General features: G+C 32.8%; 3 protein-coding genes, 2 long non-coding RNA genes and 1 pseudogene across 6 annotated transcripts in view; 3 read left to right on the top strand and 3 right to left on the bottom strand.

Moving 5' to 3' along the window:
- LOC144568633 (uncharacterized) overlaps nucleotides 1-351 on the bottom strand; it is a 16775-nt gene extending 16424 nt beyond the window's left edge. Inside the window, exon 1 of the long non-coding RNA XR_013515698.1 lies at nucleotides 1-351. This exon is cut by the window's left edge and continues 163 nt beyond it. This is a non-coding gene — a long non-coding RNA (uncharacterized LOC144568633).
- Nucleotides 352-8061: 7710 nt separating this feature from the next.
- Nucleotides 8062-11561, top strand: LOC144568495 (protein trichome birefringence-like 24). The gene is made up of 3 exons (XM_078318856.1): nucleotides 8062-8434; nucleotides 9910-10187; nucleotides 10546-11561. Exons 1-3 carry the CDS (start codon nucleotides 8230-8232, stop codon nucleotides 11326-11328), a joined length of 1266 nt encoding a protein of 421 aa, XP_078174982.1. The 5' UTR covers nucleotides 8062-8229; the 3' UTR covers nucleotides 11329-11561.
- Nucleotides 11562-30761: 19200 nt separating this feature from the next.
- On the top strand, nucleotides 30762-32708 carry LOC144568215 (UDP-glycosyltransferase 72B3-like). The gene has a single exon (XM_078318478.1). The coding sequence runs from the start codon at nucleotides 30977-30979 to the stop codon at nucleotides 32426-32428; it is 1452 nt and encodes a 483-aa protein (XP_078174604.1). The 5' UTR covers nucleotides 30762-30976; the 3' UTR covers nucleotides 32429-32708.
- Nucleotides 32709-37549: 4841 nt separating this feature from the next.
- LOC144568218 (uncharacterized) lies at nucleotides 37550-38877 on the top strand. Its single transcript, XR_013515613.1, has 2 exons — nucleotides 37550-37936; nucleotides 38447-38877. It is a non-coding gene; the product is annotated as an uncharacterized LOC144568218 (long non-coding RNA).
- Nucleotides 38878-40218: 1341 nt separating this feature from the next.
- LOC144568216 (UDP-glycosyltransferase 72B1-like) lies at nucleotides 40219-41990 on the bottom strand. The gene has a single exon (XM_078318479.1). It carries the CDS (start codon nucleotides 41818-41820, stop codon nucleotides 40378-40380), a length of 1443 nt encoding a protein of 480 aa, XP_078174605.1. The 5' UTR covers nucleotides 41821-41990; the 3' UTR covers nucleotides 40219-40377.
- A 15055-nt stretch (nucleotides 41991-57045) lies between these two features.
- LOC144568775 (UDP-glycosyltransferase 72B1 pseudogene) lies at nucleotides 57046-58727 on the bottom strand (annotated as a pseudogene). Its single transcript, XR_013515725.1, has one exon. The product of XR_013515725.1 is annotated as a UDP-glycosyltransferase 72B1 pseudogene (transcript).
- Between the last annotated feature and the right edge of the window lie 13362 nt (nucleotides 58728-72089).

The raw sequence follows: 72089 nt of genomic DNA, 5'->3' as shown, positions 1-72089 counted from the left end.
AAAGACAACCAAAAGGGAAAATTACTTGTGCAAACTAGTTAGCCGTAATTTTAGTACAGTGCTGGTGCAAACCAGGGGTCATAGAAAGTAAAAAAAAAAAAACTAAGGGCTTAATTTGGGCATAAAAGTACTCCTTTATGGTTTTCTATTTGTTTCTGATTCGTCGCTATTTTGATTTAACACAAGAAAGTCATGGCTTAGGAAAGCAGAACATGCAGAAACTAGAAATCAGGTGTAAATCACCATATCGAATGGAAACCTAGATTCTTCCATTTTGCATTTGATGGGAATTAAATTAGGGTTTTCAAAGATAATTAAGCCAGAACAAACTTCAAACTGGATAAAGAAATAGAAAAACTTATCACAGTCTTTTCTTTCCGAAGTCACCACACCATGGTTGCACGCAACTTCTGATCATGAAGTACTTCAGCTAAAGAGACAATCTTTAGTTGAAACTGAAATAAGGTAACTGACGTTATAAATATATAATGCACAGTTATTTAAAACTTCTCAGTATATATGCACAACAAGCATGTATGCTTTGATTTTCTAATTATCTTGAGACAGAGAAATATTTAAAGAAACTTATCTTGCAAAAGGGTTGCGAACCACATTCGGAGCAGCACCTCCATCAGCATATCTTTAAAAAGCTATACAAGAGTTGTTGTACGCACCGTTTTAGAAGGTTAGTATTGTTCTATAAGAAAGAAACAACCAATGACGAGAAATGCGAGATAACTAACGACCAGAATCTGTGTCAAATTGACAATTCTGACAAATGCACCCAAATTATCCAGAAAGCAAGCAATTGGACCAATAAAAAATAGAGGATTTTGCAGTTAGTTTCCCAAGACAAATAATGTTCCAAGTAAATCTACCCTATTTTGACCTTGTCCTAGTGGGGTCTCATTTGCACTTCATTTTTCTTTAACTTCTTAAATATATTGCTATGTTGGGAAGCTGTTGTCTAAAGTCTATTAATGACTAATTAATAGAATATGTCTCACAATGCATCGCGTACCTGTGTGTTATTCGTGCATAAATTTAACTCTATAATGCTCCTTTTTCTTCATCAATGGTACATTACAATAAAAGGACGAACTCCGTATTGGCACATCATTTATGTACTGGCGCTTCCTTTCTATATTGGCACTTCTTTTCTAGGTAGAGCAAGGGACCTAGCAAGAACAATTGATAAGCTACTGAGTCACTTAATTATTAAAATCAGTGATTAAAATGTAGTTACCAAGAAAAACTGAAACTAGTTGAAACATAGTTAAAACATAGTTAAAACAAAGCAATTTAAGGTCAATTGTGATCATATGGTTGCAAAAATGTGGTACGGTTACCTAATTGGATTGCATTTACATACAGTACCGGTTGAGTTGTCCAATTGAGCACAAGTCGAGAAAAATCAGTGTGGGCCCACCCAAGAGAGCTAATGCATGTGCTCACTTCTTGCAGCTACAAAATTTTGATAAAAAAAATTACTGATTAACAAGAAATAGAACAAGAATAACAAATGTAAATAAAATGCTATGGACGAAAAATGTTATGGACGAAAGAATAGGAAAAAAAATTATCGCTCTCTTTTCTTGCAAAAATCACCACCATGCTTGCCCCCAACTTCAAATCATGAAGTACTCGAGCTATTGTCAGACAATCTTTAGTTGAAACTGAAATAAGGTAATTCATCCTTATAAATATATAATGCACGCTTATTGAAAACTTCTCAGTATAAACGCACAACAAGCATGTAAGCTTTGATTGTCTAATTTATCCTACTTGAGATGGAGAAGTATTTAAAGAAAACTTATCTTGCAAGTCGCCGCTGAAACGAGACGGGCGAGAGGGTAAAGAATGAAAATCATATCGCCAAATCTCACTGTTTCTCCGTGGAATTCACCTCACGATTTGGTGAGAAAAAAAGTCGCTTCGAACCGTTACTTCTCTGCTTTGCCTCCTCCCTCCGTTGAGCGAATTTGTTAAATCGAAATTCTATTTCGCGTTTGAGTGAGAGAGATTTTGTTTCGATCAAACCCTAAATTAGGGTTTTCAAATACAATCTCTCTCTCTCCTCCTTTTTTGTAAGAATTAGGAAGAAAAACACTCGTGTGCTCTCTATCTCTCGCGTTCTTTCTCTGAGAAAAACTAATGAAGAAAGCATTAAATAAAGGATGCAAAGAACTGGCATTAAATAAAGGATGCAAAGAACTGGGTTAAGAGTCGGTGGCTCTTCAAAGAGCCGTTGTGCGTGATCGAAAAATATCTTAGAAGTTATTCGTCATTAATTGAGTGGATTTTCGTAAGATCTCAAAAGATACGAGAGAAATAAGCAGGGGTTTAAGGGTAGAGGGAAAGTGGAAGTGGGATAGAAAGGAGTGGTATTGAGGGTTTTAACGAGTCCAGATTCCTGAAGTATCTCAAATTTTGGAGTTTAGATCTGGACCGTCCGATTAGGATCCGAGTTAATCCAGTCGAGGTGGAAATGCAGGAGGCTCTTTTTTATACAAGAGATCGTGATCCGAGTTAATCCAGTCGAAAAGATCAGACGGTTTGTGTGTGTTTTTATTACATTTTGTTCAGATCTTTTGGACCAAAACCAATTTCTTTTTTCTGATATTCATCGCATATTGCACGCTACTGAAGAGAGAGATTGCGAATTCGTACAGTGGCAGCTGGGCCTGGCAGTGCTAAGCGAGTTTAAAAAAAAATAAAAAATACAGCTATCATCTCCTTAAAGAACAGCGGTAAATTAACTCTGTAAACTAAATCTGGGCCGTTAAAATTAAATCAAAATGTACTAATATTTTTTTATTTCTAAAAGCACGGGAGACTTCCTATTCTAATTTCCAGAAGGTAAATTTGTTTTTTTAATTTAGAAGGATCTTTTAAAAATAAAAATCACATTTAATTATTTTTATTGACTTTCGGTCAGTATTATAACCACCCATGTAACCACTAAGAAAAATTAAAAATTAATTGCATAGGTGTAAAGATTTAAAAATTAAAACTAACTTTATCTTTATTTAGTACTTGACAGTTGTATTAAATTTCTTCTTGATTTTACTATGTAGGTGTTTTAATTTAAATTAATAGCAGTCGACTGCCATTGATTTGTATTACTGAGGAGTCGGATAATTCTAAAAATATAATTATTTATTAAACTGAAATATAGAGATAACATATTTTATTTATTTTTAGTAATTGTAAAAGTGTGCTCAAAGTATTACTTATTTATTATTTAATTTTAAAATTTTAAAATTACAATTTTAATCATTAAAATCTTCAACTTATACTAAATAAATTATACTATGGAGAAGCGATATTATTAACAGCGTTTCAGTGATTTTTCATCTTAAATGGCAACGTTTCATCTTAAAACAAACAATATTACACAGGTGCCCTTTTCCATGTGATTTGTTTGGCTGCACAAGATATTGGAAATGATGTCTTTGACCTCGGTGTGATTTGTCTTGAGCTAGAAGCACCCGATAGGAGTCGACCGCTGTTTGCTGTCTGCTCAAGTGCACCCATTAAAAATCTAATTGCACTTGCTTCTAAGTTGATCCAGATAAGAGAAAAGAGATGAGCCGGGCCGGGTCTTATCATCGCAACTTCGCAAGATATCAAGTCCATATATAATAACTAGGATCATACCCGTGCATTGCAACGGGGACATATTATAACATATTATAAGTAACAAATATATCAATAAATATAATAATTATTTAAAAATTAAAACACATGTTAATAAAAAATTTATATGATTATGTATTTTTAATTAACTTTAATCGTGATCTCTGATAACAATTTGATGATGTGATGATTCTTTATTTTTAAGTACCAATGATATTAAATAAGCTCGATTCGAATCTAATATCAAATATCATACAACAATTCAATATCAACATATAATATGATATCAAAAAACATAAATAAAAAGTGTTATCGTTTGTATGTATAGGATATATACACACACACACACATATTATAAGAAAAATATATATTCACACACACGTTCCAATTTATATTCTTCTTTATTTCCAATTTAGAATACACACACACACATACACACATTGACATATTATATATTGAAAATATATTCTAAATTGCCCACACCAATATGTATAGAAACAAAGAAATTAAAATAAGGAAATTAAAAAAAAATGATTTTCATTGTGATTCGTATAGAAACGAAGATGTAAGGAAATAATAAATAAGAAAATGGAATGTGGAGTTTTCTCAATTGAAGAGGAGAAATATGGAAATAAAGGAATAAGGAAACAAATAAATATATCGCTAAATTTCAGAATTTGTTCATTTTAAATTGTAACGTATCGTGTGGCAGCACATGTGGTGGGTATGTTTTTAACTAAATTTAGACTTCTATACATAAAAGAGATGCATTTAACCAAAAGAAAACAAATTATGTAATTGGAGAGCTGAGATCAAATCTGAAATTTTATCTCTCAATTGTAGCCATTGGCAAATCGGACACCCAACGTGCTTAATAATATAATAGAGATTTCAAAGAGCAGAAATCGCAAGTAATAAATGCTAGTCACCAAATCCAGTTGCTGTTTTCTTTTGTTAAGAAATAATTTTGTTAAGTTTTTTGTCAACGCATTCACATTTATTTATCATAAAATTGATTACCGTTCAAATTCAACCGCTGCTAAGGTTTCAAAAAAAAGATTACCGTTCAAATTCAAATTATCCAACTTTGATTATATAATAATCCAAACTTATGAATGCTTATGATTACATATCCTAACACAAAGGGATGAAAATGGTATGGATAATATATAATTCGTCTATGAACCATATTCGAAAAATTAGATATGAATATATGATATTTGAATATCTGTATGAATAAAGATAGTGATATGATTTTACGTTTATATGTATTTGAATAATAAATATATATCATATATTTTAATATATATTAGAAAAAAATTATGTTATTCACTTTTATAATTAGATAAATATTATGAACTTTAGTATTTTTTTTAATATTTTTTATATTATTTTAATAAATATTAGATCCGATCTGGATCCGTGTTCCTATTTGTCTGATATCTGCTTCGTATTTGTATCCGGAAAATAAAAAAGAGAGATAAATATAATTTTACCACTATCCGCTCCATTTTCAGCCCTACTAACTTTACAATCAAACAAGTATACAATTTAAACGTTTTTATTTTTAATTTATATGGTTTGGATAAAATAGCAGGATCTTTCTCTTTAAGCTTGAACAATGTCAAATTAAGAATTATAACTTTTTACTGATTTTGTATTTAGTGACAAAACAGATTATTATGTTGGGGTAACTATCCACAATTTGTTGTTTCATTTCTTTTTTTTGGGAAGAATTTTTTTCATAAATTATTACAAACTAATTTGTATGTTATCTCCTTCACAGTGGGCACCATAAGTGCTCATTGAAATCTCATATTTACTACAGAATATATATATGATGGGAAAACGTTATGTTATAAAATAAAATGAATTTAATGTATGCTATAAGTCTACAATTATTTTCAGTGGTCTAAATAGCGCGCTATAGTGGTAGCGGCGCTATAGTGTTTTTGGATCATAAATGCTAAGCTATGCATAATAACACGCTATTTGAGTTACGGACGCAATAGCGGTAATAGCAGTCCACTATAGCGCATAGCGTATAGCGCAAATAGCTCCCGCTATGCAACATTTGCTGTTTTTTTTTTCAATTTATATGAGCTTTAAAATAAATGAATGATGAAGATATTGTTTAATTTTGATGAATATTATATTATATCAAATTCAGGTATGCTATAATAATTTTTTCATTTTGCTCTTGGTTTTTTTTTAACTGATGATAAATCAAATAAATAATTGCTAAATTATGGAAATTTTAGGGACTAACAAGAATTTCTTCAAGGATCATCTGTTTATTTTACTAGAAGTATGATTTTTTTTTTCTTTTCAATTTCTCGGTTATTTTAAAATTTAAATAGAAAAAAGATAAATTATGTTATGATGTTGAAGATATTTTAAATAGAAAAAGATCGATAGTTTATGATATTAGTATTACTATAGATATTTTGAACCGCAATTTGGACTTTGTATTGGTTCAATATGAATATTATAATTTTTTAATCAATTTGATATTATTTATTATTCTATAAGACTAAATAATGTTGATATTTAGTACAAATATATAATGATGCGATAAACGCTATTTAGAACCTTGATTATTTCACATATTACAATTTGCAAACTTAATATATCGAGCTATGTCGAATGTTGAATGTCGAATGCCACATTATTAACGTAGGGAAAATTCTTGTGTACTCATACAAATTAATTTGAAATAGTTAATTTTTCTGTAAAAACATCGTTAATAACTTAATATCCAATATTTCTATTAAAATTTAACTTTTATTTTGTTATCACCTTTCATTTGTTTCATTTTTATTTAGATATTTTTAAAAACTGAATTAACAAATATACTCTTTTATAAAAATAGAGGTGCCCTGGTCATCTGCTTTCTCCTCTGTGCTTCACACATTATATTTCCTCCTACTTTTATTTGGGGAAAAAAAACCCAAATTCCCCCATTGTGTGCGTCTCTCTCTATATATATCCCGTCTCTCCTTAGATTTTCTCTATAATGTCTTGTTTGGCCGCGTTACTGTTTCTTTAACTTAATTTATTTTTTCCACGGAAACAATATTTTTCAATTAAATTCCTCTGTCCATGCCCATTCTCAATTGGAGGCCGAATAGGACCTAAACCAACCATAATTCTTTCTCTGAGTAAGAAATATGTTTTTATTTTGATTTTGCTGATGACTCTAAAGGTCAATATATTAATTACTGTTTGTATTTTTACAGCTAGAAGTTTGTACTCTGAATGTCTGCAATAGATGTTTCAAAAATAAAATAAAAAATTCTTGAATTATTTAGTGGAATGATTATCAACTTGGTTTATCATTTTGCACTTTATAATTTTTTTTTGTCGATTCAGTTTTTAAAATAACTAAATAAAATATTAAATAAATAAAAAGGGACAATAAAAAAAGTAAAATTTTAATGAAAATATTGAATATTATAATATTTTTTATAAAAAAAATTGGTTATATTATAATTACATTGTTGGAAGACACCGCACAGACATTTTTGTCAAAAGTTAACATCCTTGCTGATGACATAAACTACCAATAAAATTCGCAATTGATATATTCCTAATAATCTTATTCAATAGCAAATGCAAAACATGTGAATATGAATAGATAAAAAAATATATATTAATTTTCTATAATTTACATAGATCATTATTCAAATTTTGTATAGTTTAAAATTAACTAGTCATCTATCGAACAATTTGATTCTAATATTATATTTTATTAAGTTAACGTGTGTTATGCTCATTAAGAGAATTTGACAAGAATAACTTAAAAATATATCAAGAACCTATCTCCGGTCTATTGACAAAAACACACAAGGGGTCAGGGGTTTGAAATATGTTGGGTGGCTTGATCCCCAACTCATATTAAAAAAAAACTTTAAAATCTATTAGATTTATTTCAAATGACGAATTCAAACTGCTAAAACTAATCTACATTGTGAGTTATGCACGTACATACAAAATTTTGAATTTTTCAAATTTATTTATAATAAAGTCAAACAATAAAAAAACAAAGTCTTATAAATTATTTTAATGCATTCATTTTCCATCATTTTTTTACTGTTGGCTTTGTAATAAATAAATTCGAAAATTTTAAAATTTTGCATGCACACGCATCATGTAAAGTAGATTGTAGTGAGTTGCCCAATTTTATTTATAACGAAATAATTATCAAATTGCCTCAATTTGATTATAATCTATCAAATAATGAAAACTATTAATTATTTAATTCTATAATTTCAACAAACTTTTAAAATTGTTTATCGTTGTTAATATAAATTCTAAAATGAATCTAAATACATTCTTGCATAAAATATTAATTCCACCTAAATCATTGTAGAGGATTGCCACCACTCACACTTACAAAGTTACAATCCCCAATAAAATAGGCCCCACAAACCAAAATCGCATTACTTGTTACTAAACCGACAAAAGCTCATTCTCTCTTTGAGTCTCTCACCTGCTTCAACCGTTTCTCTCTCTCTCTATACTCTTTGGCCTTTGCTCCTCTCGTCTCCTTCAAAACCCTGTTTCCATTAATACAAAAATTAATGGAGTATGACCAATAAAAAGAAACAGATGAGCTGGATTTGGCAACCATGGCCTTCTTCTCTCCATCGCAAAACAGACAACATGCTAGCCAAGGTGACTGTTTGTTTGCTTCTCATAGGTATCTCTTATCGCCTTCTTTTCTATCCAGCTGGTTCCAGTGTGAAGCAATTGGTATCTACTAATGAAATCAACCGGAATTCTACAGACAAAGGTGAAAACTTTTTTTTTAAAAATTTTATTTCTTCTCAGAAATTTTCATAATAATTGGAAGTGGAATTGGGGGCGTGTATGTTCTCATTGTTCTTTGGTGGTTTTCAAGCAGAATTCTTTGTTTTCTCTAATTCCAATGAATTTTTTTCGAGCTGAAGGGCCTCAGTGTAAAAATCCATGACGTGCTAATGTAGAATTTTGTCCTTGTGTGAAAATTTGTTTGGTTTTGAAACACCCGTCTGAGTATGAGCTTGTCACATGCAGTGCTAATTTGGTTCGATCCATAAAAGGATAACAAACAGGACTGACATGGTTATTTCTTTTAAAAAAAATAATTGAAGTATTCCAGTTTTCTATAATTCAAGAATAATCTTTTGGTTGTTGATTTCTTTGTAGTGCTGATAAATTCAAGCATTAATTGATGAGATATAGAGTAGAATGTGGAAGTAGGGTTTTGGAGGGTTGTATTATTATTTTCATTAATGTAAAAGGTGGTGGTTTGGGACCATTTATTTTAAAAAAAATATAATATTAATAGGAACAATAATAATAGTACTTTGAGCAATAACTTCCGCACTATTCAGAAGTGGATTTAGAATTATTAAATATTCTGGATTTAATTTTTTTTTTTTTTAAAAAAATTGATAGAGGGGAAGTGGAATAATGGAAAGGGAGGCAATAGGAAACTTCATAAACTGAAGTTGTTTAATTGGGTCTTTAATTGGAGGTTAAAGTCAATGAAGCTGACTTTTGTTAACCTCCTTTAATCATAAAAAGCATATATTCTGTTTTTTTTTAAGGTCTTTTTTTTTTTTTTTTAATTTATTTTTTAAGCATATATTCTGTTACTCCTTAAATAGGGTGATGTTTGTTTTTCTCTCTAACATCCCTTCCGGTTTATGGTTTTGATTATTTTTTTTTTCCAACGTAACTTGATTAGCATATGTTGTGCTGAGAATCCTATTTTTAGATATAAGATAACATTTAGCATTGAAACACACTTAATCTTAACACGCTTAATCTTTCAGATTTATTGCTTCACACTTTACTATTTTTGCTTTAAATTAATTATGATCTTCTGAACTAAGGGAAATTGCAAAAGAAGTACTCAGTTATTGTGGTTATGATTTGCTTGCAACTTTTCGAGTCGTCTTTCTTATGATTTACCTAGTGGCTAGTGCTCTTTTTGCTCCTCATGGCAGTTTAAAGAAAAATTGATCATGTCTTATTGACTTTGATTTGGACCAGCATGTGAATCACAGGACAAATTATTGCTTTTTTCCAGAATCATTGCAACTTATAAACTAGATTTTTTAGAAATTACTTTCTAGTATCTTATTTTGTTTCAAAAATACAGATTTCTCGGATTTCAATTATTCCACAAAGGATACCAAAACAAATTGAATTTATCCCGTCATTTTTTAATCGCTAGAACACTGTTCCTTTTTTAACCCTCTTCTTTTATTAATTATACAGGGAAATGCAATCTATTCGATGGAATGTGGATACCAAATCCATCAGGACCTGCTTACACCAATTCCACTTGCCGTTTTATAGAAGATCATCAAAATTGCTTGATGAATGGCAGGCCCGACAAAGAGTACCTACATTGGGGATGGAAACCATACCAGTGTGACCTATCCCTATTTGACTCGTACCTGTTTTTGGATGTCATGCGGGACAAGACTTGGGCTTTCATCGGTGACTCCATCCTTCGCAACCAAGTTCAATCTTTCCTTTGCCTTCTTTCTAAGGTACACCAATATTTCCTTTGCCTTCTTTATATGGTACACGAACTATTAACAATTGGTCGAAAAAGTTTCATGTGTACCCTTAAAAGAATGATAAATTTCCTCTTTACCAATATAATGCATGGAAATTATGTATCCATCTCTTACCTTTGATTTTACCTTACCAACAAAACACAGATAAATTTCCTCTCTACCAATACTAGCACCTTTGAAACAATGGGAAGGTTTTTAGCGCACCTCCAAAACAAATCATAAAGGTAGGGGCTATTTGGGGTTGGCAGTCAGGTTTTATTCCATAACTGTATTTATCATTTTATATATTATACCATAATTAATTTGTGTTAATCTACATATGATACAGGCAGAAGAGCCAGTTGAACTGTACCACAGCTCTGACTTCAAATCGAGGAGGTGGCTGTTCCGAAAGCATAACCTAACTGTCTCTTTGATTTGGACTCCATTTCTAGCCCATGCTGAAATTTTTGAAAATGAAAATGGTGTTTCTGATGCCCCCATCCAGCTTCACTTTGACATCCTCGACCAATCCTGGAGCACCACATACACCAAATATGATTATGTAGTTATATCAGGAGGTCAATGGTTTTTAAAATATGCAGTTTATTGGGAGAACAATTCTATAGTTGGCTGTCACAATTGCCCCGATAAAAGCCATGCTGAATTAGGGTATGAGTTCGCGTACAGCAAAACCCTTCAACTTGTTTTTCGACATATCACAAGTTTGATCGGCGAACATATTCCAGTTGTTATCTTTCGTACCTGGACACCTTCCCATTTTGAATTTGGTCAATGGTTTGATGGCGGCATCTGCAATCGTACCGTACCATATAACGAAGGTGAATTTAATGGCAGTGATGTGGATCATGGAATGCGTGAAATTGAATTGCGCGAGTTTGAGAAAGCAAGAAAGGTGATGGAGAGCTCCGGTAAGTTGAACTACTTGAAATTGCTCGATACATACCAGCTGTCACTACTGAGGCCAGATGGTCATGTAGGGTCTTATAGGACATTCCCGAGATTTGACAAGAACAGAAAAAGAAAGGTTCAGTATGATTGCTTGCACTGGTGTGTGCCGGGCCCAATCGACGCTTGGAATGATATAATCATGGAGATGGTTGTCAAATAATCAATGTTATGTATGTATTATTGCATGCATTGTTGTGTTAGGAATAATAAAGTAGGAATGCTAACAATAGCTAAGAGTTGGGATTTCAGTTTTTGGCTGTCTCAAGAGTGGTTGTAATGTGAGCATGCATGTGTGCTTATTATGTGTATTTGTGTTTGTATGAACGCGCGCACATCTAATTTAACACCACTGTAGTGTAGCCTTTTTTCTGAGATCTCTCTTTTTTCAATAAATATATGGAGCATCTGTTGTTGGGTATTCTCTTTAATAGAGAGCTTGTCGTTTGAATATTTTGCATCTGTTATTGGGTTTCCAAATATATATTTGTCATATCAATCATTATCCTTTCGGAACAAATTGTAAATGCATCCATAGAAATATAAACCATTTACCAGATAAGTCAGCATTCAAAGATTACAACCCAATTACTGCAGTTACATTATTAGAGACCAACCAATATGTACAACCTTTCTAGTTATTTTGCAAATTACAAACAAGCTAGTGTTACAAAACTAATTGCTTGCAGTTATTTTACAATTATAACACTATGTACAGAAGTTTTTGTTGGATGCATGCTTCTTCCCTGTTTGATTTGAGTCCCTAATATTTTACAACTTTCACCAGCTACTAATCTGTGCTTCTGAAGTGGGTTATTGCCAAATCAGCCATTACCTGATATCAGTCAAGTCCAAAGATTAACTAACAAACAATAATATGATGTGAAAACAAGAAATGTTTAATCTCAGTGATTAATTCATTGTGGGTGATTTATTGGCCAAATTTAACCTGGCACAATTAGTAGGTCTGATGGTATTTTCTTTCAAAGATTTGGCTAAAACTAAAATGTTTGCTGACATTGGAAAAATGGAAAAATGGTTATTAGTTCATAAAAAGTAAAAGATTTCAGTAATAAATATGCTACTAAAGTACTAATCATGGTTCTCAGTTACAGCTGCTTTCTAAAATTTCCTCAGTTAGAACTACAAATCTACAATTGAGCTTATCTGCTTATGTACCAGTACCACAGTTCCAATAATAAAATGGTTTGAACATGAAAAACCTCTCACACCTTGACACCTATTTGTCAGTTGTCAATTCAGGCATGTCATGATCAGGGTTCTCTGGCTTGTGTGCCGGATGCGAATGAACCGGGTCTGAACCCTTTAGCATCCAACCGATATAATACAGCGTTGCGCCAGCAAGAATTGCAGCCCCCCATGCACGCGAGTACCATCTGCTGTAATTCCTTATGGCAAACTGCCACTGCTCCCGCAGAGTTAGCGGGTCCGGATTCACCGGGTCTGGCGGGTTTGGGTATTTTACACCGCTTCTCCATGCTGTGGCTGATTGTGGGTCTGGCGGATTCGGGTAGTGCACCCCACTCTGCCAACCCGGTTGCTTCAAGGGAGGAGGGTTTTGGGTCCGCTTTGGTTCACTTGGGGAGTCTGTCATGGTGTCTGTCGGGTTTTGAATTTTAGACCTTTTGTCGTCTCTTTTCTCTTGCTTGGACTTTTGGTGCGGGAATTGGGGCAAGGCGGTCTTATAATTAGTACAAAGCGGTTTGATTTGGTCATTTGTTTATGGATCTTTTATGTCCGAATAGAATACGCTGGAAAGTCTGGAATGGTAAGCGCTGATTCTAGACACTACAATTTGCTCCTCTGCTTGTCCCTTGAAATGATATCCTCTGCAGAGTTTTTTCGTGCGGAGCTTTTAATCTGGTCTATTCGTTTCGGATCGAACGGACCAGATTAAAATTTTTGCAAATTTTGAGTTTTTTTTTTTAATTTGGGCAAGATCTGATCTGGTCCGTCTAATTCGAAACGAACGGACCAGATTAAAAACTCTGTACAGCTCTGCACAGAAAAACTCCGCAGAGGATACGCTTCCCTTGTCCCTTTACTACTCTATTGTTTTCTTCATACACCTCTTTATTCTTGGTGTCGGGTTTTGAAAATAACGAATTTGTTAGATACATATTGAATTTAAATTAACTCGTCAAATTTATTTAATTATGAGTATTTAAAAAAATATATCAGTTAAAATCTTATCCTAGAGTTCTATCTTATTCAAGATTCTAAATAGCGATTATAGCGCTATAGCTTTTAAGGTACAAAAAATCTATAACGCAATCATAGTTAGTTATTTAAAATTATTATAAAAGGAAAATGGTTAATAGCGTTATAGCTTTTGAGGTCCGAAAAAGAGAACCCTGATCTTACCAAGTTTTTGGAAGAGCACTAAATCGGGTTTTTAATCAGTATAATTTCAAAATGAATTATACATATGCATTAGTTGAAGTAGTTTATCTTTATTGCTTAAAACAATTTTTTAGACATTATTTTATTAATATTATTGGTTCATGATTTATCCTTTTTTATATAGAAATATGAATCATTTTCTTATTGCTAGTTAGAATTTGTTGTATTGGATAGTATATAATAGTATAGCATGAATATTGTTATGAAGAATTTTAATTGTGTAATTTGTTGGATTTATGTTTATTTATAATTTTATTTAAATATAATTTCATTTAATTTTTATATATATGATATTTTTGTGTCAATGAAACCCATCAAAGTAAAAAAAAAAAAAAAAAACATGGCCTAAAAAATATATGTGATCAAATGATTTTAAGTTATGATGTTTGACTATGTGTACAGATAATATTTTACATAAAAAAATGATCTTTAATTTACTAGCTAAATCAATAACTTCCGCGCATAAGATGTTAGAATACTTCATCTTATCTCTTTATCTAAAAAAAATTAAAAATAAAGACATGTTAACTCATTGACTCCGAGAAGCAAAGGATTAATTGGTTTTTATCTTTTTCGTATCGAATTAGCAGAGAAGCCTCTTATTTGCAAGAGATATATAATCGTTTTGGCAGTACTTGTAGAATGTCAACGACAATCATGAATCATGATGATGGTGCCGTTATCATGCGTTACAGATTACACAAAGCTTAATCCCAATCTTTTCAATTAAATGTGATATGATTGTATCTCTAAATCAACTAGTATAGCCGTATAGGTATAGTAAGAGATAACTGCTGGTCAAAGGAAGAAAAATGCAATTATGCAAGCCGGAAAATAAGAAGGCATATTTAGAACATTGGATCAAATTCATGTGAAGCACAATAACACATTCAAATTTGCCTTGAACAAATAAATTAAGTCCTTTGAGACTAACTTGAAATTGCTCATTTGATAAGAATATGAGCTATTTTAGAATAGAGGCTATTCGAAATAGCAATGTACATCTAAATAATATTTTTGTCATTTAGAATAGCTGTTATTCTCTATTCCTTGTAAAGGTTAGAATAGCTACTATTCGGAAAGTGTGAAGAGAGAGAGAAAAATATTTTCTTCTCGTATTGCCGCCAACACAGTCCTGAAATGATAAAATTGGCATCACTTATGTTATCTTCACGTTGTGACAATTCGTTTGAGACCTCACTTGCTTGCTTATCTTTCTTCTTAATTAGCACATTGCTAACACTTTTCTTTTTTCGGTCACAGGTATTTGCTATTCCAAATGTACAATCCAAACAACATTTTTACTAATCCGAATAATGCCAATTTCACACTAATATGAAAATCACTATTTTTTCTCTATTATCAAATTTCACTATTCTAGCTATTCTAGCTCTCATCCAAACATACCTAAACCGAATTTAGTTTCTATTAAAGTTCCTTTCCAACTCTTCAATGTAAATTACTTTTTCTTCCATGTAAAAATTGATTTTGTCTTAAATAAAGAACTAATAAACAAGTACTTTAGTGAAACCCAAAAAATCCAGTTATTCTCTTAGGACTGTTATTTTGAGCTCATGCAATGTGGCCTTAAAGTAACCAAGCATTTTCTTCTTCTTTTTTAGGGGCTGTTATATTTAGAGTCGAAATTTAATTTTTGAGAGCTGAGAGAACTCGTGTTTTCTATATATCAGTTTTGTCCTTGTTAATAACTTCTTTATATTTTTGCTTTTAATTAGGAAAGTTAATAACCGGTCTCAATTTCTCTCATAAAATATTTCTCGAAACTACAAGTACTCATTTCACTACCGATAGACATTTTTTTAATTGACAAATTAACGTAAGAGCAACAGTTCAAGGTTTCGTAATGAAATCTATTACAAAATACACAAATGAAAGAGATTCACGAAATGAAATCTATTAGGTATGTTTGGATGCACTAAGAATAGGAGTTATTCGGAATTAACTTATTAAAATCATTGACTGGCTAATCTTGTACTAAATGAATTTAAATTTTTAAAATTTTGAATTTACATGCATAACTTATGAAGTAGATGAATTTCAACGGTCTGAATTCATCGTTTGAAACTTATTTTAATAGACTTTTGAAATTGTGTTCACCAATCTTCTTGGTGATTACATCATACCCTAGCTTTGCTTAATGTATTGTTGTAATTATACATTTACGAAGTGATATTATTTTCAAAAGATTTATTAAAGTTTTGTATAAGACCTAAAATATATGATTCAGATCGCAGATCACTGAACACAGGCACAGCACACACGAATTATTATGAGGACTTTTAAAGAGGCCTAAAATTAGGGGTATTTCCGTCACTCATTACTATTTTGAGGCCATTAATTGAAGCCCAAATATATCCAGTTATTATGTTAGGCCTATAATGTGGCCCAAAAGTAACCAAGCATTTTCTGCATGCACGATGTTAGTGAGAAAATGTTGCATGTGCGCGCTCAGAAAAATCAGTTTTACATGATATATCATGTATTTGTTAATTGATTATTATTTCAAGTTTCTTCTAAACTATATGAATATTTTTTTTATAAAAAAAGGGTCAACAATTGATCGATTTTCCTTTTATCATCTAATTGAAAATTTTGTACTAACATGCCTCCAATAATCAAATAAATGTTTCGAAATATGTCCGTAAGATACCAGAGAAAATATATTAGAAAATATATCAAGTGATCTTGGTTAGTTTATTTTTTATTTTTTAACTTTGTTTAATTTATGTCATTTAATTTAATCACATTAGCAACTTATGTATATTTTTAATTTATTTTTGTAAATGTAGTTATTTTATTATTTAAATTAATATTGTCTTCTTACTTAAATTAATATTTTATAGAAAATATTTAACTTCTCATTTTAATTTCTATTAATTTTATAAAAAAATGGCAAAAATCATGATTATTTTAAATATTTAACATATATCGAAGTGTTGTTATTTATTAAAATTTTAATTTTAGCAGTTAGCTTTACTACAATGTTTTATTATTCATTTTTTTACTAATCATTTATTAATTTCAAATAACATTGAGTCTGATCTTGTCAAACCAACATTTTGAAGCAAAATACAAGTCACCAAATATTTTAAATTTAAACAATTCGGAAATAATTACTTCTGTCAAAATATTTCCTTTGTTCCAACGCCAATGTTTTTTTTTTTGCATATTTTCAACTTTGTTTGCAATAATTTTTCTTTACCCGGACAAACTATCAATATGTTTTCACTTATAAGCTATTTATATGAGGCAAGTAATATAATATTTCAATTAAAATTAATTATATGTTATTAATTTGTAATGGTCATTTTAACTTCTTAAAAATTATACAGTTACAAAAAACCCTGTGAGGCACATAATGGTAGAAAATTTCTTGGAGCTGAGAATCAAATCCCTATGATGGAATCAGAAAAAACTCCTTTCTCATTGTCCTAGAGACATAATATACAGTGGAGAACGGCGGCTATAACTCTCCTAGGAATTACAAAGAGATTAAGGAATGGGTTTTGATCAGCAATTTGCGGTGCTCGACATTGAGTAGGTGCAGTACAATCGTGTGAAACCACTTCATTGCAACATCGACTTTATACTTATTGTTAATTATTGTATATTTTGCCAGCTTCTTTGCTTTGACATTTGCTGCAAAAAAATTCTATTTTGATAATTCTTTTTGAATAACAATCATTAAATAACTTAAAGGTTTTGTTCTTTTTCAAAAATAGATTCAATTTTTCAAAAATTAAATGTACTAGAACCAAATTTTTTAAAAATACCATACCCCAAAAAATAATAAACCAAAACGCCACGTTTTCTGAAAATTTTGAATTTTGACACGGCCGCATCCCCTAGGTACGGCCACCCCCTTTTTTTTTTCAAACTGAACTGCCGCATGAGAAGAAAAAAAAGGTGGCCGCATCCCCTAGATGTGGCCACCAGAAAAGTGGCCGCGCTTCCCCTAGATGTGGCCATGCTATTTTTCGAAATTACACAGAATCGTGGTCTTTTGGTTTATCATTTTTTTAAGGTATGGTATTTTTAAAAATTTCGGGTACCAGAAGGATGACAATATTTTATGTATTTACTTAGAAGTGACTTTTGAAATGTGATTAATAACTCAGAATTCAAGCATTTTTTTTTCTAATAACACATAAAGAAATATATTAATTTTCTTACAGCAGCAAAAAATCCTGCATGAAAAATGTTAATATGGATTGTTTGTAGTAGTCTTTTTAATAAATCAAATTATATAGTATTCCATCTATTTTCAAAGATATATATAAAATATTTCTAATATTTCAATAAAAAAATAAAAAAATAAAAAATATTTCTGTTTAATTAAAAAATAATATGAAAAACATAAAGAGGTTTTGGAATTCAAATTTTAAAACTGCAATTTTTATTTTGCGGTTTTGGAATTTCAAAACTGATCATTTTTTTTTTGCGGTTTTAGATTGAATTGCCCCAAAAATAAAAATTATAGTTTGGATAGATTTAGAAAAAACGGGAAAACCTGATAGTTTTTGAAATTATTATTTTTTTAATATTAATAAAAATTTCGGAAGGTACTTGTTGAACTTAATTAGGCTGTAAAAAGGTGTGTTGGTGCAAGATATTTAAAGTACAATTGGTAGCCAATATTGTATATATACTGTTAGAAACAATTAGGTCCTGTTCGGATGCTTGGGAATTGTATGGGTTAGGTGGGATTTTCTGAAAAATGAAATTTTGTTTCCATCAAGCGTTCGGATGCATGGGTTTGTACCCACGTTATTTCTTAGGGTAATTCCCAATTGTTTCACAGCAGTGCAAAATTATGGGAATATGAACACGAAGTCTGAGCTAATTTGTTTTTTCCCAAGTTCTCTCTCTCCTCCTCTCTTTCTCTCTCTCTCCTCTGGCCACGCAAAAGTGGAGAGTTTTCTCTCGTCTCTCTCCCCTTTTACTTATTACACAATCAGTTTTATATATAATTAGCTGTAATCTTTTGTAAATGCATGTGGGACTAATTATACATATGGATCCGGACATCAATATTCAAGTTACAACAAATTTCTTTAGTGTAATTATTTTGTATACAAATTGTTTTAACTTTTTGGTTAACTATTAGTCTAATTATTTTGTTTATAATTTTTTGCCAAAGTAAATAGAAATAATGAAATATATTTTTTAAATAAATCAAGACTTCTCGCAGCACGACTAACTGTCCAGAAGGATCCAGACATCAACTTTTTTTTTTTACAAAATTACAACAAATTTTATTAGTCTAATTATTTTGTGTACAAATTGTTAAAAAACAAAAGTGTAATTATTAGTCAAATTTGCAACTGTAAATAGAAATAGTGAAATATATTTTTTTAAAATAAATCAAAACTTCCCATAATTAATCCCATGATACAACCGAACACTCATTTTAACACATTCCCATAATCATCCCCGTTCGTACCCATGCATGCCCGTAGGATCCCACTTTTTCAAAAGTGAATTCCTATTTCCATTCCCATTTTCATTCCGTAATCCCGTGACATCCGAACACGCCCTTAATCCATCAGCTTATAAAATTTTCACTTTCCATAAGTAAAGAATAACAACAATTTATATTATTCATTAAGTAAATCACTTTTAATGACTTGAATTTATTATTTGAAATTCATGCAATAATTTTGAAGTACCTCATTTTTCTTCATATGTTTGTTAGCGCTCATCTCTTTGCTGAATAAGTATGTATTTGATGTGTTTAAGGTACCATAAAATATTCAAGACAATACATTTCTTTTTCTATTTCTCTACATAAATTCATATGCAACGTATTGTAATTTGTTATTATACATAATTTTAATGTTTTGAAAAAGATATTTATGACAGTTTAATTTTGTACTAAATGAATTAAAAAAAAAATTAAATTTTCAATTTACATGCATAATTTATGAAGTAGATGAATTTCAACAGTTTGAAACTAATCCGATAAATTTTTGAAATTGTATTCACCAATCCTCTTGATGAACACATCAAACCTAACTTTGCTCAATGTATTGTTGTAATTATACATTTATGAAGTGATATTATTTTTCAAATGATTTATTCAAGTTTTGTATAAGATCTAAAATATATGATTCAGATCGGCGATCACTAAACACAGCGCACATGAATTATTATGATGACTTTTAACGAGACCTAAAATTAGCTGGGCATATTCCGTGGAGAAGGGCTCAAATGCCTCATTGCTTCGGAAGAGGGGGCTGTCCGATGGTCATCGGACTATTTTTGTGTTTGATAGGTTCTCTCACCGTCAGATCTATTTTAGGATTCGTGTGTACGGATTTTAAAGCAGACGCGAAATTGCGGATGCAAATCCTAAAGCAGATCCGACGGTGAAGAGAACCCATCGAACACAAAAGTGGTCCGATGCGGACGCCCCCCTCTCCCCATTGCTTCATGCTCCAATTGTATTCTAACATCTTTATTTTTAATTTTAAAGTTAAAAAAGACAATTTGAACCGCTCAACATGATATTCACGTTAAAATACGATTGGAGACCAAATTTTATATTTTTTTGAAATTGTTTTACTTATTTTAAGATAGGTATAAAATAATTATTTTTAAATGGTTCACAGTTTCCTAAAAAACTGTGATTTCGTATCTATCTTAAAAAAATATAAAAAAATTCAAAAAAATATAAAATTTAATTTCTAAACATATTTTAACATAGATATTATATTTTTTTGTTTAAATTTATTATTTGAACTATAAAATTTAAAATAAAAAATATTGTGGTACAATTAGAGAATAAAGTAATGGAATATTTAAGCCATCCACATTTTCGTACCTCATTAGTATTTTGAGGCCATTTATTGAAGCCCAAATATATCCAGTTATTATGTTATTGGGCCTATTAGTTTGAGTTCATATGTTAGTGAGAAAATGTTGCATGTGTGTTCAGAAAAAATAAGTTTTACATGATCTATCATGTATTTGTTACTTCATTATTATTTCAAGCATCTTCTAAATTATATGAATATTTTTTTCTATATATAGAAAAAGGGTCAACAATTGATCGATTTTTCTTTTATCATCTAATTGAGAATTTTGTACTACCATGCTTCCAATAATCAAATAAGTGTTTCAAAATATGTCCGCAAGATACCAGAGAAAATCTATTATACAATATATGAAGAGAGATTGATTAGTTTTTTTTTTTTTAATTTTTTTATGTAGTTTTATTTTAATCGCATTAGCAACTTATGTATATTGTTATTTTATTTTTGTAAACGTAGTTATTATTATTTAAATTAATATTGTCTTCTTACTTAAATTAATATTTTATAAACATATTTAACTTCTCATTTTAATTTCCATTAATTTAAAAAAATGGCAAAAATCAAGATTATTTTAAATATTTAATATATATTGAAGTGTTGTTATTTATTTAAATCTTAATTTTAGCAGTTAGCTTTACTACAGTGTTTTATTATTCATTTTTTTTTACTCATCATTATTAATTTCAAATAACATTGTGTCTAATCTTGTCGAACCAACATTTAGAAGCAAAATACAAGCCACCAAATATTTTAAATTTGAACAATTCGGATATAATGACTTGAATCAAAATATTTACTTTGTTCCAACTCCAATTTGTTTTGCATATTTTCGACTTTGTTTGTAATAATTTTTCTTTACCCGGACAAACTATCAATATGTTTTCACTTATAAGCTATTTATAAGAAGCAAATAATATAACATTTCAATTAAAATTAATTATATGTTATTAATTTTAATGGTCTTTTTAACTTCTTAAAAATTATACTGTTACAGAAAACCTATTTAACTAGTTCATAAATCACCATTACAATGCCATTTATATTAAATGAGGGATCCATTTGCACTGTTTTTAGTGACATCAAATTACATTTTACATTTTCATAGTTTTCAAATCTAAATAGTCGATCTAAATTGTTCAACATCATGGATATATTAAAATGTACTTGCAGCTTAAATTATATATTTTTTTATTAAATATTTACAAAATCGTTATTTTTAGACTAATGAATTTTTGTACCCATTTTAATAAATAGTAAACAAAATTTAAAAGTAAAAAAAATATGTAAAATTTGATCTGCAAGCACATTTTAATATATCCATCATGTTGAACAGTTTGGATCAACTGTTTGAATTTAAAAATATAAGATATAATCCCGTGTCACAAAGTGTACATAAATCTCTTCTCATATTAAATAGTCTAGTTCAGTACAACCAATAATTTATAGTGGCATAAATTGCACGGGACGACCGGACTCATTTTGAGTAACAATCAAAATTTACTTGTCAAATTGCACAACTCAAAAGATTTGTTATTTAATTGTAATGAAGTATAACCTAGCTACTTGTTGAGCTTAATTAGGCTGTAAAAAGCAGTATTGTAAAAAACGTCCGTTTAGACTAATTATCAGTTGATTAGTCATTGGCGGTGATCATGATCAAACTGTTACGGATTTTTTTGATTAATTGAATAATTATTTCAATTATGACCAATTAATTATAATTATTTCTGATTAATTGCTTGATGATATCTTTTCTGTTTGACAAGCACATACCATTATTTACAGTACTGATAAAAAAGTTGTGTTGGTGCAAGATTAAAGTACAATCCGCAGCATATATTGGATATATACTGTTAGAAACAATTAATCCAACAGCATATAAATTTTTTACTTTCCATAAATGAAGAATAACAAGAAATTATATTACTCATTAAGTAAATCATTTTTTTTTAAATATGGTTTGAGGGGTCAAGTTATTTAGCACATTTCAAATCCTTATATATTAATATAAATGATTTTTTCACTTTGTAGGTATCGAACTCATTATCTTTCATATAGAAATCATGTGTCTTTGCAACTAAACCAAAAGAAAATTTTATTAAGTAAATCAATTTTAATGATTTAAATTTATTATTTGAAGTTCATTCAATATTTTGAAGCTCCTTGATACCTCACATATTTAGCCTATATTTGACTTGATTTCGTACCAAATTCACGTTCTAAATTGTCAAAATCATGTGCATTTCATTGATATATCCTTAGAATTTGGTACTGCTGAGAGTTTGTTTGTTTTCTGCAGGATTGGAGCAAAATACACGAAGAAACGGTATTTTTGGACTCCCTGGTACGACCCTTACCAGGCTTGGTACGGGCCGTACCAGACTTAGCCGATCCAGCTTTTTCCCATCTTGTACGGCCTAGCCGTACCACCTTGGTACGGGCCGTACATAGATGCCGCCTGACAGAATTCAAATCTTGGCAGAGGCTATTTAAAGCGAGGGATCTCTCCATTTTCGAGAATTCTATTAGATACACATTTCATTCCAGATTGAGAGCTCAGAGAAAGAGAGAAAGAGAGCAAAGGAGCAAGGAGAGAAGAGGAAGGAAGAGGAAGAGGCGAAAATCGACGGATCAACCCCTTCTCCACTCCCGATCTTCGATCTAGTTCTATCATGCCTCTCTTTATCTCTTGACTTGTATTTCTGGACAGATCTATGACTTGTGAGTAGTAGATCATTGTTTCTAGGGTTTGTAGATGGATTTTCTTGATTTGTGTTGCTTTTCTTGATTTGGATCTTGTATGAACTCTTTTGATTGTATTGATTGTGTATTTGCTTGTCTTGATTGCTTTGTCTTGCTGTGATTGCATGTGGTGTGCCTATAGTGGTAGATCAACCCTAACAAGGTCATGTGACCATTGCCTTCTCTCAACCAAACCAATCCCTTTAGGTAGACTTGTTCGAATTGAAGCCGAAAGGTTGAATTCTCCCCTAATTGACAGATTAGATGATACCTTAGATCTCCAATCAATCAACTAGAGGATCTGGACCAAAACACGAGAGTTGAGGTTTAGAAACCCTAGAAGGTGAAGAATTGACTCCAAAACCTAGATCTTGAACCAACAAACGAGAGTTGAGGTTTAGGAACCTTAGGTATGGTTAATTGAACATTTCTCAAGAGTTTAAAACAAGGTACCAGCAAGAAATGCATCAACTCGAACTTGTAAGCTCTGTTCTGGTAAATCAGTACGGGTCTTACAAGAGTGGTGCGGCCTACCCATACCAAGCCCACACGGCTTGGTGGAACAAGGTTGGTGCGGCCTAGCCGTACCAACTTGGTAAGACCCGTACCACTAGAGGCAAATCAGAGATGAAGTCTGAAACCCTTGAAACATCTTTTATCCTAAATCAAAACACAGTTTATACCTTTCCTTGCACAGTTACTATTCTATTGCATTGTTTGATTGCTTGAGTTGATTCTTTAGGAAGATTAAGTACCAAAACTCCCTCTTTCTCACTTCTAGTTTTTAGTCGAGATAAGTAGATTCTAGATAAAGAAACCGTCCCTGTGGATCGATACCCGATTATACTCCTCGATAGGGTTGTGCACTTGCAACCCTAATCGGAAGGTGTAACCGCGGTTTTAAAAGGTACGCTCCCAAGCGTACCGAAACTTGCGTTGCGCTTTCACGCGAACACTCCTCATTTTTCTTTATATGTTTATACACGCTCATCTTTTTATCCAATAAGTATGTATTTGATTTGTTTAAGCTACCACAAAATATTTAAGACATAATTTTTTTTTCTACTTCTCTACAGAAATTTATATGCAACGTATTGTGATTAAATATTATACATAATTTTATTGTTTTGAAAAAGATATTTATTTGTGTTCAAATACTAATTGTTCAATTTAGATATTTTTATTCAAACAAATTGTCTATTTTTTTAAATCATTTTTTTCTTCAAATAGATTTTATATTTTAAACAAAGTTTAAAAATAATTTTACCGTTGCATAAAAATATCTAAGCATCTGTATGACTGTGTGATAGGTGATAGCACATGCGACAAAATGACATCTCCCTAATCACATAACTGCATACTACATGCCTAACCAACTGCAAATTTCAAATCCGCAATCATTGGCTACTCATCATTTTGAGCGCAAATGACATAGAAAATAGCACCGCAGAGCCACTTCTGTCATGAAACGGTACGGTTACGGCACATAACGATATGCGTATTTGTTATGTGCCGTGATTACATATCGCGTGTCGTGATTATCTTTTGAAAATTTGACACTGCATGGTACGACACACGAAATATCTAGTCACAGTACATGGTCACACGAGTCACTTATAACGTTAGATATTGATCAAATGGTGAATCTTGAATAAACTAACTTAAATTAATTATGATAAAATGGTCACACGAGTTATGCGAGTCACGTTTGAACACGGCGTGACTCACATGGTGTAATCATTCGCTTGCCGTGACTACCCCTTAATATTTTAATCACAGCACAACACGACACATAAGAAAATAACTTGATCATGACACGGCACAATATGAAACCAAAGTCACGATATGTTAATCACAGCACAACACGTTTTTTTTACTGTACACATATGCAGCTGATCATATTTAAACTATTGTTTTCATAAAAGAAAAATATAGGGTTATATCAAGTTGAAATTTGTGAAGCAGTATTCTGATTTTAATTCTCAATGACATATATATACACGTAAAGAATTTAAAAAAAAAAAAATCCGTGCAAGACGCGCGACCTCCAATATAAATGTGCATAGATGGTCTAGATTCATTTGTCTAATCAAATAACTTAAACAAAGGTTGTCTATTTTCTTGTTTTCATCACATCCTAATCAATCATGATCACACCATACAAGTCTAGTTTCTGCTGGAAGCCGAATATTTGGTGTGTGAGAGAGAAATTTTAGAATACAGCCGCTGTCAACTTTATTAGAGTGAGAGAGAGACATTTAAAATTGTGGTTCCGTGCTCTAACAAAACAACCTACTGCCCGTCTGTCTGGAAGAAATCCTGTCAAAGCTCAAACAGTACAGTATAAATTTATAATCCACAGTCTAGGTCAACATACGTCGAATTTTTATTTTTAAAAATATTAAAAATATAATTTAATTTTTTTAAAAAGTTCAATAACTTTAGTCCCTGCCCAAATGATCAATTATTGGTTTGATCTCTTCTATGAATTAAAAAAATATATAATTAATCTCTATTCCGAAAATATATTTTTAATATTTGTAAAATAAAAATTTCTGCAGCATATCAATATGCCCCTGTTTCTGAAGTAAATACTGTATTTATTAATCCCAGTGCTTTATTAATTTGATCTATAAAAGCTTATATATACAAAGTAATATATAGTAACATAAAGCTATATATCTTCTTCTTTTTTAAAGATCAATTTATGTAAAAATTTGCAGCTTATTGACAGGTTAGTTCAGGTATGATGCAAGATATATTTTTAGCACAGCTCTGTTTAGTTGAATAATTTAATTGCGGAAGAGGAGGATTCTTTTACAATTTTTTTTTGGCGATACATAATAATACTATTTATTTGTGACATAAATATTTTTTATTTTGAAAAAAAAATAAAGTGAATAATTCGATGTTTTTCTTATTTATTTATTAAAAAGCCTAGGCCCGTTTCATTGCAGAAACAAACAAAGTTAAGTTACAGCCTTACAGGAAATAGTTTTATCAGTGGCCTCACATATAATGACCCTCTGATGTCAAACTGCCATATAAAGGCATAGGCATAGGCATAGGCAGAATAATAAAACGAGTTCACAAAAGTAACCCTACATCTAAGCCATTGGATAAGGCTGAGGTAATTAATGACTCTCAAAATTAACACTACTGAAACTGTTTTGAAAACTAAGCCAACACATTGCATAGTCCACCAGCAAGACATATATATATCTTCATCAGGGTGGTGCCATGGCCAGCTACTGATAGGTATCTCATCAGTGTCTCGATCTACTGGTACCCACAGTGCAGTCTCCTCTTTAATCTAATGCTTCACATGACCTACCTGCCCAATATTGAACCAAAGAGGATCCCCTTGCCTAATTAACATCCCTTTTACAATCAAAGTATATATGAGGTAAGATTTCCATTGATATCCAATAATTCGATGTGTCTGCCTCAAAGTTTGTTTAGTACAAAAATATGGTCCCTTGTGAATAATTCGATGTGTTGATAATTAATTATCTCTTGATCTGTATCCCACGATCTTTTAAATTTTAAAACTTTTTTATGACCAAAATTAAGCTCCACTTTATTATTCAACAAGTTTTAGAAGAATCGAAACCAATACCACTACTTAAATTTTTTTTTTTTGAGACTTAAACCGGTGTCTTTTTTTGAGAGAACTAGAGTGTGCACCACTGCATTAAATAGAGCCAACTCCGCTGCTCTCCAAATAGGAGAGCATGACCCTATTATTTCAAATTTGACTGTTCATCTGTGTTACGATTTGTGTATAAAAAAATTCAACGGTTATATTTAAAATAATAGAGTTCTGCTCTCCTATTTAGGAGAGCAGCGGAATAGCATCCGCATTAAATCTGCAGTTCTAACAACCATATAAATATTAGCAACATATTGGCAAAAGAACCTAAACAAACAAAAATAATAAAATTGAAGATAATAATACCAACAATGACAAACACAGTTAATAATTTTGTTTACTACCAACAATGATGACAAAGACATCGCACATAGAAAATGAGCCTTTTGTGTAATTATTCCCTTGGTTCAAATAGGAGTTGAATTTATGGTTCCAATTTTGTTGCAATTTGTGCTTGATTTTCAAAAGTAGTAGATGCCTATTTCAAGAACTATCCTAATTCCTCCAAATTAAATTTTGTCGTAAACTTGGCAGAATTGACACCTGTCACGTGTGTTTTTCCAAAGAGAGAAAGGTGTTTGTCATGCCCACGTGGCACTTCTATGCTTGCATGGAGAACCACAAAAAACAAACAATATCTTCTAGAAAACAAACCAAATATCAAAACTTTTTTTTTTTAAAATAAAATTAAGTCGGCGTCGTGAAAGTGGCTCGAGAAAGATGGAACTTAAAATCAGAAAAGAAATATAGAAAAAAAAATTATAAGAATTTTGTAATTATTTAAGGTCGTGAAGCTTTTACAACACTCGAGATGTCCATCGTGTCAAAGTTGGATTAACACAATGTCGCTATTGCCGTACAGAGTAGAATAGAATATAATTTATGTGTTGAACATTCTAACATATCGGAATTTTTTCATTTTTATTTTGTTCGAAAGATAGGAGAAGGAAAGTTAACACCATATATTTAACAATATAATATATGAAGACGGAAGTAAATAAAATAAAATTGGAGGGGTAAATAAATAATGTAGTGTAATTTTATTTTATAAAAATAAATAAAAACTATTAATTTATTTTTAAAAATAATAAAACTATTAATTTATTTAAATAATCTAGAAATTCCATATTTAATTACATCAGAGGTAAGCGTAATGGATGGATTTTGTTGTTTCTGATATGAAGTTGTAGAGGCAATTGATGACACTTCTAATTTTAATTTAAGACAAGTATATGTAAATTTCTATTTTGACAAATAATTTTCCAATCCATGATAATGATCTTTCACATGTTAATCTTACCCAAATGTAATGAAGTTTGAATTCTAAATTGTGAAATTTTTTTTTAAAAAAAATGGATCAAATTAGCTTATTTTCTTATGAGAATATTATATATTTGTATACCATATTTCCTATATATATATAAAGATTTGTTTTTGTCATTTTCCATTTTTTATATAAAAAAATATTGCACAAACGACTAAAGTTCATATAATTGATTTTCACTTTGCTTATGAAAATAAAAATTACACCAAGTAATTAGTAACCTGTCTGTTAAAATTGATTTTGAAGAATGTGAATAGTTAAAATTCATAACAAAGGTTCAATTATTATAAAACTATCATGGATGATGTACAATTTACGTCCAAATATATATAAGATGAGTCTTATGGTATTAGGCTATTAGCTCTAGGGGGAATATATATATATATATATATAGAGAGAGAGATAGGCTAATGTGCTTTCGGTAGCATATGAGCCGAAATACACACGGTTCAAATTTGAAATTTCAAAATTCAAAAAGTTGATTTGAACCGTTCATCTTGTTCTCCATATTAATATGTGCTTGGATACCAAATTTTACATTTTTCTGAATTTTTTTTACTATTTATTAAGCCACTTTGAAAATCGCTAATCCAACGGTTTTACTGTTTTGTTAAGCCACCGTTGGATCAGCAATTTTCCAAGTGGCTTAATAAATAGTAAAAAAATTCAGAAAAATTTAAAATTTGGTCTCCAAGTACATATTAATATGGAGAACAAGATGAACGGTTCAGATCGACTTTTTGAATTTTGAAATTTCAAATTTGGACCGTATGTATTTCGACCCCTATGCTACCGAAAGCACATTAGCCTATCTCTCACGCGCACACACACACATATTTCTTTTCTTTTTGAATGCTGCATGTAGCAACTTTTATAGTTCTTATCATTTGTGGTTCTGACTAGAGGTTGCTCAAATTTAAGATAAGCTCAGAGTTGGTTACATTGCAAAGTTTGGAAAATTGTCAGAGATGCTTTTTGTTTATTACAAGCCAAATATTGAACATTTCATGCCGAGAAGAAACTGTGATTTTAAAACACTACAAAATACTTTTCTTTTGCAAAAGAGCAAATATATGCCCTTGGGCAATTAAGTAAAAGAGTTAATTGTTTGTACTTATCTAAAATTGCTTAAAGAGAAAAACAGAGAGTTTGGCTAGTATGACATTGGTGTCACATAACACTAATTTTAAAATTGATTGAATAGACTTCAAACGACTAATTCAAACTGTTCAAACCAATTTACTTTATGAGTAATGCGTTTACATGCATTTTTTTTTATATATTTTCGAGTTATTTTAGTATCAAATCAAGTGGCAAAAATATTAAAAAATTGATGTATTAAAAATAACTTAAAAAAATCACATATTTGACGGCTTGACTTGATATCAAATAAATTCAAAAAATTATAAATTTTACATGTAAACATACAACTAATGAAGTAGATCGGTTTGAACGGTTTAGATTCACTGTTTGAAGTTGATTCGATAAGTTTTGAAATTTGTATTATATACACTGAAATGACACTGATGTTATACTAGCATGACTCATGAATATATCTATAATCTTAATTTCTTCATAATTTTAACCGCTTGTTTTGTCCGAAACAAACTAAAAAAATAATGACAATTTTGTATGAATGCATCAATCGTGAAGAACAATATAATATCAACAATTATAATGTAAAGAACCTAAGTATCGAACTATGGAAACCCCTCTGGGGATATAATTTCATATGTTTTTATGGCAGCTAGGGGTGGCAACAAGCTGGCTCGTTACGAATTAGATTCAGTTTAAATTCGACAAGAGCTGGCTTTAGAGGTTCAAGTTAAAATCTCAGCTTGAAATCATCACGAGTTGGACCGAGCTAGCTCACGAGCTGGTAACCTGGCTCGTTGAATCTGGTTGGACCTTGTTTTAAGAAAAAAAAATTCTATAAATTTTTTGGACCGAATTGAACCGAGATGAATCGAGCTAGATCGAGCTACACAGTATAAAATGCATACAAATTCATACAAATTCACAAATTAATATCTAACCGAATTAGATTGCGAGCAAACTAGATCCGAACTTAAACTCGTTAATTGTGAACCAAATTAATAACAAGCTGTCTTGTTAACAACTCAATCCAGTAACAAATAAGTTGTTATATATCAAACAAATTAAACGCGAGTCACTATCAAACTAGGAGGTTTTTATTTTTTTTATTTTCCACCCCTAATGGTAGCCCATAATTTTTGAACCAGTGATAGTTCTCTGATCATTCAACTTAAGTTTTTGTCGTTACATTTTTGTTGGCAAATTCAAATTGTATTCTGCGGTAAAAAATCAGATCTTGAATTGAATCCATGAATTCTGCGGTAAAAAATCAGAACTTTGTCGAATTGGAGATGAATTGATGAATTCAACCGCCGCAGACAAGACCGAGTTGGCGCGGCCCCAACGGAACTTTGTGGGAGCCACGGAAAAGACCACTGACGTCATCCTGACACTTGTATGATATCATCATATCATGCCCATCCTCGCTAGAGAGCATAAATGATCCGTCTAAAAAAATAATAATGTTTATTCATTGTACTGCTGACATGTAGGTCCAATAAATAAAAATGTCTCTCCTTATAAAAGTAACTCGCTACACGAACTGCATAACTCGTTACACACCACAGAAGACTTCGGAATATCTACTCTCACTCTCTTCCTCCCACTACTTATATCTTCGCCTAATCTTCCAAACAATCCAAGACAAAACATAAAAGAAAAAAAAAAAAAAAGAGAATCAAACGAGAAGAAGAGAGCCAGACACCACCTCTGATTCCTAATTTTCTCACACCTTCCTATGAAGAACGGTACGGAAGCAAAACCACACATAGTGCTCCTGGCGACACCTGGCATGGGCCACCTCATCCCCTTGGCCGAGCTTGCCAAGCTCCTGGTCACAAAACATGGTTTCACGGCCACGCTCATGACCTTTGCAAGCACCGCATCCAAAACCCAACAAACCTTTCTTTCTTCTCTTCCTTTCTCCATTTCCCCCCTCTCTCTACCAGCTGTGTCTCTCTCTGACCTCCCCCCTGACTCAGCCATAGAAACCCTCATGTCGGTCGAGGCCATCCGATTAATCCCAGCCATTACTTTGGCACTTAATGAGTTAAAGACTCGCCATACTGTCGTGGGTTTCGTCGCTGATTTGTTTGGTGCCGACACTTTTGATGCGGCACATGATGCTGGATTACGTGCATATTTGTTCTTCCCTACTAATCTGTTGGCGCTCTCTCTTCTGCTACACTTGCCTGAAATTGATGTCAATCTCACATGTGACTTTAAGGAGCTAACAGAACCGGTACAATTACCTGGCTGTGTGCCGATACCAGGTACAGAAATACTCTCGCCGCTCCAGGACCGGTCAAAGGATAGCTACAAATGGATGGTGCATCATGGTCAGAAGTACCGTGAGGCAGAGGCAATCTTGGTGAATTCATTTGATGAGATTGAACCACATGCAGCCAAAATTTTAAAGCAGCACGAGCCAGGCCGGCCACCAGTTTACACAATTGGGCCATTGATTCATACCGGCTCAATGGCAGACAAGGCAGACAGGTCGGAGTGTCTTGATTGGCTCGACAAACAACCCGCCAATTCAGTTCTCTATGTTTCATTTGGAAGTGGTGGCACTCTAACAAAGGAACAGATGGATGAGCTGGCGTTTGGCCTCGAATCGAGTGGTCAGAGATTTCTTTGGGTGGTACGAAGCCCGAGTCATGCAGGTGATCTCAGCAGCAATTACTACGACGCTGAGAGCAAGACAGATCCTTTTGCATTCCTGCCGGAAGGATTTCGAGAGAGAACAAAAGAAAAAGGCATGGTGGTGTCATCATGGGCTCCACAAACAAAGGTGCTGGCCCACGAGGCCACAGGCGGGTACGTGTGCCATTGCGGGTGGAACTCGACCTTGGAGACGGTGGTGCATGGGGTGCCTATCATTCCATGGCCGTTGTTCGCAGAACAGAAACAAAATGCGGTGATGCTGTCGGAAGGTGCTGGAATTGCGCTGCGGTTGGAAAAGAGAAGGGATGGTGTGGTGGAGAGGGAGGAGATAGAGAGAAAGGTGAGAGCGCTCATGGAAGGAGAGGAGGGGAAGAAAGTAAGGAGGAAGGTGGCCGAGCTGAAAGAGGCAGCGGTCGATGGGATGAAGGAAGGTGGGGCCGCATGTCAGGCACTGGCAGAGGTGGTGGAGATGTGGAAGAAAGGCAGTGGGTTTGGAATTGGAAAAGATGAACCAAATCCGTGAATGAATGATTGGGCAATTAGCAGAATCATGTCCGTTGGATTTTCTGTGGCTGCGGTAGTGTAAAATTCTGTCGGTGGTGGTGGAGGTATGGAATTTCTAAGGATGCAAAGACAGATGATTTATCCGTTACTTCTATTTTTAAGATTTTAGGATGTGTATTACTATTATCCGATAAATTTGAGATTTTTTTTTATTATGCTGATTATTTTTTTTAATTGTTAAATTTTTCTTGTTTGTACATTGAAAGATCATAATATTGAAAATATGAAGGTTGGGTATTTATTTTGCTCATTTCTTTTTCTTTTTCTTTTGATTTTTTTTACCTCGTAATCATGTACAAAAGGAAATTGAAAATTCACAACTTTCAAACAAATTGAGCATCTAATGTCCATAAAATTTAATGGTTCATATTCATGGTTTAAATCACATCAAAATATATACACCCATTATGTATAATTTTTCTTTGTTATTGAATGTTAAATGATTTTTTTTTTGTCAGCTCTTCTTTTTCCTTCTCCTTCTATTCAGAGGTTATGCCCTGTTCGGCGCGCCGATGGGAATAGGTGTGGGCATAAGAAAAGTAAAAATTTGAACTGCCTTTTACTGTTCACATGGAAAAAATATTCAGTTCAACTGAATTTTTTTTTCCCCACGGGAACAGTAATGCGGTCAAACAGAGCCTTATAGTTTAAGTGCTAATATAAAATAAAATTTTCAAATAATGAGCTCCTTAACCCAAAAATTAATTTGTCAATGTAATTCTATATCAATAATAACACTAGAACGTGCATGTTGTTTCGTACGGGCAATATAAATCAGAGGCGAATTCATAATTTTAATCAGAATATACAAAAAAATAGGGAATCAAATTTAAATAACTAATTAGGTTCATATTCATTAGCTAATTAGATATTTGACAAAAAAAAATGATCTCACTTATAATATTTAATGCTCTGTTTTGTAATTTCTAATACTCTTAACTTCTAATTCTAATTCATGTTTTTTTTCTAATTTTAACTCTTATTACAAATCAATATCTCAAGAAGAGGGCAAATAAAATCCTTATTCAATTAGTTTTTCTAATTTTAACTCTTATTACAAATCAGTATATTAAGAAGAGAGGCAAAACTTTTTGTTAATTATTATTTATTAACGAGGGGACACAACTTTTTGTTCATTATTATTTATTCCTTCGGTGTCACTTTTTCACATTTTTCAGACCGAAACTTCTATTTCTGCATTTTTTTTGTTGATATTCCAGCGGCTGGAATCCAGCCTACCTGGATTTAATATGGCCAGAAAAGATGGTACTCTTATCTATATTCTTAAGCTGAGATCACTTGGCAATGATTATTTCGACAATTTTAAAAATAAAATTTTAAATTAAAAAAATAAAATAAATTATTAGTATGATATTGGGTGGATAAATTTTTAATAATTAATTTAACATTATTTAATATTGTTTGCTAATGTTTGAAGTATTTTTAATTTCAAACCATTGATATTTCAAGTTGTTTGATACACAGTGAAACATACATAAAATTTCATAATTTATTATAGACAGAGACATAATATATGTAAATAATGAATATATGTCAAATTTCAGATTTAAAATTAATTTTAAAAATTATAAAAAAAATAATTAAAGAAATATTAAAGCAAATCTTCCCTCTCTATTATGTTCTTTTCAGCATTTCAACAGTGGAGGAGCCGATTTTTTTATTTATATCCAAAAATTAAATTAAATTTCAAAAAATAACCGAACCGGATGTTAAATTTGAAATCTACCCAAACCGGTTAACCGTTAACCGGACCAAATTTCCGGTTAACGGTTAACCGGACCTTTTCAAAATGGTTCGGTTAACCATTAACCGGACCCAAACCATGGGTCCGGTTAACGGTTAACCGGATTCGTTGGTTCGCTGAACCGTTAACCGAACCCAATTTTTTTTTTTTTTTTTTTTTTTTTTTTTTTTAAAACAGAAAATTTTAAATGCATATGTATATGTATTTTTTTATTTTATATGTATATGTATATGTGTATGTATATTTTTCTATAATTTTAAATTTCAGATTTGATTTACAAATTTTTTTGTGTAAATTTGATAAATCTAAATACGAATTTTATTTTATATGTATATGTAGATTATATAGAATATATAGTGTTTAGGGTTTAGGGTTAGTGTATATAGATTATATAGAATATTAATAAAATAAATATTCCGACAGAATATATATAGTTTCTGCAACATCCAATTATTAAGGTCTAAAATAATAATAATAATAATAATAATAATAATAATAATAATAAGGTCTAAAATTATTTATATGAAAATATATATAATAAATTTCTGCAACAGAAAATTAATTAGGCCGAAAATTATATATGAATTCATATAAAATCATAGAAAATAACAACATAATACAATTTGTGCAACATATACACACATATAGTTTTTTGTACTTGCAATCCCATCTTATCCTATCATATAACATATAGTCAAGATCCAATACAACACATATAACACATAGTTCGGTCCTTCCCCTTTATTAGCCATGCAATCAACTTTTGGCCAAAATTCAGCAAGTTCGGCCCATTTTGCCAAAATGCATGGCTGTCATTGAGGTTGGACCGAATTTTTGTTCATCTTAAGTTGTATTAGATCCAATATAGCAAAAATAGAGATGCACATGTGAGGCCTCTTGGGAGGTTAAAGGTCACCAACTTTTGCATCTCCCATAAATTTTAATAATAGAGAATTGATTCAAGAATAATAATTCTCAAAATTTATACGAACCAAAGAATTAAATAAAATTAATAATTCTCCGATTAAAATTAGTAATTAATCCCAAAAAAAAATTTACTCTCGGATTAATCCAAAATTCGTCCAAAATGAATTTCTCAGTTTAAATTCGTCGTATAAGATCCGTAATCATGAACCATCAAAATGAATTTCTCAGTTTAAATTAGTAACTGTATATTTCAAAAAAAGTAAAAAAAAGTAAAAAAAAAGTAAAAAAAATTGGCAACTGTATATTATTTATGTATATGTATATGTGTATGTGTATGTGTATTTTTCTATAATTTTAAATTTCATATTTGATTTACAAAAATTTTTGGTGTAAATTTGATAAATCTAAATACGAATTTTCATGTATATTTTCAATAGAAAAAAAAATTGAAAATTTTCTGTTTTAAAAAAAAGTAAAAAAAAAAAAAAAAAAAAAAAAATGGGTTCGGTTAACGGTTCAGCGAACCAACGAATCCGGTTAACCGTTAACCGAACCCAAACCCTTGGTCCGCTAAACGGTTAACCGAACCAAGGGTTCGCTAAACGGTTAACCGAACCCTTGGTCCGCTAAACCGTTAACCGAACCTAGGGTCCGGTTAACCGTTTAGCGGTTTGGGTACTTTTAAAATTTGAAATGCGGTTCGGTTGATTTTTGAAATTCAATTTAATTTTTGGATAAAAATAAAAAAATCGGGTGGAGGAGGGCTCAAATACTTTATTGTTTCATGCTTCAATTGTATCCCAACATCTTTATTTTAAATTTTAAAGTTCAAACAGATAATCTGAACCATTCAACATGGTATCCACATTAAAATATGATTGGTGATCAAATTTTATATTTTTTGAAATTTTTTTTTTTACTATTATTCAAGATAGATACAAAATCATTATTTTTCAGAAAAATTACGGACCATCTAAAAATAATGATTTTGTACCTATCTTAAAAAATAGTAATTTTTTTTTTAAAGTATAAAATTAGATCTCCAATTATATTTTAACGTGAAGTTTTTATTGAACGGTTATTTGAACTTTAAAATTGAAAATAAAAATATTGAAATACGATTGAAACGTAAAGCAAGGGAACATTTTGAGCCCTCCTCCAGTGTCCTTACCAAATAATTAATTAGTGCTACTGTTTCAATGTGAGAGTATAATTGTCGTCGTCAGGCCTCTTAAAAATACCAGAAATTGACAAACACGTGGCATGAACATCACCTTCTTGATTGCCAAACAATTATTGCCTCAGTACCCTAATACTGCCGATTACAAGACACAATTAATGCTAATTTTAGAAAAGAAGCGATTCTGCAATCAATGTTCTTGGAATTTGGAAAGATCCTTGTGTTTCAATTATTATTTTTTTTAGAAAATAACAGGCAAAGCTGGCCCTGTTGAGTTGACCTTCGGCTCAAATTGATTATTTTGGGCTGAGCCTGGGCCGACTGGCTCGTTAATAGCTCGGTTCACTACCAAAAGAGCTGTTAGCGAGCAAGCTAGAGGCGAGTCACGAGCGATCCACGAGTTACGAGCTTTTTTTGCTAGCCCTAACTACCGATACCAGTATAAGCTATTTCCATTTTTCTGTTCAAATATCGGGTAAGAGGTAAAGAATTATCTTCTTTACTTTATCTCACTCTCAAATGTAACTTTAAAAATTATATCAAATTATTTTTATTTTTAATTAAAAATGTAACATATATTGAGAAATATGTTACCAAACAATTAAGAAGATATAAAATATAATTACTTTTTTCTTCCATTATTATTGGTTCATTCCCTTTGTCTCAACTTAATTATAATCTTAAGCAATGCTAACAATTGCGAAGTTAAGAATGCATCTTTATTCTAGTGAAAAAAGAACAATGTCCACGGTTTGGGGTATCTGTATTCTCTGTATTAAGTAGAATTTTAGATAATGCATCTTCATTGTCTGATCAGGATTTGGATCAATTCGGTCTGAAGTAAAAAATACGAGATCACTTTAATATTCGTGTCAACACCGATTGGATGGTCGTGATCTGCATATATAGATTCATTATGCATTAACTCCACTTAAGTCTTATTAATGTATACTTATCATTGATAAGTGATAACTATATACTTTCTTATCAGCATTATGTTATTTACAGTACTTTTAGATATATTTATATATTTTTAATAGTATTTGTATTTAATGATGCTACACCGAATATTTTAGTGAATGGCCACTCAGCAGGACATTCACTAGAAATAAAAACTATAAAAGTTGGTTTTTATTTATTTGACAATATGGTTAAGCTGAATTTCCTATCATCAGTCATCAAAGGAAAAACGGTGAACACTTTGTACATATTCGGTACTATCTACTTAGGCCTCCTTTAACCTTAATCTCTCTTAATCCACCGAACAGAGGTTTCTTAGAGTGAATTAAAGGGCTTCCTTATCTTAAATTGTTAAGTCGAGTCGGACCCCTCCTTAACAAATTGATCTCCTTTAGAGCTCTTTAGACAGAGTTTATGGACATTAATATTACTAAAAAGACATACTCTAAAGAGCTCCTTTATCTTTTATTATATCTTATCTGTTTCTTCTCCTCCAGTGTATTTCCCTAGGCACGAGAAAAAAAATTCCCTCTTCTTTCCGGCCTTGATTGTTGGATCGCCGGCGATCAAAACTCGAATCTGACATCACAATCATTAAATTGTTGAGATGACCTTTCCATAAACACCCCTCAAAAGTATTTTTCTTCCGGCACCTCTCTCCCCTTCCCACCCTTCCCTACGACAACCTTGATTTGATACTTCTTTTTGCTTCTTCTTTCGTTAATTGAACTGAAACACATCACTGGATTGTCAACCAAATCTTTTGTTTAGTTGATTCTCAAGCTTGTGCTGCTCTAATTTGCATGTAGATGATACTTAGAGCATCTCCAACAGTGATTGCTTATGAATTGCTTATGCTGATGTGTCAATTATTTTTGTAATTGCTGGATTGTATGGCTATTGCTTATTTAGCAATTATTGAAAATAATTGCTTAATAAAAATCCTTTTCTAAAGATGAGTTGACCTAATGTTTAATTCTTATTGGTCAAGTGTTTAATTATCAATTGTTTGGTTGATTATACTAATGTATGAGTGAATTGCTTAATTTCTAAAATTTTCATAATTGTTATTTAGCAATTAATTTTAATTGCTGGATTGAAGATGCTCTTATAAGTCATATTATTTTTCCTTTTATTAATTGTAGAAATTTTGAAAGGCAACACACACAAAATGAAATCTTGGTATTTTCGACCTTGATTCCCCTTGGTTGAGCTATATATTTTCAGAAGAATTTGCTTAATTTTGTATTAATATGGGATAAAGACTAAATGGTAAGAAAGATAGCTGCTTGTCAGGTTATTAATTTCAAAAATGATTTGCTTCATTTTGTATTTTAGATGAAATTTGTAGCTATTATATTATTCTCTGTTATGACAGTTGAAATATGTTACTGTACGTTGTTATTATTATCTGAGAAGGTTTTACTTCATGTTGTATTTTAGATGTATTAATGATAATAATATGATTCAGTTGAAATATGTTGTACGTTATATAGATAAGTTTTCAAATCTGAACGGATACACTATTTATTACTGTACACAAGTCATTTGTTCTATATGAGCTTATTAGCAAGGACATGTTGGTCTTTTACTCTTATTCCATAATAGGATAGATTTTTATAATTCAATGAGTTTCTTTAATCCTAGTTTTTACTTATCGAACATTAGCTTTATTAGGTGAGTTTAAAATTTTAATCTTTCATGGTTAAGGAAAGATGTCGAAATAATCAATGTAAAACTTTGTGAGTTTTGAAATGAACAACTTAATTGCATGTTAAGATGAATTGTTGGATGATTGGCGGAAGTTAAGCAATATGTACGTAGAAATAATCAATGTTGTAAAATGTGGTTTTAATTGTTCATGCATGCAGAAGATCACTTCATACTGCATATGCATATGTAGATTTTACTGTGAATTTATTTATGCGGATTTCAATAGTATTTGCAATTCGTAGTATGAGTTGAATTTCATAAAGAAGCTCAGCCATATTCAAGCAGTCCAACAGCTTAATTAGCGTAGCTCAGCCATATTCGTAGTACGATTTTTACTCCCTCATTTAATCCTATAATTTCAAAACAATTAAACTGAAGGACCGGAGCACCTATAAAAGAAGCCATTGAGGCGCTGTATATGTGAGACTCAGATATAGATTCTGGATTCAGTCTTGGAACTTAAATAATGAGTTCTAGGTATTTTGACCCGTTTTCAGTATATTATATTATCCAGTAATATATATTTTTTTAATATTTTTTAATTGGTTTTTAGCTTAGACTGCATATGCGGCCATAGAATCACATTTTACAATTCAAGAAAAATAATTGCTCACATTTTAACTAATAAAATAATATAACATACGCTGTAGAAAATCAACGATCGGAGGTTAATTTATGAGGTATGAGAAGTAATCGCATGTTCATATATTTTTATACAAGTCAGAATAAATATTAACCTGTCAAATCATGATGGCAACAATTAATAGTATCGATTGAAATTTCCCATTTGACAAAAGTATTTTTTTAGTTTAGGCTAACGTTCAATTGGGAATCAAACCAGAATCTTGTTTTATATATAGAAATCCGTACCAACAAGCTACTAAATTTTCTCCACATTGTTTTGTTCATCTGCACACGAATGAATTAACACAATTGTTTTGTGCTATCTAGTAGACATCATTAAATATATATATATTTAGGCTGAGGACCAACCAATGACATCAATACGGAATCATAGTTAACCTACTACAATAATATAGACATCATGATATATATATTGATTATAGAATGATGCTCATCCGGCCAATAATCACCAGTTCACCACCCATGCATAATTTTTTAAATTGAAGGTACAAATGATAATATGCTTATGATATGTAGCATGGAGCTCATCGTTCCAAGACAACGGGGGCAGCTGAACATCTGATTTGATGAAAACGATTCATTTTGTGAAAGAAAACAACACAAGACAACCAACCAAGGGAACCAAAGAACCAAAAGCCCACATTTTCTCAATTATATATCATCCACTTTCAAATAAAAAAAACATTATCTAAAATCATCCCCAAAAATTCATATCATTTCATAAGCATCCATTACAGCAACCACCGCCTTTCTTCCACATCGCTACCATCTCCGCCAGCGCCTGACTTGCAGCTCCACCTTCCTTCATTCCCTCGGCCGCTGCCTCTTTCAGCTCAGTCACCTTCCTCATGACTCTCTTCCCCTCCTCTCCTTCCATGAGCACTCTCACCTTTCTCGCTATCTCCTCCCTCTGTACCACCCCATCCCCACTACTCTCCAGCTGCAGTGCAATTCCCGCTCCTTCCGACAGCATCACCGCATTCTGTTTCTGTTCGGCGAACAACGGCCATGCAATGATCGGCACCCCATGCACCACCGTCTCCAAGGTTGAGTTCCACCCGCAATGGCACACGTACCCACCGGTCGCCTTGTGGGCTAGTACCTTTATCTGAGGGACCCACGATGACACCACCATGCCTCTTTCTTTTGTTCTCTCACGGAATCCTTCCGGAAGGAATGCAAAAGGATCATTCTTGCTCTCTGCGTCGTAGTAATTGCTGCTGACATCACCGGCGCCGCTCGGGCTTCGTACCACCCAAAGAAATCTCTGGCCACTCGATTCAAGGCCATATGCCAGCTCATCCATCTGTTCCTTTGTAAGCGTGCCTCCACTCCCAAATGAAACATAGAGAACTGAATTGTCCGGTTGTTTGTCGAGCCAATCAAGACACTCCGACCCGCCTGCCTTGTTAACTGTTGAGCCGGTTTGAATCAATGGCCCAATTGGGTAAACCGGTGGCCGACCCGTTTCATGCTGTCTTAAAATCTTGGCTGCATCTGGTTCAATCTCATCAAATGAATTCACCAAGATAGCCTCTGCCTCGCAGTACTTCTTACCATGATGCACCATCCATTTGTAGCACTCCTTTGACCGGTCCTGGAGCGGTGCGAGAATTTCCGTACCAGGTAGTGGCACACAGCCAGGTAATTTTACCGGTTCTTCTAGCTCCTTAAAGTCACATGTGAGATTGACATCAATTTCAGGCAAGTGCAGCACAAGAGAGAGCGTCAACAGATTAGTAGGGAAGAACAAATATGGGCGCAATCCTGCATCACGTGCCGCGTCAAAAGTGTCGGCACCAAACAAGTCGGCAACGAAACCGACGACAGTGTGGCGAGTTTTTAACTCGTTAAGTGCCGAAGTAATGTCCGGGATTAATCGAACGGCCTCGACCGACATGAGGGTTTCTATTTCTGAGTCAGATGGGAGGTCAGAGAGGGAAACAGCGGGTAGGGAGAGCGCGGAAATGGAGGACGGTAGAGAAGAAAGAAAGGCTTGTTGGGTCTTGGATGCGGTGCTTGCGAAGGTCATGAGCGTGGCCGTGAAACCATGTTTTGTGACCAGGAGCTTGGCGAGCTCGGCCATGGGGATGAGGTGGCCCATGCCAGGAGTAGCCAGCATGGCAATGTGTGGTGTTGCTGGTTTGGTACCATTCTCCATGGCAAGAGAAAAACTTCAAAGTTGAATTTACTATTTAGAATGGATTAATTAGCAAGTGGCTCTTGTAAGAATCCTCGAGAGAGGGATAGAGAGAGGAAGAACAGGGCTGTTTTACCTTTTATAGCGATCCGATTTGTTTGGTTGTATCGAGCGGCATGCGCGATGGCTTAGAAACTATATAGAGATATTCTGAGTTTCTTGACTGTTTTTTAAATGGTCAATCAAAATATCCACGCATGAAAATATGAAATTATGAAAGCACCTACTCTCTTCGTAGTTGAGTTGGGTAAAGGCTCTGGAGCTGTGGCTCAGGCTCAGCAATGATGACGTCAGCCATGCATCATGATGAGTAACCATCATTAGGGGTGTCAATGGTACCTTTTTAGCCGTTTACCCGACCCGTATCGTATTCGATAAGGCGGGTATGGGTAAGATTTTTTTTTCGTTAACTTATTGGGTATGGATATGGGTAAGAATTTTTTTTCGTTAAATAAATAGATAAGGGTATGGGTAATGACTATTTCGTACCCGTTACCCTATAGGGTAATTATAAAATCCAAATATATATTCAATTCAATTTCCAACCCACTTAAATGTATATTCAATTCAATTTCCAACCCACTAAAATGTATATTCGTGTTTTTGAATTTTTATTATTTATAAAAATTAATTTAGTTGGATTGATTGCACATCTATTTTATTTTTTATTAGAAAGAGTTAGGCTGGGGTGCTATGGATAGCATAGAGGCCTCTATGCTACGGCTCAATATTCGAGTTTTCAAAATCCAAACGGTCGATCCGAACCGTTCATCTTATTCTCCATATTAATATCTGCTTGGAGACCAAATTTTACACTTTTCTGAATTTTTTTACTATTTATTAATTATTTTACAAAATTGTTGATCCAACGGTGGCTGCACAAAACAGTAAAACCGTTGGATTAGCGATTTTCAAAGTGGCTTAATAAATAGTAAAAAAATTCAGAAAATTATAAAATTTGGTCTCCAAGCAGATATTAATATGGAGAATAAGATGAACGGTTCGGATCGACCGTTTGAATTTTGAAAACTTGAATATTGAGCCGTAGCACGGGAGGCCACTATGCTATCCATAGCACCCCAGCCTAACTCTATTAGAAATGCACTTATATATGTGTTAAAATGAATGAGTTTTTGATGTTTAATTGGTAAAATATAATAAAACTAATTATTATACTAGTATTATCCGTTATTCACCCGCTACTGTTTCGTTACCCGATAGTATTAACGGGTAAGGGTAGGATAGGGTAAGATCAATTTTTAATGGGTATAGGTAGGGTATGAATAAGGTCAATTTTAATGAGTATGAGTATGAAAATATCTCCACCTGACCCGTACCGTACCCATTGACACCCCTAACCATCATCTTTCGATTTTCAATTTTCAATTTTCCCGTCCGTCTGATTTCATTGGCTGGTTCAGGAGGTAAAGTCGTTGATCTGAGATAGATTCTAAGAAAAACTATATTTAATATTTAAATGTTAAAATTTATTCCACTTTCACGTTTCGTGACTTTAGAAGTATAATTTTTTATGCTCAAAGAGGAGTAGGTGATCCGGTTTCAATTGAAAAGAACCGAATCTCCTCTCGAATTCGTATCCTCTGAGATATCTCAAACTTTGGTTGACTTTATGAAAAATCCTAATCGTTTAAAGGCGTTTTGCACGAACCTCAAAGCCCACATGACACTGACCCCTACATCACCCCGAATAGGCACCGAAGGTCCGGACACGTTGGTCACGCAAAAGTTGAGATATCTCAGAGGATACGCACTCATCTCCTCTCTCATATGGATAAGAAATTTTTGCATCTAGAGTCACCGATACGTGAATCTGTGATAAATTTTGAGACAAAATTATATTCAATATTTAAATATCAAAATTCACTCCGAAACCACGTATTAGTGACTTTTGAGATAAATTTTCTACCCAAGAGTAGGTGATCTGATTTTTAATAGAGACCAATTTAAGCCTATCATTCTTTTATTCCTCTAATATTGAATGTTTGCATAATTAATTTGTTATAGTTAAGATATCTGTATGTGTATCTAGTTATTATCTACATTTGCCTTACCTTGTATGACAACACAGTGTTTTTGTTTTATTAATCTAAGTAATTATCAATCTTTTAATTTTATAAATTAAATTATTGCAATTAGAAAATGCAAATTGAATAATTTATAATGGAAGCATATATCAATTAATTAAAAGAGTGTGAGAGTCGTAACGAAATCAATTTTTAAACACGCCAACTGTTCAAAACTAATATATTTTTTATTGCAAATTATGCCTTAAATTTAATGGAAATGCAGGGCATGCGGTGCTTGCATTATTAGAGCATCTCCAACAGTGATGGCTTATGGATTGCTTATGCTGATGTGTCAATTGTTTTTGTAATTGCTGGGTTGTATAGCTATTGCTTATTTAGCAATTGTTGGAAATAATTGCTTAATAAGAAATTATTTTCTAAAGATGAGTTGGCCAAATGTTTAATTCTTATTGATCAAATGTTTAATTCTCAATTGTTTGGTTGATTGCATCAATGTAAGAGTGGATTGCTTAATTTTTAAAATTTCCATAATTGCTAATTTAGCAATTAATTTCAATTGCTGGATTGGAGATGCTCTTAGCTCAAATCTGTTTGATTGAGTTTATAACATAATTGAAGCCTGAAAGCAAGGCTCATATTCTCTATCAGCTTCTTTGAGTTGTATTATTATCAAATAAATAATAAATAGCAAAAAGAAAATGTTGACTGCGACTGCGAGCTGCGCTTGAAATCACGTCTATTAATTTAATGATAAGACACTATTTTGGTATGAAAAGTTGTAAATTCAAAATTTAATATCCATAAAAAAATATATAACTATAAGAATGAAACAGTATCCGCAAGAATAAAAACTTAAAAAGTGATTATTTACGAGAATATACCAACATAAAGACGTTTTTTCTATTAATCCCCTCATTTCAGACTTGTAGTATAACTAAAAATGTATATATTAACCCCCTCATTTCATACTTAGAAAAATAATAATTGTTAATAAATATCAACTATACATGGAAGCTTATCCTCTCCGAATGCATGCGCTCAAATTACTCGTTTAGATAATAAATATTTGTTGGTGACAGAACAGCAGAAGTGAGTTTTACTATCTCTAGGAGCCGAGCTGCTATTATATCCTTGGTAAATATGGGTAGGTGCCAGCGAGGTAAACTTATTTATAAATTACAAATGGCAATTTATAATTGGTTACCAGTATTTGGCAGTACAGGTCTGCGCAAAAGCTGGTATATAATGGTAGAATAAATTATTGCCACGCTTTCATTGCCACAGCTTGGCTGCAATTAAAAGTCAAAACCTATTACCTCAATTGATTACCTTTGGTATAGTAGTCCTGCGTCTTATGATCTTATCCTATACATGCTCTCAGGGTCGTGGTGATGGCTGGATAATAAGGTGCATGTTTATCAGTATATTGAGATCTGGCGGTACATCAAACTGGTGGAGAGGTCGAGAACCTACTAATTGCTTATGTGGTTTCCCGATTGACACAGGGACGGAACTAGAAAATTTGGGTAAGAGTAGATGAAAAATAAAATATAAAAATATATAATGTGAGAGATAGAATTTAAACTCAGGAACTCTCACAATCCAATGAGCAACTTTAACTACAATGCTACAAGAAAATACTTGTTATTTTATGAAAGGGACTAAGTTATATAACAACTTAAGAAATTAGAAATTTAAATTAAATTTTAATATACATAATTAAAAAAAAATTAGAATCACAGAGGTGGCTCCTTTGAACTACACTAAGATCCGACTAATCGAATAAATGTAACACCTCTACCTGCAATGTGAGATTCAATTACAGCACAATAAATGCCGGCACTACAACAGAAAGCTTTTTCTATGATCGGGCCTTCGCCGGCCACAGATAGTCATTTTTTCTCAAAAAAAAGGAAAAACAAAAATCATAAGCGACGATAACTTTCTGCGACCGACGCCTTCGTCGGTTGCAGAAAGTAATTTTTTCGAAAAAAAGAGAAATGCGCGCCAGATGACCCTCCTCTCTTGTGCTCTCTCTCGCTGTAGCCGTCGCGCCACCAGCTCGCCAGACGAAGCGGCCGCATCACCGCCAGTCAGTAGCCAGCAACCAGTACAGCAACCCCCTTCCCTTCCTCTCTGCGCCAGTCAACAACCAGCAAGACCGTCGCCCGACTGATCGAGGAAGGACTGAGGAAGAGCCAGCAGGTCCATCTCATCACCGTCTCTTCTCCAGGTATTTCACTTATTTTGATTGAATTTTGATTGAATTTTCTGAAATGCACTGAATTGAATTGAATTTTCTGAAATTTACTGAAATTCACCAATCAATTGTTGATTTGGTACTGCTTGATTTAGAGTTAATTTAGGGTGAATTTGGGGCGTAATTTAGGGTGAATTTCGAGCATGAGATTTAGGGTTATTATTAATTGTTGTGTTGAATGCTAGTTCGTTACTGATTTGTGGTGCTTATGTTGTATGTTGATTGTGTATCGATATTTATTTTTTGTTGTATGTTGGTATGTGTGGTATCAATTATTAAATGGTGTAAATGTAAAATTAAAAAAAGTCCAAAAACCTGATAAATGGGTATCAGCGACCGATTTTAGTTATCAACGACCAGAAATTTTGGTCTCTGATATAACAGTATTAGCGACCGGGATGTAGTTTCAGCGACCATCTATATTGGTCTCTGATAATTCAGATATCAGCGACCAAATTCGACTATTAGCGACTGTTGTTTTTGGTCGTTGATAACTTTTCATGACGTCAGCAAAAAACAACAGTGACAAAAAAAAAATTGGTCGCAGAAACATTATTGCGACCAGATGATGTCATTCAGCGACCGGTGACATTATCAGAAGAGTATCTGCGACGATGCTTTCAGCGATCGGAGTATCAGCAATCGTATTTGACTTTCTGCGACCGGAATTACTTTCAGCGACCAACGCAATTACTATCTGCGACTAGTTTTTCGGTCACAGAAGGCTGGTTCTGCTGTAGTGTGGTATGGGAGCAGGCACTTTGTAGGAAGATACTGCTAGCTTCCTACTATAAATGCAGGTCCATGAAAAATGCACACAAGATATTTGATGAAATGCTCGAAAGAGATACAATTTATTGGAATATGAATACAGATAATTCGTATCTAAATATCGATCAGATATTCATATCAAAATTTGTGAATAGGATAGTACAACATCCGATCCGTTTTCATTCCTAATTTTCTCAAAATTTGTGGATAGAATAGTACAACTCCTGAATCTGATGTAATAATATTATCTTTTTACCAGTTGTACATGCTCAGTCCAGTTAACAAAAAAATAAACTAGTATGCCCCACCATCACCCCTAATTGCATCTTATCTGATTCTGATGTAATTATATTATGTTTTTACCAGTTGTGCTTGTGCATACGAGCTCTCGATCCAATAAAAAAAAATAAAAGATATTCCACACCACTTCAATGTCCGGATCTGGTTCCTGTCTCTGGTAGGACCTTGTGTTTCCATTGCAACTTGATGTCCCAATTATCCTAAAAAAATATCGATGTCTCTATCTGGATTTTTTTTTAAATTTATTTCTATCATATTCACAAAAAAAAAAAAAAAAAAATCAAAGCATTCTAATTTGATCAGAATTCGAAATTCATCCAGGCTGCCAAACTATTTAGCTGCTCCAAAGACTGAGGGCTGCCAATTGACCCTACGGCCTCAGGCTAAGGGCCTCCAAATAGTTCGGCAGCCCCATTGTTATTATTATTATTTTTTAACTTGTGTAGAGAACAATGTTGTTGGAGAACCAATTCTTGGCACAAATATCAAGATTTTTTGTTCATGCTTATGCTCCCATTTTATATGAGAATTTAAATTATTTAAAAAAAAAAAACAAATGGGGCCGCAGAACCATTTCGAGATCTCTAAACTGGAGCCGCATAATCATTGGACGGCTCTTAGTTTTTGAAGCCGCAGGTTTATTTGACGACCTACCAGCAAACTGGGGTGTTTTGATTTTTGTTTTTATTATGGTATAAATAAAAATTTTGGGATTTCCTGTACCGATTGCTCTGTTAAGGTATGTAAAATATGAAGCTCTATTTGAGTTTATCTCTATTTTTTACAGTAAAAGGACAAAAAAAGATGTTCCTAGATGATTAAAATTCAATTGAAACATGGTCCACCGTATGAATTATAAATAATGGTATTCAATATTTCTAGAGACTGATTTTATACATACTTATCATCAATTTATAATTTGAATGTCAGTTATAATTAAATATTTAAATAGTATTTATTACGTCATTGCGGAACAGTCGAAAGAACGACGCATTTGCCATATTGCACCGCTATAACATACTATGACACCGATAGCGCCATAATTTTTCTGTTTCAAAAACACTATAACAACGCTATGGTGTGCTTTTTAGAACCCTAGTTATAATTAAGGTTCTAAATAGCACGCTATAGCGGCGTTATAGCGTTTTCAGATTATAAAAGTATGGTGCTATCTGCGTTATAGCGCGCTATTCTGCGCTATTTAGGTATAGTGCTGTTTTTTTAATCAGTCCATTATGATGTGATAAACACTATTTAAATCTTTGTTTATAATACTTCTTTTTATACTTTTTGGCAAGATTATTTATGTGGGTAGCTTTTAGAAAAGCGAATAATAATGTAATCATTGAGGAGTCTAAGGAATCACTGAAGTGAGGATGGCATCTTTGTTCTATGGTATGATGATTCTATGATATCTTTTTTGTGTTCTTTTTTATTAGGTTATTGATTGATTTTATAGTGTCATATGAATTCTTCTTTTATAGTTTACTTCTTCTTTTTTAACAAATTTGTAGCATAATGCAGTATCCTTCTTATTTTGTTCTAATTTTGATACCTTCCTTGTACCTAACTAGAATATAACAAATATTAATTAAAATAATTCCAACATGAAATATTTTTTGGCATTAAATGTATTTTTCAAACTTACAAGCGTACTCAAATGGACGCATTCAGTGACGTTTGCATTTTTTTTTTCAGCCCTCTTTACAAAAAAAAAAAAGTAAAAGAAAAAAAATAAACTTAAATTCATTGTGAGACCCATGAATTTCCTCTTATTATAAATAATTGCCACGTATATATGCACTTCAAATAATAAAAAAAAAACATTATCTTGATAACACCTCTGTATATTTTATTAAAAGAAGGCAACCACATCGTAGCTATTTGAAATTTATCTTCGATTTGAAAAGTACTTGCAAAGAAATTTTCAATATTACACCTTGGAACAAAAATAAATTTAATAAACTGTTAAATATTGTAAATAGAACCCTGACCCTTTTCTATTAGCTAATTCATTGACTGTTTTTTTTTAACTTACATGTTTTATAGAAAACTGAGGGAGTGAATGCTTGGGTTGGGCGTAAAGAAGGTAGACCATACCCGAATGGGACAGAATTCGGGCAAACCTCAGCTCCTCCAGAGTTACAGCCCACAACTGGTCAAGCTAACGCTGGTGAAGGAGGTTTTGAGATGAATGGGTCTAGCCTGGTTCTTAGGAATAACAATCGTGTTCTTGCTGACGAAACGATGGATCTTACTGCAGCGGAAGAGAGGGATATCCCATTGGGACCTGACCTTGTAACGGACTCTGTTTCAACACCCGTAGGGGATACGGATCACCCAGTCCGAAACATTGCAGATCTGTTGGTAGCTTTGGAGAACTATAGGTCCAACAATCCCCCTGAAAACCCTGTTCTGGAACAAACAGTTCCGCCGGCTGATGTCAGTACCAACTCCTTATCATTCCCAGCCGTAGAAGGTTTCCCTGAAATACCTTTCCCTCTGATTATTACCCTTCCTCCATGTGGTTCTTGTGGAGGTGACTGCAAAGAAGATTTCCTTATCCCAACTGCAGAGGGTGAAATTTCTCCTAATCCCCACCTTGAGTTTGACAGTGAGGAGGACATCTCCATCCAGGAGTTAGTCAAGAAGTCTGTTGTCAAGCAATCAGACAAATCCTCTGTCAAAATTCCTCAACCCAGGAAGTCTCTCTCCACAAAGACCAAATCTATGAAGAAGAAAGGTAGTGTCTCTGGTAAAACCCCAAGGAAACAATCTAGACCCCTTCCCAGCTCGAGCAAGCAGGTGGGAATACGGGCCCGACTGAGGAGTGCCACTAAGGCGCCAGATTCTTCCTCTCATCCAGTTTTTCTTGTTTCTGACTCTGAAGGACCCACTATCCAGACCCCAGAAGTGACAGACATCAATGTTGGCTCACAAAAGGATTTGAGGAGGAGTCTCAGAATGCAGGCACAAGTAGACCAGGGGATAGTGCTCCAGAAAGCTCAGAAACGGAAGCAAGGAGAAAGTAGCAACTCTTCCTCAGGTTTGCCTATTATCTCTAGATTTCCATATACTAGATTAACAGTAGATCAAATAATTAGTCTATTCCAAGTTTATCAGATTAAACTAGGCAATTGCATAGAAGATAGTCAGCTTATTATTCATAGTATTAGAAATATGGATAGAAACAACTTTCAAAGTACGATTACACAATTACTTTGTTCTGTTAGAGATTCCCAACAGGTAGCTACACTTAGTTTAGATCATCTCGGTCTAGGGGAAAACCCTCCAGAACACAATAGCTCATCGAGGGTTGGGTCACCGGTTGTTTCCCTATGAACATACTTAACTGGAATGTTAGGGGTCTTAATTCTAATAGATCTAGACAATTACTTAGAGATTTATTGATAGATAATAAAATTGATGTAGTGGCAGTACAAGAGACTAAAAAATAAACTTTTACTAATAGATGTCTTAAAAGTATATCTACTAGATTAGATAATTGGGTATGGCTACCCTCGGTAGGAAGATCAGGAGGAATATTAGTAGGTTGGGATAGTAATAAACTTCGAGTTATCTCTCATTCCTTACATAGATTTTGTGTAGATCTTATATTAGAGAATAAATTAGATAATGTTCAATGGCAATTAACTGTAGTATATGGTCCAGTACTTAGACAATATAAACAAGAATTTTGGGATGAATTGAATTCTATTAGAAACGTTCAATTAGATGTCTGGTTTTTGTGTGGAGATTTTAATGCCATTAGGAAAAAAGAGGAAAAATCTGGTCCAAATTTTGACATGAATCTTAGTAGGCAATTTAATAATTTCATAAATGATAATCATTTGCTAGAGATTAAACTTAAAACTAGGAAATATACATGGTCAAATGGTACTCAGTTTGCATTGTTAGATAGGATTTTAGTTTCAATTACTTGGGACCAATTATACCCCTCAGCCATTTGTCTGATCTAAGTAGCACTGGCTCTGATCACTGTCCACTTATGGTGCAGACTAACAACACAATTCCCTCCCCTCAACCCATATTTAGATTTGATCCTTTATGGACAGAACAGGAAGAATTTTGCACTTTAGTTAATAAATGGTGGAATGAAACTCCTCTCCACCTTCCTGATATTAGTAAAAGCTGGTCCCAAAAATTGAAAAACATGAGAAGAAAAATAAAGGGTTGGGCAAAAAAATTTTATGGCCAACGAAAACGAGAAAAAACACAAATACAAAAACGCTTACATGAGTTACAAAAAATTGAGGAGAGGGAGTTTACACCTTTAGAAGCAGATTCCTGGATCCATAATACAAATAGGTTAGAAGAACTTTTGAGAGAGGAAGAAACTCAGTGGCAACTTAAATCTAGACAATTATGGCTGGAAAATGGGGATTCTAATACTAAATATTTCCATACAGTAGCAACTCATCGATCCAAAAAAAACCACATTAGTAGTTTAGAAATAGATGGTTCCCCTACGAATAATATTGTAGATATTAAGAAACATATAGTAGCATATTATAAAGAATTGCTAGGAACTTCTGGTCTTAAATATGGGTCTTTAGAACCCAACTTTTGGGATACACATGATAAACTTACTCACTTAGAACAATGGGAATTAGAGCAGCCTTTTACAGAAACAGAACTTAAAGTAGCAGTTTTCGCTTCCGACCCAAATGGGGCCCCTGGCCCTGATGGTTTCACCTTTAAGTTCTATCAGTTCTTTTGGGATTTAGTTAAATCTGATTTGATGCTATTGACTCATTTCTTTTATGAAAACACATTAAACTTGCATTGTATCAATAAATCATGCATCTGTCTTATTCCCAAAGAGAAAGATGCTAAACTAATTAAGAAGTTTAGACCAATTAGTTTAGTTAATTGTAGTTTTAAAATACTATCTAAATTACTTACTATTAGATTAGAACTAGTGATGGATAGAATAATAGATACTAGTCAAGCAGCTTTTATTAAAAATAGATACATCTTAGATAATATGATACTTAGTCAAGAGATAATACACTCATGTTATCATTCTAAGCAACCAGGGGTAGTTATTAAGATAGATTTTGAAAAAGCATACGATAAGATTCATTGGGATTACTTGTTAGAAATTCTCCATAGTAGAAATTTTGGACCTAAGTGGATCCAATGGATTACCCATTGGCTCCAGAGTTCCCAATCTTGCCTTAATATTAATGGGGAACTGACAGAATATTTTTACTGTAAACGGGGGGTTAGACAGGGGGATCCCCTCTCCCCTTTCCTTTATATTCTGGCTGCTGACACACTTAGTAAAATATTTTCAAAAGGGCGTATAGCTAATGTTATTACAGGATTAGGTCCCCCATGTATTGATAGTCGGGCCATCACTAATTGCCACTATGCAGATGACACAATTTTGTTCCTGGCAGCTCATGAACATAATGTTGAAGCTGCATGGTGGGCCATGATGGCCTTTGAATCTTTGTCTGGCATTAAAGTTAATTATGATAAAACTGAAATGTATGATCTTCATGTAGATAGAACATTAGCTTTTGATCAAATCTTTAGATGCTCCTGGGGAACTTTCCCAATTAAGTACTTAGGTTTACCTTTACATTATAAAAAAACTACTTATCTCTGATTGGGCCTTTTTAGTTGATAAACTAGAGAGTAAACTTCAAATGTGGAAAAGCAATATGTTATCTATAGGAGGTAGATTAACTCTAGTTAACTCAGTCCTTTCTGCAGTGCCTTTGTATGCATTATCTGTTTATAAAATCCCCTTAACAATCATCAAGTTGATTGACAAACTTAGAAGAAGGTTCCTATGGCAAGGCAACTCAAAAAAGAAAAAATACATTCTAATAGACTGGTATACATCTAGGTTAGCAAAAGCCTTTGGAGGGTTATGAATTCTAGATCTTAGACAAATGAATATCTCTCTATTGCTCAAATGGTGGTGGAAACTTAAAAATAATGAGTATGTTAGCCCTTGGAAAACTTTGCTCACTCATAAGTACATTTTAAATCATTCTCCTCACATATCTTCTTTCTGGTCTACTTTACTCAAATTTAGTCACATAGGAGACTTTAGCACCTCATATACTCCAGGTGTCCAAACCCAACTTAGATTCTGGTTAGATCAATGGTTCCAAAACTGTACTCTTGCTGTTCAATATTACTCCCTATACTCTAAATGTACCACTAAGGATATTCTCTTAGCTGATGTGATAAATTCTCAAGGCCAATGTGTTAAATTCCACATAGATTTAGTAGGGGTAGATTTTCAGGAGTGGATGGATGTTCTGTTCCTCATCAGCTCAACTTCTTTCACTTTGGAATATGATAAGATAAAATGGAAATGGGAAAATTCAGGGAAGTTTTCAACTCACTCTATGTATTCAATACTTAACTTTGGTGGAGTTCAACCTATAAATTCCATGCTATGGTGGAAATTACCAATTCCTCCTAAAATTAGGATCTTTATGTGGCTGGTTTCTCATAATACTATACTAACCAAAGACAACTTGACCAAAAAAGGATGGAATGGTGACACACAATGCCTTTTTTGCTGGCACCAAGAATTAGTAGACCATTTATTTTTACTCTGTCCTTTAGCTCAACAAGTTTGGTTTTGGTTAGGGCAAAGCCAAGAGGTTATGCATCAGTGGCATACTTGGGAGGATATTCTAATTTTTTCTAAGACACTTGCCCATACTGATGAGGTTGGTTTCCTAATAGTTCTTAGTGCAGTCAGCTGGTCCCTGTGGAAACATAGAAATGCTCTCTGTTTTACCAATTCTCCAATTAACTCTGCTCGAAATATTATACTAACAATTAAATCTTTGTGCCTATACTGGACAGGAAACATGAAACAGAAGTTCAAGGATGCAATGGGCAATTGGCTTCCAGTAATTGAGGATGCCATACCACTTCGGCAGTACATGCCACTTTCCATGGTGATAGATCAACCCTCTGGAGATGCACCAGCGACTCCATAGCTTGATGATGCAGTTTAGATTCTTGTTTTGCTCTAGTAGTGTTAATAGCCTCAGCCCTTTCATAAGCGGCTTGGATATAACATCTCTTACTTACTTTTGGTGTTTGTCGTATGTTATGCTTATGTTGATGTATGCACTGGTTTATCTTACTTCTTTTGCACTTGGTCGGTGGTCCAGGGTACTGGCAACGTAAGAACCGAACATTATGTGTTGTATTTAACTCAATTTCAGTAATGAAATGGGCTTTTTGCCTCTTTTAAAAAAAAAAAAAAAAAAACTTACATGTTTTATTAATGAAACGGACCTTGTAGTCTTATTTTAAAAAATCTTTGACTTTTTTCTATTCAGTTTAATAAACTATTCATTTTAAAAAAATTTCAAAAATCTAAATGGAGCTCTGATCCTTGTCCTTTTTTTGGGTGGGAGGCTAATTATAGAAATAAACTTATATTTAAATGCAGATTAGACTAGTGTTTTTCTTCGAATTTTGATCCGGTTCTTCAAGTTCAAGGCATTGGTCAATGAGAATTGTTATTTAATTAATTCATTTTTCGTGATGTAATTAGGTGATTTTTTGTTTAATAAAAGTAATTGGGTGATTTTTCAAACATGAATTTGCAACATATCAAATGTACTCTTGAAGCACGTTTCAACAAAAACAAAGTCAATTACAATAAATTAGTGCTCAATGAGCTTTCTATGTTGTAAAACTGGTACACATTTCTAAACAAAAACTATAGAAGAATAAATTGCTTAGCTTACAACATTACTCCTAAAAAATAAATAACATAAATCTAGTGAAATAGAATTAGAAAAATAAAAAAAGCCTTGCCCCTCAGGTTGGTTGTCTGCCACCTTCTGGTAAAAAAAAACCTGAGATTGTTTAGGTACTGGTATGGAGCTGATTAGCAATCTCCATTTCAATGACAGAAATCAGATTGTTTAGGTACTGGGTTTTCTAGTTTTCGTTGTTGTTTGGTTTTCTACCAGTCGGCCAGTTGGTCTCAGTTTAGTTCTGTTTTTAGGTAGAGCTCTCCATGTTTTTTCCATTTAGTTCTGTTCTAATTTTCTAGCAGATGTAATAGGATTTTAATTCTCATGTTTTTCTGGTACAATGTGTTGTAAGAACTTTATTCAATCAATATGTACCCACGGGTTTCTCATAAAAAAATAGATGAAAAGCAAAGTAACAACAACCAGATCAGTTATTTGTGAATAATTCGGAATATGTACGAACTAAAAATATATATCCAACTCGTCCATTCTAAATAGAAGTGTTCCCGATCTGAGCGACAACTCTCTGCTATCTTGGGTAAAACGGTTGCAATGTTGATTACATAGACCCCACGTGTTGATACCAAATTATTCATTAGCAAATTTGGGGAAAGTAAACAACACAACGCAACTAGGATGTTAATGGGTACCGTAAGGGTGTGCTTCAATTGAAGGTACGCGGAGGGAGATAAGGTGGAATTCACTGTGCAGAGGAGAAATGAATCTCAGACCGTTCAGTCAGATTAAATCCATCTGTTTCAGAAGGAAGAAAACGGAGAGGGAGAGGAGGAGAACAATTATTGTTCGGAGGAGAGACGAGGTGAACACCGTATACATTTTTGGTCAAACTCTTCACCTCCGAATCGGGGTGTAAATTCATTGTTCGGAGGGAAGACTCACCCACAGATCTCTTCCTTCTCTTTCTATTAATGAGCTTTTACTCTCGTTTTGTGGAGCACAACCAAAGAATTATAATGAAGTATTTTCAAATTTAGTGTATAATATTAGTTTTATTCATCTCCATTATATTATTAAGCACGTTGGGTGTCCGATCCGCCAACGGCTACGATTGAGAGATGAAACTTCGGATTTGATCTCAGCTCTCCAATTACATATTTTGTCTTCTTTTAATTAAATGCATCTGTTTTATATATAGAAGTCTAAATTTAGTTAAAAACATACCCACCACATATGCTGCCACACGATACGTTACAATTAAAATTGAATAAATTCTGAAATTTAGCGATATATTTATCCGTTTCTTTATTTTTTTGTTTCCATATTTCTCCTCTTTAATTGAGAAGACTCCACCTTCCATTTTCTTATTTATTGTTTCCTTATTTCTTCGTTTCTATACGAATCACAATGGAAATCATTTTTTTTTTATTTCCTTATTTCTCTTTCTTTGTTTCTATACATATTGGTGTGGGCAATTTAGAATATATTTCCGATATAGAATATATCAATGTGTGTGTGTTTTAAATTGAAAACAAAGAAGAATATAAATTGGAACGTGTGTGAATATATATTTTTCTTATAATATGTGTGTGTGTGTGTATCTTATACATACACACGATAACATTTTTTATTTATGTTTTTTTATATCATATTATATGTTGATATTGAATTGTTGTATGATATTTCATATTAGATTCGAATCGAGCTATTATTTGATATCATTGGTACTTAAAAATAAAAAATCATCACATCATCAAGTTGTTATCAAAGATCATGATTAAAGTTAATTAAAAATGCAGAATCATATAAATTTTCTATTAACATGTGTTTTAATTTTTAGATAATTATTATTTTCATTGATATATTTGTTTCTTATAATAGTTCCCGTTGCAACGCACGGGTGTGATACTAGTATCATATTATTACCTGTCAAGTTTTAACTTTACATATATTTTATTTTTGAGTGATGCTTCTATGGACATAAGGACCTATTTGTAAAATGAACATATTTTTATTTTAAAAGTTCAAACAGTCGATCCGAACCGTTCATCTTGTTCTCCATATTAATATGTGCTTGGAGACCAAATTTTACATTTTTCTAAATTTTTTTACTATTTATTAAGATGGGTACAAAAAATATCAAATTCAGACCATTGAATTTTGTACCATAGACTCACTCTAGTTCTTCGCCGCAAACGATCATTAATTTCATCAACATCCTTGCATCAATCACCGATTTTCTTCCACATCGCCACCACCTCAGCCAGCGCCTGACATGCGGCCCCACTTTCCTTCATCCCCTCGGCTGCCGCCTCCTTCAGCTCATCAACCTTCCTCCTGAGCCTCTTCCCCTCCTCTCCTTTTATGAGCGCTCTCACCTTTCTCGCTATCTCCTCCCTCTCCACCACACCATCCCCTCTCCTCTCCAGCTGCAGCGCAATCCCTGCTCCTTCCGACAGCATCACTGCATTTTGTTTCTGTTCAGCGTACAACGGCCATGCAATGATCGGCACCCCATGCACCACCGTCTCCAAGGTCGAGTTCCATCCGCAATGGCACACGTACCCGCCTGTGGCCTCGTGGGCCAGTACCGTTGTTTGTGGGGCCCATGATGACACCACTATGCCTTTTTCTTTTGTTCTCTCATGAAATCCTTCCGGCAGGAATGCAAAAGGATCCTTCTTGCTCTCGGCATCGTAGTAGTGGCTGCTGAAATCACCTGCATCGCTCGGGCTTCGTACCACCCAGAGAAATCTCTGGCCACTCGATTCGAGGCCAAACGCCAGCTCATCCATCTGTTCCTTTGTTAGAATGCCGCGAGTTCCAAATGAAACATAGAGAACTGAATTGGCCGGTTGTTTGTCGAGCCAATCAAGACACTCCGACCCGCCTGCCTTGTTTGCCATTGAGTCTGTATGAATCAATGGTCCAATTGTGTAAATTGGTGGCCGGCCTGGTTCGTGCTGCTTTAAAATTTTGGCTGCATGTGGTTCGATCTCATCAAATGAATTCACCAAGATTGCCTCTGCCTCGCGGTACTTCTTTCCATGATGCACCATCCATTTGTAGCTATCCTTTGACCGGTCCTGGAGCGGCGAGAGTATTTCTGTGCCTGGTATCGGCACACAGCCAGGTAATTGTACCGGTTCTGTTAGCTCCTTAAAGTCACATGTGAGATTGACATCAATTTCAGGCAAGTGTAGCAGAAGAGAGAGCGCCAACAGATTAGAAGGGAAGAACAAATATGCGCGTAATCCAGCGTCATGTGCCGCATCAAAAGTGTCTGCGGTAAACAAATCAGCGACGAAACTTACGACAGTATGGCGAGTCTTTAACTCATGAAGTGCCGAAGTAATGGCTGGGATTAATTGGACGGCCTCGACCGAGATGAGGGTATCTCTGGCCGAGTCAGGAGGGAGGTCAGAGAGAGACACAGCTGGTAGAGAGAGGGGGGAAATGGAGGAAGGAAGAGAAGAAAATAAGGCTTGTTGGGTCTTGGATGCCGTGCTTGCAAAGGTCATGAGCGTGGCCGTGAAACCATGTTTTGTGACCAGGAGCTTGGCAAACTCGACCAAGGGGATGAGGTGGCCCATGCCAGGTGTCGCCAGGAGCAGCACTATGTGTGGCTTTATTTCCGTACTGTTCTCCATCGGGAGGTGTGAGAAATTAAGGGATCAAAGGTGGTGTCTGGAACTCTTCTTCTCGTTTGTTTCTCTTTTCTTTTTTTTCTTTTATGTTTTGTCTTGGATTGTTTGAAAGATTAGGCGAAGATACAACTATACAAGTAGCGGGAGGAAGTGAGTGAGATGAGAGTAGGTAATGCAAAGTCTTCTGTGGTGTGTAACAAGTTCTGTAGTTCGTGTAACGAGTTGTTTTTATAAGGACAATGAGACATTTATATTCATTGGACCACATGTCAGCAATTCAATGAATAAACATTGTTAGTTTTTTGAGACGGAGAATTTATGCTTTCTAGCGAGGAATGGGATGATGATGATATCATACAAGTGTCAGGATGACGTCAGTGCTCTTTCGGTGGCTCCCACAAAGTTCTGTTGGGGCTGCGCCAACTCGGTCTTGTCTGCGGCGGTTGAATTCATCTTGATAACTTGCTAACTTTGACAATTTTCCAAACTTTGTAATGTAACCAACTCGCAGCTTATCTTAAATTTGAGCAAGGCAAATCCACAAAAGATATGAGAACTATTAAAAGTTGCTACACGCAAGCATGCAAAAAAGAAAAACAACATATTCTCCCTAGAGCTAAATTGTACATCATCCATGATATGGTTTTATAATAATTGAACCTTTGTTATGAATTTTAATAGTTCACATTCTTCAAAATCAATTTTAACAGATAGGTTACTTGGTGTAATTGTTATTTTCAAAAGCAAAGTGAAAATATATTATATGAACTTTAGTTGTTTGTGCAATAATTGTTTTGTATATAAAAATGGAAAATGACAAAAACAAATATTTATATATAGGAAATATGGTATTCAAATATATAATTTTCTGATAAGAAAATAAGCTAATTTCATCCAAAATTAAAATATATAACACCATAATTTTTAGAAAATATTTTTCACCATTTATCATTCAAACTTTAGTACGTTTGAGTAAGATTAACTTGTGAAAGATCATTATCATGGATTGGAACATTATTTGTCAAAATTGAAATTTACAAAAAACTTGTCTTAAATTAAAATTAGAAGTGTCATCAATTGACTCTACAACTCCATATCATAAACAGCAAAATCCATCCATTACGCTTACTGTAATGATGTAATTAAATATGGAATTTCTAGATTTGTTTTTTCCGATAATATTACAGTTCACTAATTTGCAGATATAATCAGAGGCCGTTATGACGAAAAATATGCAAAATTTCCTATAAATTTAAAATTTATATATATATTTTTTATCCTTTTAAATAAATTAATAGTTTTTATTTATTTTTTATAAAATAAAATTACACTAGATATTTTACCCTCCAATTTTTATTTTTTATACTACCGTCATTTTTACTTCAAAATAATCTTAATAATATCATAAACTATTTATCTTTATCCATTCAAAATAACCTAAACACCGTGTCATAAACTACATATTTTTTTATTAAAAAAAACATAAACATCATAGAATAAACTATCTATTTTTTTCTATTTAAAAACAAAATCAATTTGGACCTTGAAAAAATTTATCTTTAAAATTAATTTTTAGTTTGGGCATTTATATAAATGCCTATGTAGCGTAGCGTGCTCTATAGTACATAGCTCGTAGCACAGCTAGCAGACCGCTATTATCATAGCCGTCGTAGCTGAAATAGCGCACTTTTATCCCCATAGCGTAGCATTCAAGATCCGAAAATGCTATAACACTGCTATTGCGTCGCGCTATTTAGAACACTAATAGTTATTGAAAGAGGCATCAACGACTTTTGAAAAACAAGCATAAATTGCAACAAATTGGAACCATAAATTCAACCCCTAAATTTCAATTTTTTTTATCAATACCCAAAATTATTATAAAATTACGCAATCTACCCATTTTTTCGGGGATTTCAAAAATTGCCTCTTCCGGTTACTAAATAACCTGACCAAGGCATGCTTTCCAGTGATTAAATCACCGGACCAATTTTCTTGGTCCGGTGACTAAATAACCAGAAAGCATGCCTTGGTCCGGTTATTTAATAACTGGATCTTTGTTTTGGCCTTTCGCATTTCAATAAATTCATCTGGTTATTTAGTAACCAGTTTTGTTGTTTTGTCTTTTTTTTTTACAAAACAAAAATTTTAATTTTTTTTTATTTTTTGTATTGAAATATTAGAGATGTTAAATATATTTCTTTGAAAATAGGTGGAATATAATATAATTTGATTTATTGTAAAGACTGTAACAAATAATCCGGATCAACATTTTTCAGATCGGATTTTTCGTGGTTGTAAGAAAAATTAATATATTTCTTTAGGTGTTATTGGAAAAAAAATGCTTTGAATGTGAGTTATTGATCGATATTCAAAAGTCACTTCTAGGTAATATAGAAAATATTGTGATCCTTCTAGTACATTTAATTTCTAAAAAGTTGTATCTATTTTTGAAAAAAAAACTGTAAATTATTTAATGATTGTTATTTAAAAAGAATTCTTAAAATAGATACAACTTTTTAGAAATTAAATGTACTGGAAGGATCACAATATTTTTTATATTACCTATAAGTGACTTTTGAACCGCGATCAATAACTCACATTCAAAGCATTTTTTTTTTCCAATAACACATAAACAAATATATTAATTTTTCTTACAGCCGTAAAAAATTTGGTCTGAAAAATATTGATCCGGGTTATTTGTTGCAATCTTTCTAATAAATCAAATTATGTTGTATTTCATCTATTTTTAAAGAAATATATTCAACATTTCTAATATTTTAATACAAAAAATAAAAAAAAATCTTTTTTGTACAAAAAAAAAAAACAAAACCAATTACTAAATAACAACTGGATGAATTTATTGAAATGCGGAAGGCCAAAATAAAGATCCGGTTACTAAATAACTGGACCAAGGCATGCTTTCCGGTTATTTAGTCACCGGATCAAGATAATTGGTCCGGTGATTTAATCACCGGAAAGCATGTCTTGGTCCGGTTATTTAGTAATCGGAAGGGACAATTTTTTAAATCCCCGGAAAAGTAGATGGATTGCGTAATTTTATAATAATTTTGGGTATTAATAAAAATTTCGGTCCTAATTGAATACACAAAGTTCCCTTTCTATGTGCGGTGTCTTTGTCAGCATCATTGGTAGTAAACATAATTCGTGCAATTTTATTATTTTATTATTATTTTTAATCGGGCTTCAAAGCTGTGTTGGATGTGATTCTAATAAAGACATGTTGAATAATTAATTGTTTAAAGAACAATTATATTACTCCCCCCATTCCATCCCCCCACCATTCCCCATTCCAAATTATTTTTATCTCATTTCAATCTCGTTCACATATTTCACGATATATGAGAAATTTTGCGAATCTAAAATCACGAACATTTTCTACGTAATTTTATCTTTCAAATGAGATCCATGATGACATACTTTCGGACAAGTCGTTACAGAAGTATTTATCCCTCATCGTGCAAGTATTTATACATACACAGACATATGAAAGTATTACTATCAATTATTATAAGTATTTATACTGATATATGAAAGTATTAATATCATGTATTATAAGTATTTATATTGATATATGAAAGTATTAATATCATGTATTATAAGTATTTATACTGACATATGAAAGTATTAATATCAAGTATTATATGCAAAAAAAATATTTTCAAGTATAGGTATAAATACTTGCACGATGAGGGATAAATACTTCTGTAACGACTTGCCCAAAAGTATATCATCATGGATCTCATTTGAAAGATAAAATTACGTAAAAAACGTTCGTGGTTTTAGATTCGCAAAATTTTTCATAGATCGTGAGAAATATGGACGAGATTGAAATGAGATAAAAAAAAACCCACCTCTAAAAATGTGCATGGTCCCCCATGTGATTTGAGATTCCCCCCACCCTCCATGAAAAAAATGTGCACGGTCCTCTAAATACTTTCGTGCTTAGGGATAAATACTTTCGTTCTTCGAGATAAATACTTCTGTACGTAAGTATTAATACCTTATGAAAAAAAATGACAGCTGGAGTTTTTTGGCATTTTGTGCGGGGTTAATTGCGGGGTTGGTTTTGCGGGGTTAATTATCACTGTCCTTGTTTAAATACTTGTTCAATAATATATTTTTGTACTAAACAAACTTTGAGGCAGACCGCAGACATTTCGAATTATTCACTTTAATCTTTTTCTAAATAAAAAAATATCTATGTAACAAATAAATAGTATTATTATGTATCGCCAAAAAATTTGTAAAAGAATCCTCCTCTTCCGAAATTAAATTATTCAACTAAACAGAGCTGTGTTAAAAATATATCTTGCATCATACTTGAACTAACCTGTCAATAAGCTGCAAATTTTTACATAAATTGATCTTAAAAAGAAGAAGAAGATAGCTTTAAGTATGTTACTATATATTACTTTGAATATATAAGCTTTTATAGATCAAATTAATGGGGCTGGGATTAATAAATACAGTATTTACTTCAGAAACAGGGGCATATTGATATGCTGCAGAATTTTTTTATTTTTAGAAATATTAAAAATATATTTTCGGAATAGAGATGAATTACTTTTTTTTTTAATTCATAGAAGAGATCAAACCAATAATTGATCATTTGGGCAGGGACAAAAGTGATTGAACCTTTTAAAAAAAATTAAAATATATTTTTAAAAATATAAATTCGGCGTATGTTGACCTAGTCTATGGATTATAAATTTATAATGTACTGTTTGATCTTTGATATGACTTCTTTTGTGTAGACTGGCAGTAGATTGTTTTGTTAGAGCTAGGGCTGCTAATGAGTCGAGCCGGCTCGCGAATCAATGAGTTGAGCGGCTCAATATTTCATAATGAATCGGACTCGAAACTAAAAAATGCCCTAACTCGACTCGGCTCACTTTTGAAAGAAAAAAGCTCGGCTCGACTCGACTCATGTAAACACTTGGCTCAACTCGCGAGCTCGCGAGTCGGCTCGTGAGCCGACTCATATTACATGTTAAAAAAATGATCATTTAATTATTTTAAAGAAATGATTGAAGTGGGATAAAGATATTCTTGTGACTTTAAATTACATGTTGAAAAACTTTGATTATTTTAAAAAAAAAATGATCTAAAGAAATTTGAAAAAAATATCATTTTTTAAAATAATTTCAAAATACCGGCTCATATTACATGTTGAAAACTTTGAAATCTGAAAAAATTTGAAATCTGAAAAAAAATTGAAATATGAAAAATTTGAAATCTGAAAAATTTGAAATCTGAAAAATTTTGAAATCTGAAAAATTTGAAATCTGAAAAATTTCGAAATCTGAAAAAATTTGAAATCTGAAAAATTTGAAATCTTAAAAAATTTGAAATCTGAAAAATTTGAAATCTGAAAAAATTTGAAATCTGAAAAAATTTGAAATCTGAAAAAATTTGAAATCTGAAAAAATTTGAAATCTGAAAAATTTGAAATCTGAAAAAAATTTGAAATCTGAAAAATTTGAAATCTGAAAAAATTTGAAATCTGAAAAATTTGAAATATGAAAAAAAATTGAAATTTGAAAAATTTGAAATCTGAAAAAATTTGAAATCTGAAAAAATTTGAAATCTGAAAAATTTGAAATCTGAAAAAATTTGAAATATGAAAAAATTTGAAATCTGAAAAATTTGAAATCTGAAAAAATTTAAAATCTGAAAAAATTTAAAATCTGAAAAAAAATTTGAAATCTGAAAAAAATTTGAAATCTGAAAAATTTTGAAATCTGAAAATTTTGAAATCTGAAAAAAATTTGAAATCTGAAAAATTTGAAATCTGAAAAAATTTGAAGGAAGACCTCATGGCAAATGAAGATACACATGTAGTACAAATTTGAAAAAATTCGTCTCTACATGTAAATTAATTAAACATCAGCATGAAGGTAGGCCTCATAGCAAATGAAGATATATATGTATTAAAAATATGAGTCTGCTCGTGAGCCGACTCGCGAGTTCGTGAGCTGAGTCGAGCTTTTTCTTTTATGAGCCGAGTCGAGTCGAGCTTTTTCTTTCATGAGCCGAGTCGAGCTGAGCTTTTTCTTTCAAAAATGAGCCGAGTTAAGAGCCGAATCATTGGGCTACAATTGACGAGCCGAGTCGAGTTTGAGCCGAATCTTAATCATTAGCAGCCCTAGTTAGAGCACGGAGCCACATGGGGCTGTTTAGCAATACACAGCAGATCTGCGCTAAGGAGGAGTTGTTCGATAAGTTAAAGAAAGAAGCAAAAGATTAAAATAACTAAAAAAAAATTAAAGAAAGAGGAAAATGTGCCTTAATGAAGGGATAAGGGATTAAGATCCGGATAAAAAGAAACTAAAAGAAGTTGTCTTAATCCGCGCTAAGGAACTCATGTTCGACAAGATTAAGCAGTTAAGGAAACTAAAAGAGCTCATTTAATCTTAAGGAGACTTAAGGAGTCCCTTGCCGAACGGCACCCGTAAGTTTAAATGTCTCTCTCACTCTCTTTCTTTATTAATATTTTAATAAACTTGACAGCGGTTGTATTCTAAATGTAAATATTCGGCTTCCAGCAGAAATTAGAACTTGTACGGTGTGATTATGATTGATTAGAATGTGATGAAAAAAAGAAAATAGAACTAAAAACAAAATATTGGTTCACTAATTTCAACTTGATATAACTCTACATTTTTCTTTTATGAAAACAATATTTTAAATAAGATCAGCTATGGCAAACTAAAAAAGATTAGAGATAGGAAAGTGTATACTCCTGAATTCGAAAATGTTTTTAGACTCAGTATTATTTTATATTTGTGTCTATCATTGGATAGATATAATGTCTATTTCTATATTTAATTCACGTTCCAGTAAAAAAAAATTGCACGAAAAATAAAGTCAGCTCAAACTGATTCGTGTAAAATAAACAAAAAAAAAGAAGACGCAGTCCGATTCACTACTCCACTTAAAAGAGCAGTTGATTTGTTAGGAGAAAAAAGAGCTCTGCTATCAAGGATATAATATGTACAGTGTCTTTATTAGTCACACCATAACTTGGATCATGTGTCTTGTCGTGTCATGATCAAATTTGGAAGAATGGTCATGGCACGTGAATGGCAACAACATGTTAATCACGTCATGGTCATGGCACGCTGTGACCAAAGATGTTCAAACATAACCGGTCACCTTTAACTATTTTTTTTTCATAATTTAGGTTAGTTTATTTAAGATTCACCACTAGATCTTGATCACACGTTACCATGTGTTGTGCCGTGAACAAATCTTTTGTGTCCAATTTTTGAAAAATGGTCACATCACGTGGATAGTCACAGCACGTAACCGGCACACGTGTCGTGACAAAACCGTATCATATCGTACCGTGACGTATCTAATCATACCCTGATCTTTTTAGATACCTATCCACTACTAGTGAATTGAAAACGGGTCGTGTCGGTCTGATCCGGACCCAGTCGATCCACGGTTCCCACGGTCCAGGGGTCCAACGGGTTACCACGGGTCGGATCCAGTGGGACTAATTTGGAGGAGTTGGCCCAAACCCGTGCTAGCCGATGGTCCAAATTCCCACGGGTTGGTCCGGTCCACGATCGGGTCCGGATCTGTTTTTTTTAAATAAAGACAACAACGAAATAATTTACTTTGAAAATTAAATTTTATATTTCTTAACTTTGAATTTAGAAGTATTTTGAAAAATAGAAAAAAATATTTAGATATACTTTTATTATTTTAAAGTTATCATTCTCCTTTATTCCGGACTTAGAACTGGTTATGTAAAAAATAACATAGGCGGAGTTCTAATTCTATTTTTGTTAGTAATTTTCTTAAAAATAAATAATTTTAAAAAATAATTGAAATGTTTAAAAAATAACCGACACTATCTATTTTGAAGTCGTTGTTCATATACCATAGGTCGCACCACCATTGAGGATTGCATGCACCGTCTGAATCCTCATCCACCTCTGTACTGGTACCGCTTTCTTGAGTTTCGATGCCGGATGTTGCTTTTTCAACAGTTTCATGTTACATGCGAATTTCAACATTAAACCAATCTTTCAAGTACACAAGTTTCTCGAAAACCATTGCACCCAGCTTATTACAAGATCATAGCAATCTCCACTAGACCCCCCTGACAAAATCATTTATTGCAAGATCTTTGAAGATAACCCAATAGTAAATATGGAGAATGAGTGCAAAGCTGTTTAGGTATTGGGTTTTCTAGTTTTCGTTGTTGGTTGGAACTTGCGGCTGTTTTTGAAAGGGGAAAAAAGGACAAGCCCAAAACTCAAATTAAAAGCCTCCCAGTCAATCCAGCCCATTTCTCCTATTCGTGGAATAAAAGCAAAGAAGAGGGATCACTTCACAATTGGGATTTGGGAATGCAATCAATCATCAATGACACGCCGCGCCGTTTGTAATTCCTTCCAGTGTCGAGCCCCATCCAAAGGCGCTACAGATTTGTGTTTGAGATCTACACCTGAGGTGCCCATGCAGTGAACACGACCGAGATCATGTGTCATGTAGCACATCAAGTGATCTATTGACACTCTTTAACGAGCCATAAGCAAAAGCTAGAGCGGAAAAAATAGTATGCCGAAACCAGTCTATCATGGAACAACATGATATGCGTGTTGGTTTACGTATTGTGATTTGCGTGTTCCGTATTGTAACTAATTATTAGTAAAAATGACACGACACGACACATAAATTGCCTTAGTTACAGTTCGGAAAACAACACGTTTAGTCTCGAAACATTTTTTCTCTAACATTAATTCTTCATGATAATAATTCAAATAATCATTCCATATTTTTTTTGAAAACTTTTATGATTTTTTTTAATAAACAATTTAAATTACGAAAAAAATAGTCAAATGTGATCAAACATGACTAACGTGACCGGTTACGGTATGTTTGGTCACAATATTTTTGGGCATGGTCTGACTCACGTGGCGTAACTATTCGCGTGTCATAACTACTTCTCGGCATTTTGATCACGACACGACATGTGAAAAATTGAGTTAGTCACAACACGACATAGATGTACTACCAGAGGTGTTGTCTTTCAAGTAGGGGGTGTCAATGGCACCATTTTATCTGTTTATTTGATTCGTATCGTATCCAAAAATAAGGGTAAGGATATGACTTTTTTTCGTTAGTGTTCACACGCAAGCGTATACACAAAGTTTCAAGTACAGTTAACTATACCATTTTAAACCGTGATTTAGCTTTCGAATTGGGTTGCAAGTGCACAACTTTCATTCAATAGTACGTACAATCAGGTATCGATCCATAGGGACGGTACGGTTCAACTCTGGACACCTACTTATCTCAATTAGGTACTAGATCTGAGAACAAATTGATTTGATATGTTTAAATTTCCTAAAATTCAATAACAGAAATTGACAGCAATTAAACGTTTGGTTTTACTCGATTTTAAAATGAAATTCCTAGGGTTTCAGATTTCATCCTCAACTCTGCCTCTCTGGACCCTCACACGACTCGCGTGCTTTCGCACGCGACTCGCGTGGTCCTCGAGTGAATGCAGCATTTGGCCTGTTTCTGAGTTATTCACTTGTGTAAGGATCTATTGACCGTACCTAATGTTCCTAAACCTCAACTCTCGTTTATTGGCTTAATGAACATAGTAAGGAAATGCAACTTCATCTTCTTAGATCTACAACCTCAAACTCTTGTTTAATAGTGTTCAATCTAAGTCATTTGTTTGGTTTGCTAAAGGTATCCACTATCTCTCAATATATGGAAATTTCACCTTTCAGTTCAATTGATCTCACCTTTCGAATCTAAGATCTATTTCAAATACTTGATCTAATTGCAAGAAACATCAAGGCCTAGGTACTAGAAGAAATGCTAAAACATTAAACAGTAAACAACAAGATTCATTCAAGCAATCTCAATCAAGCAATGGAAGAATAATACTTAGGCAAACAAACACAAGAAAAACTCAAATTTAAGTTCAATGCATTACAAACAAAATTTTAGATTATATCAACCCTAAAAACAAGAAAGATCTACTCAAGCATCATAAAGAAAGAGATAAGAGAAAAAATAATGATAAAACCAAATGAAGAAATGGATCTATGAGGAATCTTCAAATCTTCCCTCCTCAGCTCCCTTTCTTGAACAACACTCCAAGAGCTAGGTAGTTTGAACTTCTTGAATTTTCTGAATGAATTTGTTGGTGGCAGAGGATGGTCTTTATATAGCTTTCCCCAAACGACCCCATCCAATTTGGACCTTTACTGGGCTTCATTGGGCCTCCGCCTTTTGCTCTGGGAAACCTTGATGCGAGTCGCGTCAACAGTGATGCGACCCGCGTTGGAACCTGTCTGATGAGCCTCGCATTGGTTGACAGTGCGACCTGCTTGATGCGCCTCGCGTCTTGTGGTAGCATCAGGGTGGGATGCGACTCGCGTCGGCCATGATGCGGGTCGCGTCAAAATCTCAGAATGTCAGAAACTTCCCTGATTTTGCCAATTTCTCTACAAAATAAGAATGAAAGCGCAGCAGTACCACATTCTATATATATTCAATGTAATAGACGCTATTTAATGGTTCAAAATACATGTTTTGGTACGGTAATTGGACAAAGCAATAGATTAGATATGGCAATATCAGTTAGCTTATCGGGAACGGATATGGGTAACAAATTTTTTCGTTATCTTACTCGTTATTGTATAAGATAATTTTTAAAAATAAAATTATATCTATAGATATATATTTGTATGAAGATGATACATAATATAATAAAGTTTTGTAATTTATTAAATTTTTATAATGTACTTTACGCATTAGTTAGTCAAGGACGTTTAGGGAACAAAATGATGGAGACTGTTAGTCGTTTCCAATAATAAATAGAATAAATATTAGAGTTTTTTTTTAATTTGAAAAGATGAGTATGATATTATAAATTTGAGAAAATATAGCAATTCGAGATTTTCAAAGGATACATTAAAATAGGACCTTTTAATTTGTTTAGACTCAATCGAATTAAAATAATGTTATATATAGGGAGAGAATGACTTTTTTTTTAGCTTTCGGAATAAACGACTTAATTTTTTGATTTTTAAAATCCAAACACTCAATTCAAATCGTTAGATCTTCAATCTATATTAAAATGTGTTTGGAGCCTAAATTTTATATGTTTTTTGGAATTTTTTTACTATTTATTAAGATGGTTTAAAAATAGTTGTTTTTATTAAAATTCTACACCATTGAAAAACAACGATTTTCAAGTCATCTTAATAAATAGTAAAAAAAATTTCAAAAAATGTAAAATTTGGTCTCCAAGCACATTTTAATATATAGATTGAACATCTAACGGTTTGTACTTTGAAAATAAAAAACCATTTTCGGAGGTTAGGAAAAAATGTTTTGAGCTTAGTCGTTCTCTATATATGTGTGTGTGTGTGTGTGTATATAGAGAAAGAGTGAGTAATGTGCATTCGAATGTATATGAGTCGAAATACATACGGTCCAAATTCGACTTTTCAAAATCCAAACGGTCGATCTGAACCGTTCATCTTGTTCTGCATATTAATATGTGCTTGGAGACCAAATTTTACATTTTTCTGAATTTTTTTTACTATTTATTAAGTATTTAACAAAATTGTTGATCCGACGGTGGCTGCTGATTTTACTGTTTTGTTAAGCCACCGTTGGATCAACAATTTTGTAAAATACTTAATAAATAGTAAACAAATTCAGAAAAATGTAAAATTTGGTCTCCAAGCACATATTAATATGGAGAACAAGATGAATGGTTCGGATCGACCATTTGAATTTTGAAAAGTCAAACTTAGACCGTATATATTTCGGCCCATATATATTCGAATGCACATTAGTCTCTTTCTATATATATATATATATATATATATATATATATGTATATATATATATATATATAATGATGTGTATATATATCTATCAGTTTAGATACTTACTCATTAAAACTTTTAAATTAATTATTTTCTCATCTGCTTACACTAAAAAATTCCTTAGCCAGTGCACCCTCTTTGAAGACACCATCAATGTGCTCTAGGAATATGATAAACAGGCACATTATTGTACTAGATAACACAATTTACTCATATCAAACTCTGTAATAAAAATACAAAAAGTAACAAAACACAATTCTAAATTAATAGTGTTACAGTCTTACAGAGTTACAACCAATTCAGAGATGAAGACAACAGCTAGCTAATTAGAAGATATGTGCTGTTAAGTCAAGTTAGCTAGTTAGCTATGCTGTTAGGGAATTAGTTAGTAATTGAGTAGTTGTATATATGGCAGAGAAAGTGAAATCTACAAGAAATATGGTGATTCTAATTAATTATGTCTACTGTACAATTTTGGTGATCCTAACAATGACATGCATGTGATGGCCTTTGATGAGAAAAATGACTAGAACAGTTACTGGAAAATGAAAGCTTCAAAAGAAAATAAGCCCCAAAGTTTTTTTGGTAATTTTTACTGGAAATGACTAGAACAGTTACTGGAAAATGAAAGCTTCAAAGCAAATATGGGTGTGTGGTTGTAATTTTCCTTTTTTGTTGAGTTGGTCATGATAGCACTATCAATGTTTTTTTGGTACCAGTATAATGTGGTATATCTGTTAGTAGAAATATTTAAAAGGGATTGTGTTTCAAGGATGGATCCATGATGTAAAAATAAAAATGGATATAGCTAATGAGATTGGATCAGTTAGCATCATGTTCCTGTACCAGTTACTGGTACGGTTGAATTCTTCTATTGACAGGCCTGTCAATGAAGCGAGTGTTGAATGCTGAAACCATGAATTCTATTGGGTTTCATTTAGGATGCAAGAATAATATTAGACGCAACATGTGTTTTTATTAAAGATTTAAATAACATTCACCGCTTCATAGCTGAATGCTTAAAAAAACAGCGTTATGTCCATAAAGCGTCGTTATAGTACGTGTGGAATAGCGCGCAATAGAGCCGTAGCGTCATAGCTTTTATGAGCTGAAAACGCTATAGCATGCTATTTAGAACATTAAGTTTTATTTAGAAATAAATACATTAAGTTAATTCTCAAGTTAAAAAAATTCATGAAAAAATATTAAAATATAGGCGTTGGACAAGTAGATGAGATTTGTTTTTTACAATCAATTTTTTTTGTAAAAGTTGTTATGCTAATACAGTAATATTATATTAATATAATTATACACATCAGATTTATTTGAGAAGGTTTAATTATTTAGTTCTGAACCTTGCACATTTAATGGACTATGTTAATTAATTTTTTTTTGTTTGATTAAGTGTAGGCTTATTAAATAGTACAATTAAAGGTCAGCAAGCTTATTAAATAGTTCAATTGTTGTGTGTCACAAGTGAATAAATAAAGAAATTGAATTATATAAGTTCAACAATAAGAAAAAATAATTAACATATATAGTACATGTAATAAGAAAAAGATCTCCGACTC

The sequence above is a fragment of the Carex rostrata genome, chromosome 17 (assembly GCF_964058835.1).
Source record: "Carex rostrata chromosome 17, lpCarRost1.2, whole genome shotgun sequence".
NCBI lineage: Eukaryota > Viridiplantae > Streptophyta > Magnoliopsida > Poales > Cyperaceae > Carex > Carex rostrata.
This window is presented reverse-complemented; position numbering and strand designations above follow the sequence as displayed.

Excerpts from the sequence above, each read along its gene's own strand:
- LOC144568495 (XM_078318856.1), top strand. The coding sequence starts at position 8,230 with ATGACCAATAAAAAGAAACAGATGAGCTGGATTTGGCAACCATGGCCT. Across the intron at positions 8,435-9,909 it reads CCGGAATTCTACAGACAAAG|GGAAATGCAATCTATTCGAT; the intron begins GTGAAAACTTTT and ends TTAATTATACAG. Across the intron at positions 10,188-10,545 it reads TCCTTTGCCTTCTTTCTAAG|GCAGAAGAGCCAGTTGAACT; the intron begins GTACACCAATAT and ends CATATGATACAG.
- LOC144568215 (XM_078318478.1), top strand. The coding sequence starts at position 30,977 with ATGAAGAACGGTACGGAAGCAAAACCACACATAGTGCTCCTGGCGACA.
- LOC144568216 (XM_078318479.1), bottom strand. The coding sequence starts at position 41,820 with ATGGAGAATGGTACCAAACCAGCAACACCACACATTGCCATGCTGGCT.